Source organism: Salvia splendens, chromosome 16 (assembly GCF_004379255.2).
Source record: "Salvia splendens isolate huo1 chromosome 16, SspV2, whole genome shotgun sequence".
In the NCBI taxonomy this organism is placed as follows: Eukaryota; Viridiplantae; Streptophyta; class Magnoliopsida; order Lamiales; family Lamiaceae; genus Salvia; species Salvia splendens.
The window spans coordinates 18,287,161-18,359,249 of NC_056047.1; the positions used below are offsets into that span (position 1 = coordinate 18,287,161).

At 37.5% G+C, this 72,089-nt stretch overlaps 1 protein-coding gene and 1 long non-coding RNA gene across 2 annotated transcripts; one reads left to right on the forward strand and one right to left on the reverse strand.

The window, feature by feature from the left end:
- Window positions 1-524: 524 nt before the first annotated feature.
- Window positions 525-3,433, reverse strand: LOC121769831. Its single transcript, XM_042166594.1, has 10 exons — window positions 3,192-3,433; window positions 3,062-3,109; window positions 2,853-2,969; window positions 2,412-2,735; window positions 2,025-2,314; window positions 1,850-1,949; window positions 1,720-1,779; window positions 1,492-1,575; window positions 1,293-1,409; window positions 525-1,038 (listed from the first exon to the last, which is right to left on the reverse strand). Exons 1-10 carry the CDS (start codon window positions 3,234-3,236, stop codon window positions 733-735), a joined length of 1,491 nt encoding a protein of 496 aa, XP_042022528.1. The 5' UTR covers window positions 3,237-3,433; the 3' UTR covers window positions 525-732.
- A 22,060-nt stretch (window positions 3,434-25,493) lies between these two features.
- Window positions 25,494-27,437, forward strand: LOC121772471. Its single transcript, XR_006044347.1, has 2 exons — window positions 25,494-25,945; window positions 26,934-27,437. It is a non-coding gene; the product is annotated as an uncharacterized LOC121772471 (long non-coding RNA).
- The last annotated feature ends 44,652 nt before the right edge of the window (window positions 27,438-72,089 follow it).

The following is a 72,089-nucleotide window of genomic DNA, read 5'->3' on the forward strand; positions in this document are numbered from 1 at the left end:
TAAAATACCGAGCACCAATAGGTGCTTGCAGCACTCCGAACACATATACGTGCTTGCCAACCTGGTCGAACAATAGCAGTGCTCGCTGAATCAAATCCCTCACCTCTCCAACAGGACGAGCACCCACTGGTGTTTGCAATTTTCTGACCACATGGAGGTGCTCGCCACTGCCACGTATGGAACGTTGACCAGATAGCCGAGCACCAACAAGCACTCGGATGAAAAATGCCGACGAATCAAATACCGACCACCTAAAGTACTCGGAAATTGGTCGGTAAAGTGCAATATTCCGAGCATTTTCCCCTTATTGCCGACCACTTTGGTGCTCGGTAAACACCTCCTTTTTTGTAGTGTTATAATCCTTATATTGTTTCCCTTGAAAATTTAATATGTGCAATAAAAATACATGCATGTTATGTTTCACAAAATTCATGTTATAATTAAATTAATAATAATGTCACAAGTTGTAGATTAGAAGTTCGATGTTTTGAAGTTAAATGTGATTTTTCAAACTCTAATAGAAATGATACAAATAAATTTGCATGACATAACGCAAGTATACAAAACAGTTTTAAACAATAAAATAGGTTCTGGTTTATTGTTGTAATGTAGAAGAATTATTCTCTTTGATCTAGTATACTGTCATGTATTCTTTTTTTTTAATTACCAAGGGTATCTACCGGCGGGCCCAGTGACTATTCCCCGTGCTGATTGTTAGGAAACTCCACAATGTCATCGATGTACAAGGTATCTGAAACTAAAATTGTATGGTTTCACCTCAACCAGCTCCGACACAGGCCCTTTATCCTTGCTCCCGAGGCATTGGACTGCTTCGTTCCTGAGCTCGTCCGGGAGCTGCAAGCAGATCCAGTCGAGCAACGCGTCCATCTCCTTTGCAAAGTCGAGAAGATACCACTCTAGTAGCTTCGGAACTACCAGCTTGTTCGATGCTGCTGATATGCCTACTGCTGCTTGTAGGTAAGCCTTCTTCGCTGCCTCCAACTCGCTCTCGATTTGAGAAGCCGTGTACACCCTCAACTGAATTTAACATAAGAATCAAGAACGATCCGATGTCGTTTATATGCATTTTTGGTAGCTAGTGCCAATGATATGAAACATGTGTGACACCATTGTTAGATTAGCATTTGGGATCAATGTTGATGTCTTGCAATAAAATGACTATGATTCGCCTAACAATTTAACGCGATGACTCTGTTTTGTCGCTTAATTATGTCAAACGAGACGTAAATTGAATTGGAGAAACAGAACGAACATGAGTAAAATGGACTTACCGCAGGGCAGGACCAACTACCGGAGGAGAGGGCAAATGTGACTAATGGTTCCGACCACTCCAAACCGAGCGTCCTGCAGATATCCTTCTCATCGTTCCTGGTCGACTTTGTGCACGTCTAGAAGCAAAATCCGGTGTTAGATTTCTCAAAGCTTAACAAACTTAGTACCATCACATAAAAGCAAGTTCTACTAACTCACATAATTTAAGTGATATGGAAGTCTCAAGATAAGGTGCTCGATTGTGAGTGCGTTTAGCACGAACCCCCCTACCCTTATCGTTGCCTGCAGAAATCATCGATGGCGTGAGCTAGTCTGATGATTTGAGCTTGATCAATAGATCAAATTAAGCAAACTCATAGTAAATATGGTTCATTACTTTAAGTGATGTTCATTTTTAGATAAGTTGGAAGGTGAATATGGTCTTGCCTTTTGCATTTGTACCACGGTCGTTTCAGGACTCTCGGGTATTCCTTCCTGCAAGAATCCCTGAAAGCCGCATATGGTTATAACGACGAGCATCCTCGGTTAAAATTCACAATAAATAAGGTGAGCTTACATTCATAACACAAGAATTATAGATGTTAATCCAGAATGCTAGTTTTTGATGATGGCTTAAGCCATCCAACTTCAGAGATGCTAGCTTGTCTAATAGAATCCTGTATCCAATCACAATCACAATCATAAAGAGGAAATGGCAAAGGAGATTTCTAACATAGTGTTGAGGGAATCACCTAAGCCTGCGGATCAGAAACGCAGCGTTCGCTCTGTATTTCTGATCCACTTGGCGGGCTTCTATCTCATAAAGATGTTTGTAGGCGCCAACGTCCCGCTTCTTCAACTCGTTAGAGTTGAAGTAAGGATCCCGGAAGGTGGATTCCTTGCTGCAGGCCAACGAGGAGAGATCCATCGTCTTCCTTCTCGAGGAACTCATTCTCACAAAGATGCTGATCAGGCAGTTCAACACATCCTGCGACGTCCTATTCGCCTCGCTCTCCACGTCCCCGCCTCCCTCAGTACTACACTGCACAAAATCATCACCACAGTTAGCCTAACTAACTAACTAACTAACTAACTAATTGTGCATTTCCATCACCAAAAAAGGGAATGTATGTATATACATGCTTCTTCACCGGAAGTGATTTGCTAGTACTATTCCTTTCAGTGTCGAATGCTAGAGCTCGATCATTTTGAGGCGGTTTCGATGAACTCTCCAAAGACATGAACTTTCTAGACGAAGCGATCCTAGAAAGGGATGATCCCGAGTCGAATTCACTCTGGGAGGAAGCCCTTGAATGCTTGTGTTTAGAGGCTGAATCATGTTCATGACAAGGTGTTGTTGAGGAGGATATGTGAGCAGCTTCTTGTCTGAAGTTGACAACCTTCTCTTCAAGCCTAACAACCTCCTCTTCCAACACTGCAACTTCTGCTACAAGCTCCAGAGTCTGCAATAAAGATTGGATTTTTATCTAAAAAAATGAAATAAAGATTGTATTTTTCTCTCAAAAAAACAAATGAAATCCATTTTTATCAAAACACAAGACAAGAATGGTAGTAGTTACATATTGAGGGAGATAAGGAGGAAGACGAGGGAGAGCACCCAAAGGCCTATGAAATGCTCTCTGCAAAGCTCTGTGCACATTCTCTTCATGCCTCAGCTTCTTCTTCAGATTCTCAACCTGCCAAGGATGGAAGGAAGATATCACCAACCATAAAATCAGACAATTCACCTCCACAAAATCAGACAATTCACCTCCACAAAATCACTTACATCTTGTAATAAGGCCAGCTTTCTGCCTAATTTGTCTGGCTTGGTCCCCTGCAAAATTGACAACATTGGATTCAGATTTCAGAGAGATTTAATTGACTCACAGCAAATGAAGATGGGAGGAATTGCTCACATTGTGAGGTGGTTTCTTGGAATTACTACTAATTCTTGTATTCATCTATGCTTTAATTTGATAAATTTCATCAGGATCTGTGAAAGAGTGTATTTACATGAGGAATAAAGAAAATAGGAGAGAAAAACAAAACTATTCTTTTTTAGTGCTGGAAAGGGCAAAGTGTGATGTATGTCAAAAATGGATAAATATGCTTAGTAGGTGTGTGGTGCTGAAGAATGTAAGGCTTTAAGAAAGAGAGAGCGCGGGAAAGGTGAGAGGACAAAAAAAAACACTAAAATGAGAGCAAAGAATCGACTTTTATCTTTAATCGATAGAGAGATGTGAATAAAGACTAAGGGCTCATTTTGGTCCTTAACATATTATGATTTTTTTATTTTGGTTTAAAACATTACCTTTTGAAATATTCGGTCCCTCACAAATAAAAACGGGTCACATTTGGTCTATGTTGGACAGTTCCATCAAAAATTTGACGGTCAACGCCAATTAACTTAATTTTGACGGTATTAACAATTTTAACACAATAATGTATTCTACATATTTGGTCCTAAACATATTGTCTTCGTTCATCCATCATCTCATCCCCTCCACCCCCCCAAAAAAGCCCCAATCCACAGTGACGTCCGGCAGCAAGACTGGGGAGGTGGGTGGAGGAGATCCGTGAGCCACAAAAGCAAACGCGGCGCTGGCTCGACACTTTTTCCACTGCCGAGTATGCAGCCCGCCCCTACAACCTCGTCGCCTACATTCTCATCGTCGCGGAGCAGACGAATCTGACGTGGTGGCGGCATTTGTGGAACGAATTGATGGAATTCGGCGACGGCTTGGGTTTGTTGGAGACTAGGGAAGAAGTCGGCGCCAGAGGTGGCGGCTGTGAGGGTGAGGTCAGCGGCGGCAGGTATGGCGGAGGGGGTAAAGGGGAAAGATGATGTTGGCCTCTAGGGCTCGCTGCCTCCCTCCCTCGGAAAGCTCACATCTCTCCAAACTTTGGAGGTCCAAAACAACCAGCTCTCAGGTGCCCTCCCGAGTCTCGCCGGGTTGAACTCGCTGAAAACGCTCTCCGTCAATAACAACAAGTTCACCGACGGTATGACCTCTCTGCAAGAGGTCTCCATGGATTACAATCACTTAGCTTTGGGTTAATTAGATATTAGACATGAATAAAATATATTTATTAACTTAATCCAGTCAAAATGTAATTAAAATTCGTTGACCGTCAACTTTTTGACGGAGCCGTCTAATATGGACCAAATGTGACCCGTTTTTATTTGTAAGAGATCGAATAATTCAAAAGATAATGTTTTGACTAAAATAAAAAAATTACAATATATTAAGGACCAAAATGTACCTTTAGTCGTGAATAAATGATAAGAGAGCACAGAGGAAGGTATCTTTTGTAGTTTGTGGGTCGCTGACTAAACTGCAAATTCAATGTCTCAAATAATAATAAAAAATCGCTAGTCTAATTATGCAATGAATATATTAAGCTTGGAGCGTGTGAAGAGTGGCGTAAGCGTAACTGATTTCATTTAAATATTAATAGAATCAATTACTCCAAATTATTTTGTCATTTTCGTACCTTCTATTATTCTATAATAGTGAATCAAATTCTTTTTTAATAAAACTATGCACATTTCTTCGTACTTATTTTACTCTCTTTTACTTTATTATTTCTTCATTTTTCTACCTTTTTCATTTCCTGTTTTTTTCTTACTTTACTCAACTCATTTAACACAATTTTTCTTAATCTTCACGTCGAAAAGAAATGACCCCACTACTATGAAACGGGGGGAGTACTTCATCTGTCTCCATTAACTGATATCATTTAACTTAGCACGGAACTTTAAAAATATAGTGGAAAGTGAGTGAATAAAGTCAGTAAAATGTGGGTCTTAATTATAGTATACGAGTATTAGTTTATAATAAAAGTGAATGGAAAAAGGCATTAAAATGTCAATTAATTGGAGATGAATGAAAAAAGAAATTAATGACAATTAATAGAGAAAGACGCAACTATCATAAGATGTCTATAAATTGTAATTCAAACTATTGAATGAACAACACCTGTGGTTTTTGCAATAGTTTTAAAATTGAATTGGAAGAATTAATGAATAAAAAGGTAAGATGGTTCACGTGCATATGAATGAAGGAGGTGGAATGTCTGAAATGGGAGTGATATGATTGATGGGAGTGCAGTGGTGGGTGTACCACCTTTCATCATGCTATAACGTGCACCCCTTTTTTCATTCTACTTATAAACATACCTCCAAATTTTATACCAATTCATCATACACTATTAAAAACACATTTACATTTTGTGTCTCAATTTGTTTTTAGTCAAAATACACGTTTATATTTATTGATACAATACCATTTACATACGTATTTTTCAGTATATAGGAGTACCATTATTTACTATGACTATTATTTCTTAGTTTATCTTAGGTTATTCTTATGGAGTATTTAGTATTAAATGAATACATTATTATATATTAGTGATCTCTGCTTAAATGCATAACTAGAGAACATGAATTTAGTTCATTATAAGAGTGATTTAGTTCACTACATGAAGGAGTAACCCAAAATGTCATTACAATGAACTAAGTCCTTCACGGAGTAAATACTTCACTATAATGGTCTTTTGGTTCACTCATTGTTTTTAAATTCACATTGTGAACTAAAACGCCCATATGGTGAACCAGATCATTTTGATCCAATGACTGAGATTTATTCTCTAGTTATACTTTGATCATCTCCCTCGTTATAATATAAATACTCTTTGCATTTTAACATAGTCAAAGTAAGTCATAATACAGTGCTGTCTGAGACACTTATTATGTTATTATAGAATAATTGAAAATTTTGAATCAAACTCTTTATTTAATACTTCATGTACAAGTTGATCATATTGGATGAATTTAATTTCTATTTCTAATCAAACTCTTTATGTACAAAGTTGATCATATTAACCATATTCGTAATTATGGACTTATTAACAAATTCTTGAAAATGCTTTTAATTTGACACAATTTCCCCTTTTTAATATACTCCACATCGCACATCACACGAATTTCCTATCTCCACTTTTACAAATATAACATGTAACATAGTCGAGTGGTCGGTGTACAAAAAGCAAAACAAACTACAATAAAAAAATAGGAGTAATATTCGCGATGAGATGTAAAATTTATAAACAATAATAAAAGTGAATATACTTAATTTCAGTTTTCAAAAAATAATTATTTAACTGGAAAAGGGGGTTGCTTAAAGTAGACTCCGAAACGTCGACACTGCCGATGCACTAAAGAAAATATTAGTAGTAACAATGTAGAACTATTTTATTAGCAACCACGTGAATATAAATGCCTCCCAATTAATAATACACCTTTGTAATGTGAATTTAAAGTTAATGATATTCCAATGCAGCACGCTTGGACTATTTACATATTATGAAATTCAAATGAAAATAAAATCATAACTGCCAATATGGTATCGTTACTTAGTTTTTTTTTAATATAGAAACAAAACATTCAAACTATCAAGAATAGTGAGCAAAAGTTCAATAAAACAACTTACAAATCTATGCTACAAAACACCAAAAATACTTAAGAGACAAAACAACACCCCACAAGCTATTAAGATCTACCTAGACTGGGGATACCCCGAGAAATCAAAACACAGGAAAAAACAGCAAAACATACCCGTGAGGACATGCTTGCCATACTCGATCCCATCTGAAAGTGTGCTGCAGCAGATTTCGACAAAGACTGAGGATATAAATCCAGACTCCGCTTCTTCCCCTTATGATTTCTGGGTCTAGCTGTTCTCTTATGTCTTTCAAATTTTCAACTGGAAAAAGGAAAGTTTGGGCTCCTCCCATGTATCCAAGTGCCCAGACACCACAACAACCTTTTTTCCTCGATCTCCCAGTTTGGTCTGAAGGCTGAAGCCTTGGAATGTGATCTTATTCCTTATATTCAAAATAGACCAAGATATCACATAAAATATGGATATGTACATCTTCTCATCGAACTTCTTAGATGGTGCTCTTAACCATAAAAGAAAGCAATCCAATGGTTGGAATGATAAACGTTTCTTAGTATATTTAATTTGTTAATATGCTTCTCTTAGATTTTGCTTGTTCCAAGATTAACTAAATTCTGGTTTTGAGATCGATTCTAAAATTCTAAATACATGAAATTATCTCCCAATTAATAATGTGGATGTCAAAGAATACACTTCGATCATAACATAGATATATGTCATTGTTACATTGAATTTACTAGTACATTTTTTCATACAAATTTCTCAACATGATTAAAATATTCTTAGAGATCTCATAAAATTACTTTTAGTTTTGATATGTGATGGTTGGGCGAATTTTTGATAGTAGTAAATGCAGGTAATGAATATAGATCACGACACAAGGAATTACGTGGTTCGATTTACTGAGGTAAATCCACGGGAAGAAAGGAGGGCAAGATTGTATTGCTTGATCTGGTTTTCCAGCTTACAAATACAGACTTGCTATATGATATTTGATGTCTAGAGACCCTCTTCTATCTGATCTAAGTTCTATTTATACATTGAACTAAGATCGTGGCTTGCATCACCACTAACTAGGTCGTGGCTTGCATCACCACTAACTAGGTAGTGGATGTCGTGGAGGTCATGAGATCCTGCATGGGTCCACTATCTCTTTGTTTGGTCCGCTATCCTGCATGAGTTGACACCACTAAATAGATCGTGTAGTGGAGGTCGTGGAGGTTCTGCATGAGTCCACTATCTCCCAGTTCGGTCGAATACTGAGACCGAACTTCTGAACTATTGCCGAGCAGCTTTTGCCGATCTGAGAGTAGAGCTTGATTGGTCGGCTTTTACCGAGCTGTAGGCTGGGGCCGAACTCTTTGGTAATGCCGAACTGATTGGTTGGCTTTTACCGAGCTGTAGGCTGGGGCCGAACTCTTTGGTAATGCCGAACTGATACTCTTCCTTGGGTTTTGGGCTGATGGGCCGTCACTGCTATTGGGCTTGTTTAGTACGTACCCCATCACTACCCCCCCCCGAAAAGCGAAGTGAATCACTTCGGCGAAGCGAGTCACTTCGGCATTCTGGATAAAGGTACGGGGGAGGCTGACGTCAGGGGACGTGCCTTGCGCGTGACTGCATTAAATGCGACAGTAAAATCCGGCCGTTGAATCCTGAAAAGGTGGGATTCGAAACGGTGCGATGATTTTGAAATCTTCTCCGAATCTGATAAATACGTCCTTTCTTCATCATTTGAACACTTTTGCTATTGCTTCTTCTGCCTTCTCTCTCTTTTGCGCAAAAATTTCCTTCCACTTTCAAGAATTTCTTCAGAATTTCTTCAGACTTTCAAAGAGTAAGAACCATGTCTTCTTCTTCTTCTTCTGAGTCAGGTAGCGGTAGGAAAGGGGGTAAGGGGTCTTCTAGCCGGAAAGAATCCGGGGAGAAGACCGTAGAGTATTTTCACAGCATCTTGAGTAAGGATACTGTGATATCCTTACACGAAAAATATTTTTTTCCTGGGGGGAAGGTTGCGATTCCCGACGACCTTCATAGGGCTGACTCGCCGCCGGAGGGTTACGCCACCGTTTATGAAGCCGGCTTGGAATGCGGGCTTCGTTTCCCTCTTCCCCCTGCCTTTGTAGAGCTGCTAGATTTTTTTCAACTCCCTTTAGGTCAGGTGACTCCGAACTCTTGGAGGCACTTATCGGCCTTTGCTGCCGAACTGCGTAGGCTAGATAAGGATCTGTCTCTGAGGGCAATCCTTAATTTCTTCCAGTTTAAGAGGAAAGGATCTTGGTTTTACTTGATCCCTTTACAGCCTTTTAGGGCCTTCTGCAAAACCAAGTGGCCAAAGTGGCAACATCGCTTCTTTTTTTATAATAGGACAGCGGCTCCGGGCTTTCCCTGGAGAGGGCCGAAGTCCGTGATTCCTCATCCTCGGTTAGAACCGTTGGACGAGCTCGAGGGCGAGCTCAATAAGATTCCTATGATTAGGAAGCAGTACCTGGAGTCTGAGCTCGTCAAGGGCGACTTCGTGTTCGACTCCTCGTCTTCGGACGAAGAGACTGAGGGTGAGGAATTCTTTTTTATGCATTACTGCCTTGACGACGAAAACTAACCTTGTTTTCTTGCTTTTTGGCAGTGAACTTGCTGAACAAGATCAGTCGCAAATCCTCCGAATCTAAGGAACCGGAGAGGCCGAAGACCACCAGCTCGGCGTCTGATGCCGAGAAGAATCCGAAGAGGCAAAAGACCTCTTCGGATCCAAAGAAGCCGGAGTCGACTTCGGCAAGTAGGAAGGGGAAGACCCAGAAGCCCCCAAGAGCGCCGGAGAAAGACGTGGTCTTGGCGCCTCCTTCGGAACATATCTGTGAGCCCTTTTTATGGCCCACGGACTTCGCCGAGGTGAATTCTCTTCTTGATTTTCTGGCCTTGCTTTTTTTCCTGTATTTTTTGTGGCCCCTCGGTTGACTTTTTCCTTTTTCCATTTTCAGAGGAACGATATGCTCTCCAAGCTCGTCGCCGTTGAACTCTCCAAAGCGTCCAACGATTATGCTGAGATGCAGAGGAAGTTGGCGGCTGCTCGTCACCAGGCCGAACAGGCTAAGGCAGACTTTGAGAAGGCCAGAGCTGCTAGGATCTCGGCCCAGGATGAAGCCCAGTTTGCCAAAAACCAGCTCGTCATCCAGCGAGAGCAGACGAAACGGAGGGATGCTGCCGCCGTGGTTGCCCAAGGGGAGGTTCTCCGTGCTTTCGCGGAGAAACTCTTTCTGAGCAATCAATTTTCGGCCTTCGTTGGTGATCTGCTGAAACTGATGACCGATAATGCCGAGCAGGGGCCCGAAGTCGTCCTGCCGCTGTACGGCCGAGAGATAGCAGCTCGTCTCCAGAGTCTGCCGCTCCTTGAGGAGCTTGCTTCGTCCTCGGTCCTGCTTTCTGCTGACCGAGTTCGTAGTTGCCGAGCTGATCGGGACGAGAATATGGAGGCTATCTTTGCCTCCTTAGGGCCAGTTTCACCCGCTCCAATTTTCCACGGAGAGGGTGAGAGCGAGCAGCTTGATCTGCAGACCGGAGACAGGCAGGCCGAGCAAGAGGTGCTGCTGATCGGTGATGGGGGCACCGAGCAGGCTGGGGGGAGCAAGGAGGCCGAGGCTGAAGCTGAGGCAGACAAGGAGAAGGAAGCTGAACTTCACCGAGGAGCCGGAGACGAAGCTGGCGGAGTATGATTTCGTCTCCCTTCTCTTAGTTTAGTTTCTTCCTTCTTGTAAGATGGCCTTGAAGCCCTCGTGTAAAAAAATTTTTCTTATGAATGAAAAAATTCTTCTTTCTGCACTTGTGTCTTCGTATAACTTTTCGTACTCTCTTTTACTCCTGTTGTGGTTTACTACCTGCTCAGCAAACTGAAATGCCGAACTGACATAGGCTGCTTTGTATTCTTAACTCTTAAGGAGCTGGAGGTACTTCACTGGAAGCAGCTGTACTCTTCCGCTTTAGACGAAGCTGAGAAAAAAGCCATAGCTGACCAGATGAAGAATGACGAACTCTTGGCTTGTTTAGTGAAGCTGGAGGCCGACAATAAGGACTTAGAGTCCGAAAAGAAAGATCTGGAGGCCGAGCTGAACACTGCCGTCGCTGAGAGGACTGCGTATGAGGATTTCATCTGCAGGCGCGGGGGAATGACCATCTCTGAAGTTCAGGAACGAGTTGACGAACTGTGGGAGGAATATCACGTACTCCGGAGGAACAATGCGCTGGAGAGCTCGGCTTGCCAACAAGTCGTGACATCATTGCGGCGCTGGGCTTCTCGGTACGACATCATTCTTTCCCGGCGTCCCTCAATCGAGAGATTCCTTAGGCATTTCCCGCCAACAGATGGTCGCACTCCAGCTCAAACCCCTGATTCACTTGCTCAAAACCCTACTCCAAGTCAGCAACGAACTCAGGAACAGCCGGAAACGTCAAGACGAGAACGGACTCAGGAGCAACCGGAAACGTCAAGACAAGGACGGACTGAAGTTCGTAGAGGAGCTGTGATTATGAGTGAGCAAGATCAACAAATGCTTCGTGAAGAGACTCTTCGCCGCCGAGGTGCTAGAGCTTCCCGGGCTCAGGGAAGAGGCGGTAGGTCGATTAGAGCACCTCGTCGACCTGCTTATTCTTCAGCTGCCCGGAACGCCCGAACTCGGCTTCACGAGGATTTTGTGAATAGATGGCTCAACTTTAGCAACCAGGGACAGTAGAATAGTCCTTTGTAATAGCGTAACGCCTTCTCGTAGGGCAGCGGAGTTGTATGCCGAACAAGTTTTAATAAATGAAATCTTCATTTCGCTTCTATCACTGCGTATTTACAGCTCAGCGAAAAAAATTCATCTTGCTCGTCCTCGGTCTTATGAAGTAAAGTTCTTTGACCGGACTCGTCCTCGGTCTTATGAAGTAAGCTTCTTTGACCGGACTCGTCTTTGGTCTTATGAAGTAAACTTCTTTGACCGGACTTGGTCCTCGGTCTTATGAAATAAACTTCTTTGACCGGACTCGTCTTTGGTCTTATGAAGTAAACTTCTTTGACCGGACTCGTCTTTGGTCTTATGAAGTAAATTTCTTTGACCGGACTTGGTCCTCGGTCTTATGAAATAAACTTCTTTGACCGGACTCGTCTTTGGTCTTATGAAGTAAACTTCTTTGACCGGACTCGTCTTTGGTCTTATGAAGTAAATTTCTTTGACCGGACTAAGCTTGTGTCCTAATTTGGCGAGTTTTATCGCGTGGATCGGACTTTCCCTTGTCCTAATTCGGCGAGTTTTATCACGTGGATCGGACTTTCCCTTGTCCTAATTCGGCGAGTTTTATCGCGTGGATCGGACTTTCCCTTTGTTGCAGTTCGTTTCAGACGGACTGCTTGTTTTTTAAGCTGAATTGTGGTCTTGTATCCTCCTTAGAAGCTTGGACTCACAATCGTTGGCTTATATATGTTCTAAAAAGGGGATCAGCCTTCGAAGAACAAGATACCTCAGTAACATTTGTAAGAGACGACACGCACATAGACAGACAAAACGCACATAGACAAACATGAAAAACAAGTAAAAAACAAAGAAAGCACATACCCCTAGGACCGAACTAGACACAAGACTGACTGACCGGACTGTCTCTTACAAATGGAACTTCTTGAGGTTGGAAATGTACCATGTTCGGGGTGCTTGTTCTCCTGACATGTGAGTCAATTTATAAGACCCTTTGCCGAGGACTTCTGACACCCGATATGGACCTTCCCATGTGGGTTCGAGTTTGCCCAGCTTTTCTGCTCGGCTTACTTCGTTGTTTCTCAAGACGAGATCTCCCACTTGAAATTGCAGCTTTTTCACCCTTTTGTTATAATACCGGGCTACTTGCTCCTTGTACTTGGCTGCTTTTATGCAGGTCAATTCTCTTCTTTCTTCGGCCAGATCTAGTTCGGCTCTCAGTCCGTCATCATTCATTTCTGAAGAGAAATTTAGAGTTCGGGGACTGGGTACGCCGATCTCAACCGGAATCACGGCTTCAGTGCCGTACACCATCGAGTTCGGCTCCGGTGTGACTTCGGTCATTTCGCCTGCCTCTGACTCCGGCTGCTGTGATTGCTATGCTTGATGGTGCCGATCTGATTGCTCGGCACTTTTAAGCGCAATCTGCAAACACTCGCTCTTTTTTGATCACCTCGGATGACCGCTATCCCTCCTTTAGTGGGGAAGGAGTTCGGCGAGGAAGCCTCTGATCGCTATGATCGGGCTTCTTTTTGTCTTCTCTAGATGAGCTGTCTAAAGACCGTTTTCGACGGTCTGCCTCATCGGCACGAGAAAACTGGTCCGCAATGTCCCACATCTCTTGAGCTGTTTGCGGACTGCATTCCACGAGCTTTCTGTAGAGAGCTCCGGGCAGGATTCCATTTTGGAATGCCGAAATGACAAGTAGATCATTGAGATCATCTACTTGTAGGCATTCCTTGTGGAACCTCGTCATAAAGTCGCTGATCTTTTCGTCGCGACCTTGACGCGTAGAAAGCAGCTGAGCCGAAGTGATTCGGGCTTCCGCTTTCTGAAAGAACCTCCTGTGGAAAGCATCCATTAGATCTCGGTAAGATCCAATGCTGCCTTGGGGGAGGCTATCGAACCACCTTCTTGCGTTCCCGATAAGCAGCTCGGGAAACAGCTTGCACATATGGACCTCATTGAGACCCTGGTTCACCATGTTATACTGATAGCGTCCCAGGAAGTCATGAGGATTCACTAACCCATCATAAATCATTGACGGAGTTCGGTAGTTCTGTGGTAAGGGAGTTCGGGTGATATCGTCCGAGAACGGAGTCTTCAATGCTCCGTACATGGCGAACCCGACATCTCTTCGGTATGGAGGAGATGGAGTTTTCCTGTGATTCCGGTACCGAGGAGGAACAGGAACATGTCGAGGTTGAGGATTCTTCTTCCTGGAAGACACGGCACTACTGCGGTAGTGACTTTCATGTCTGGATGAGGAGGGAGAATCCACCGTTTTCGTCTCCGGCTTTTGGCCCTTTTGCAGGAAAATTAAGAACTCTTCCTGCTTCTCGGCCAAAAACAACTTGACAGCCTCGTTCAAATCGGGCTGCTGGGAAGACTCGGTGCGATGAGTCTTTGAGCGGCTTGTTCCTTCTCCGTGAGAACTGGAAGTAGATTTCTCCCGAGGCTGTTTTCTAGACCTGCGGGCTGGACTAGCTTCCTCATGGTTATCACGAACGGAAGCACGGGTATTATGTGATCTGGTATGCATTTTTTTGGTGGAAGAGGATCAAAAACTCGCTTTTATCACAGATTTGGTTCTCTGTTTCCCACAGACGGCGCCAGTGATGGTTGGGCGAATTTTTGATAGTAGTAAATGCAGGTAATGAATATAGATCACGACACAAGGAATTACGTGGTTCGATTTACTGAGGTAAATCTACGTCCACGGGAAGAAAGGAGGGCAAGATTGTATTGCTTGATCTGGTTTTCCAGCTTACAAATACAGACTTGCTATATGATATTTGATGTCTAGAGACCCTCTTCTATCTGATCTAAGTTCTATTTATACATTGAACTAAGATCGTGGCTTGCATCACCACTAACTAGGTCGTGGCTTGCATCACCACTAACTAGGTAGTGGATGTCGTGGAGGTCATGAGATCCTGCATGGGTCCACTATCTCTTTGTTTGGTCCGCTATCCTGCATGAGTTGACACCACTAAATAGATCGTGTAGTGGAGGTCGTGGAGGTTCTGCATGAGTCCACTATCTCCCAGTTCGGTCGAATACTGAGACCGAACTTCTGAACTATTGCCGAGCAGCTTTTGCCGATCTGAGAGTAGAGCTTGATTGGTCGGCTTTTACCGAGCTGTAGGCTGGGGCCGAACTCTTTGGTAATGCCGAACTGATTGGTTGGCTTTTACCGAGCTGTAGGCTGGGGCCGAACTCTTTGGTAATGCCGAACTGATACTCTTCCTTGGGTTTTGGGCTGATGGGCCGTCACTGCTATTGGGCTTGTTTAGTACGTACCCCATCAATATGCTACTACATGTGATCGAAAGTTTTTGAAGTATTTTAAGTTAGAAAATTATGATTTGAAATGCATCATAGAGACTTTTCATTTTCAAGTTTATGAAACGAATCCGATCTGAACCCCAAGTATAGTTCAATTTGGGAGGTGGCAAAATTTGCTGTCTCTTGTCTATTGTCTATTTCCATTGTCTACTGTCATTTACTATTTGGACCACTTCAACGACAACACATGACAACTTTAAAAGTTCAAGTTTTAGTCAATTGGGCAATTTGGCCAAGTCCATTTCTTACCTATCTACACTAGTTTTTGTTTTTTTTTAATTCTTTCTTTTAGTAATTCTGTCTCTTCACAGAAGAGCTATCTACATTCTACATACATTATGATGTTGATGCGTATGATACACACACAAAAAAAAAATTATGAATTTAGCTAATACTATCATACATAGTTAATACTTTATCATAATTTCGAAGAAGTCAAGTAAAGAAAAATATTAATTTTGATTATGTTAAAACGAATAAAATGTATCCATCCATATAAATAATTAATAAATTATGTTTATAAATTTCAGTAATGATGTTATAGATTAGATCAGCTTATGGTACTACCATATCCGTACTACTAGTATTAATTATTTGGATCATTTATCGTGTTTACGTGGACACTTCAAATGGGCGACACATGTAGCGCAACTGTTTTTTAAAATCGTCCAAGAGTATAATCAATAAGATTAGATAGTAGTACTATATATATCCTATGTCATTATTAACTAATCAAAGGTATGAATATGAGATTTGAGGTCAATTTTAATGTATAATTGGTAAATAAGACGGAGATTGATAAAATGTAGTATAAGTAATATTAGGGGTATGTACATGTTAGATTGGTGGGGCATTTATCCCTTCTCAAAAGTTTATACCAATGGTTATTTTTCTACATATTAAAAAATTTATTTTAGTTTCTCCTTTAAATGCCCCTTCTCATTACCACAAAATATAATTATAGATATATTTTTGTCCCTTCTTACGTCAAATCCTGGCTCCGCCCCTGAGTGGATAGCGAATTTAACAACATTAGTAGCGTAGTGTATTTATATAAGTTATAAATAAAATAAAGTGTAAGAATAATGTGTTATTTAACTTCCAAAATTATACTTTTCATGATGGAGTAATTTTTTATTGTTCTAACTTGTAACAAATTTTTTGCAGAGCACATGATGATGATATTAGAGCAATACCAAAAGCATAATGTAATGTAATAAATAGGACAGCCAAGCAAGGGAAAAAAGCCATTATACATGTAAAGTCACTATCGAAAATATGGTTGGGCTGGGCCAATGGTCCCAAAGGATTACACTTGAGAGAATGAAGCCTTGATTGACGGCCCGCTTTTTGCCCCTCTTATCTTCACTAAATGCAAGGCCGTATCACACTACCACATTGTGGGCCCACTCAATTTCTTATCGCACTACCAAATTACCCGCTAAACCCTAATAATCAGCTTGTAACCATATTTATCGACGAAGATTAAGTGCGTCTCGATAAATTAACTGCACGTTGTTATAAAATTTTCTTACGGGAAATCGCTATTGAGTTTTTTTACCGACGAAGTACGGGAAATTGAAATATTTTACTCCCTCCGCTGCATTCTTTGTTATCGAGTTTTTTTCTTTATTTCAACATATTCTGAGATAATTGAGTCATCTCTATTTTATGCAAAATATAATTTTATTACCTACTTTTTTTTAATCTTTTCGTGTGTCAAAAAGAAATAATTGTATTCTCAATGAAAGGGAGAGAGTGCTATTATTGCAATTACTCAAACTGCGTGCAATATTCTCTCGGCCCAAAGCCCAAATTCCTTCCTTTTTGAGCTTTTGGGATCGTTTTAATACTATTATAATTATTTTCGCAATTTCATTAGTATATTACATCAAGAGAAAAAGACCTATCGATGAATGTGGAGCCTCCCAACGTGGGAAATTTTGTTGTAAATTTGATTCATAAAAATACAATGTAACAATATTGGTAATGAGCTAATATTTTATTGTAGAATCCAATAAAATATTTTTTAAACAATAAAAATTTAATATAACTAATAATTAACTATCCATATCTCAATTTGCTTGCTTATATGCTTAATATTCATTTCTCAAAGAATAAATAACATTAGTACAGTTACATTAATTTAATCAAAAGGAAAATCAATTTAACTAAACAGCAAATAGTACTTTAATGCTATATGTTATCGATTAATATAAGACTAAAGTTTTGGCCCCTTACATTTATCCTAAAAATTTTTTTGGTCTCATACATTAAATTTGTGACATTTTGGTCCATAACATATTGTTTTTGTACATTTTGGTCTCAAACAAGGTCACAAACTTAATGTATGGGACCCGAAAAGAATTTTATGGAAAATGTACGGGACCAAAATTAAACTTTAGTCTTAGATTATAATTAAGTTATTAAATTGATCAAACATTTTGACTGTTCATTTTAACAGAAAATGGTTATTTTGGACCAAAACAATATGTTTAGGACCAAAAGGTACTAAAACAATATGTTAGGGACCAAAATGTCACAAACTTAATGTATGAGACCAAAAAAAAATTTAGGACAAATGTAAGGGAGCAAAATTAGACTTTAGTCTATGATGGCATAGTTTGTTAAATCAAATTATACACACTAATCATGAACTTATAGGATTAATTAATTTTTGAAATATCTGCAAAATCATGATAGCACCTCTAAGAGCATCTCCAATGGTAATAGGTCAGCCATAGGCTAGCCACAAACTCCTCCTGCCACATCATCAGCACTAAAAACTCCTCATATCACATCATCAGGACAAGCAACTGGACAAGCAATAGGCTAGCCACAATAAACAAAATTATAAAAAACAAATAATTAACAATCTATCCAAGCCCCTTGGCCTAGCGGTAAAGGGTGCTGGATACCGCGTCCATCCTGGAGGTCTCGAGTTCGAACCCTGGGTGGCGTAATTTGTCTTTCCTCCTTGTTATAGGAGTTGATTTGTAATTTCCTCCTTCATATATATGATATAAATATATGAAGTTAATTTAAAAAAAAAAAAAAAAAAAAAAAACAATCACACAAAATACAGAATTAAATTTACGACACACATACGGGAAAATTCAATAATAATATTTAAATTAAAAAAAGTACATTAATTAAAAAAATTACATTAATTAAAAAAAATCTAACTACGTGCAGTAATAAATTCATATAGCCGATGATGTGCAGCTACGTGATCCCGATCAATCACTGCTCGTCGGTGGACAACGGGTGGAGGTCGAGGTACCGCCGGCTGCAAGGCCCTTTGTATCAACCGGTTTATCTCGCGGGACGTATAGGCCTCCAACTCTTCGTTCATTTGTCGTTCGTACTCCTCAACATCACCACCACTACCACCACTATTACCACCCACGTTACTCATTTCACGTTGTTGCTCTTGTACAGAAATTAAGATGGAGAGAAAACTCGTTAAAACAAGTGGTGTGAAATGAAAATGACGTGCAAATCGCGTATATATAGTGTTTCGAAAAAAAAATTGAGCTGGCCGGTCGCTCGCCGATCGGGAGCCTGCAATGGCGGCCAGCCGACCGGCGAGCGGATCGGCCAGCGCCCGAAAATCGGTGTCGGGTCACCGATTTTTTCGCCGAAATGGCGCTCGCCGGTTCCAATGGTTCGGCGAGCGGACCGGCCAGCGCCGGGAATCGGCTAGCCTGTCCGCTCGCCGCCATTGGAGATGCTCTAATTATTTCCAAAATCGCAGTTGGTCCCACTGTCCTCATCTCACATAGTCCCTGCTTGCAATCAAACAAAATTCCCCAAAATTTCCCATTGTCAGTGGTCACGAAAGTGATGGAAATATACACATTTAATTATGTTACACGAACACTGGCCCATGCCTATTGAATCCTCCTCAATAGTCAATACTCCATGTATCCCCCCAAAAAAGTCCCTTTTTGAAACTAGTCTGTCCACCCATATTAGTTCATTAATATTTTGGAAACTTTTCCACCTATGTAAATTCTATTATCTACTATTACTATTTTAATTTTTTTTTATATTTTACTAATTTCATATTAAATCGAATAATATTATTATTCAACGCGGAGAGAGAGAGATGAAAAGGATTGGGTCAATCTAACATTGAATTTAATTGGAGAAATGGGCTGAAATATTTAATATTTAATTACTCTAATTAGTTGGGTCTTCATATTTATACAGTTGAGCTTTGATTTGATTACTATAAGAATATGGGTTTGTGTTGGGCCGTAGATTATAATAAAAGGAGAGAGGGGGGGATAATAAGGAGTTGGGCCAAATTTGAATATTAGTAATTTCTTTTTAAGAATATAAAACAATAATAAATTGATACTTAAGTAAATATACATTCCGATAAATAATTGTTAGTACAAATTAATACTTCTTCCCGTCCCATGAAATTACTCTTTTATTGTTTTAAAAATGTTCCAAATAATTTCGAGTTTTCATTCTAAATTTCGTCTTAAAAGTTTCATCTACTAAAATAACATTATTTAGTGTATTCCGAAATATGGCTAACTCAAACAATTACAAATCAATTACATTTTCCACAAAACATTAAATGTTTGTTTCGAACACGGAGATTAAGAAATTGTGTTATATAAATTATATAATAAAATATAAGAGAAAATAATGTAAAAGAGATAATTAAGAAATAGTAAAGTGAGAGTTTAAATTAAATAAAAGAAAATAAAATAGTAATGGCAATTAAATGTAATGTTTTACTATATCATAAAAGAAAATGACTTAAGGAATAAAAAATAGTCTAAAATTGAATACCACTCAAATAAAATAATATGGGAAGTAAGGAATAGGTGTAGCTAGTTAGTAACTTAAGCCCTTTGATTATATGCAAAGAGACAGAAACCTAAAACTGCCTTGGGAGGCATGAAGGGCTGCCTAAATTGTTAATACAGTACTAATTTTTATAGTTACATGTGCTAACATGTTGCACTTTTCCCAACTGCCAAACATTATTTAAAGCTATATATAAACAACATTAAGTGTATTTTATACTATCGTTAATATAATACAAAATGATAATACTGTATTATACCTTTTTATTTGTACAGCCTTTGTTTTTCCAAGTTAAAGCCAGCGCTAGACTGTCCTTAATTCTCAAGAAAAGATTATTCCTTCATTTAATTTAATCTAGCACTTTTCTTCAACCATACAATGCTAATTTTTAGGTACAATTTGCTGTTATACAGGGTAATAAATTACGAAAATGTTTCATTGTACAAATATTAGGACGCTTTTGTCTGTGCGTGTCTCTTAATTTTAGTTGTAACACCAATAATAAGGACATTTTATATAGTGTCGGTGGTATAATAAACACACAAATTAACAACCTTAGTAGCATTAAAATTCTTAGTCATTATTTTTATTTTTGTTGTAGTGCCTTTAACCTTAACAAGCAAGCACATACAATTAATTTGTTGTGACAGAATAGAGCAATTGTGTAATTGAGACAAACAGAAACGTAAAGAGGGCACAAAATTTACGTGGTTCATCAACGTTGTGTTGGCCACGTTCACGTGCAGAAAACAGAGAATAGATTGTTTTTCGGATTACAGAGTTATGCGCACTACTTCAATATAAATAGGCACACAGACGATGAGCTGGGCCCAATATAACAATTAGGGCCTAAAATAGAAACATATCATAGCGAATGGGCCGGAGGCACTCCATTCGGCTAACGGCAAACTATAAAGATTCAATGCATACTAACATAATTGTCCAGAGCCTTTGTCCTAGTGGCAAGGAGCTTAGACATTATTGTATAAGGTGCCGAGTTCAAGCCCTTTTGACATCAGATGTAAAAGCTAATCAAATTCATAAAATTTCATCATCTTCATCATGATGTGACGACACTGTAACACGTGAAAAATAAAACTTTTACGTACCAATTAAATATAAAACTATAATTGGACTGATGGCTGAACGAATTATTCGAATAACAACAAATAATATACCTTATTAGTACTAATTAATTATGGTGTTAAGCAGGAGAATTGGAGAATAAAAAGTGGATCTCCGTAGCTTATGGAGGCGGCTCACATGCGAAGTATTTTTAAATTAGTATTAATATGTTTTTAATAATAATTGATGGACCCCAAATGAGTTAGCTTTTGTACGGCAATAATGCTAATGTTTTATGTTAAAGATTTTATCAGATCTCCAACTTTTCTTCCGACCAATTATGCTCAGTCAATTCTTATAAGCTTTAGCCTTTAGGCTTTTCATTATAATTAATTTATTTCAACCGATGAAAAAGGTTTCTTGATTAAGACCAAAGTAATACTCCATACTAGCATTAATCCCGTGTAATTTATTAAGTGTAATCAATATTGAAGGAGTGATTGTTATAGTTGATACATACAAAAAGCATATTTTGAGGTGTATATGTATTCTTATTTTTTAGTTTTATGAGAATAACCGATTTTTTGTTATATTATTTTATTTTTTTAATTAAATTGAACAAAAGAGTACAAATATTTTGTATTGTAGGAGATGGTCACGATCATTTTATTCAGACTCCTTATAGGAAATAAATATGTACCTCCTTCGTCCGTCATTAGGAGTCTCATCTGAGTTTGACGATTTTAAGAAATATATAAAGGAAAGTGAATGAAAAAATATTGTGGAATGTGTGATCTATTTTTATATATTACTGCTAATACAATGTGAGAGATTGAGTTCAGTGTAAAGTGAGGTGTACCTACCATTTATAGCAAAAGTGAACTGATACTCCTAATAATATAGGACAAAAATGGTAAATCGGGACTGCTAATGGCGGACGGAGAGTACCATTTAAATACCTAAGGAAGTAGATATCGTGAACGGTTACATATTGAGTAAATTTTCATATTTTCAACCATAGTGGCACCAAGTTCAAGCAACTTTCATATAATTGGGCAAATAAATACACAATTGTAGCAATAAAATTGTAACATGTAGGAAAAATATAAAAATGAAAATTTTCCAAAATCTCTATAGCAAATCCTAAATGTTTGCTTTGATACAACTAAAGGGAATAGATCAATGAAGTATAAATTCCAACACCCAAAGAATATATCGAGATGTTGTAGACCATTTTACATGCATCCAATTTAATATTTGTACGGTCAAATTGCAAGCTGACTAACAAAGGATAAATCCCAAATCATGTTAAGTTACTAATGATAGCGGAAAATAGCTTTGATATTAGCAATTCAAAGGTATTTTGTACTCTTATTGCAGTAGCCGCCCGCTATTGTTGTTGTAATCGTTTGACGCTACTATTATTTATTACTTCATCCGTTCCAATAAAGATGGCCCGATATAAAATTTAATATAATTTTATTTTATATATTAAATGGAGAAAGTAAAGTAAAGTAAGAGAACATGAATAATGTAAAAGTAAATATAATTTTATTTCTAATAATGGCCATCTTGGTGGAACAAACCCAAAAGAAAATTATTACTCTTATAAAAAACTAATTCTACTTTTTTCGGTCCCAAAAAGGCAAATTTCTATTTCTGATAACTCATTTCTTTCTAGTAAGGTGGACCTCATTTTTCATTAATAATATTTTAATTATTTTATCTTTCTATTTCTATTTTACTTTATCAATTTTATATTAAAACCTATATAATTATAAAAAATTTATTTTTACAAGACAGGAGTATATATTCCTAAAGCATAGCTAAAAATAAGTACATGTATCGAATCACAAAGTAATGATTACAACTCTCTCCGTTTCCTAAAAATAGGAACTTTCGAAACAACACGAGTTTTAATGTAAAAATTGGTAAAGTAAGAGAGATAGAAAGAAAGTGTACTGTTAGTGAAAAATATGTCTCATTTCATTAAAGAAAAAAAATCTTTAAATAGAAAATTTTTATGTTTAGAGGACGGACCAAAAATGAAAGAGTTTTTTTTTTTTTTTTTTTGACGTAGGAAGTAGAGTATTTATTTTTGACGTAGGAAGTAGAGTATTAAGTATTGCAACTTGCACGTCTAACACTATTTGCAAAATTGGGTTTTTGAAAAAGATTTATAAATTAATACAATTAAAAAATAGTTAATAAAAAATCAAATTAAATATATTCTCCGTCCCATTCAAGATATCTATATTTCAATTTAAGTCTGTCTCATTAAAGATAACCACTTTTCATATCTGAAAATAAATTCCTCTCTCATTTTTTTTTACTAAAGTATTTAATAACATTTTTCATTCTACTATATCATACTCAATTACTCCACCTAAAATCTCGTACCATTTAAGAATGTGAACATCTTTTCTCTACATTATTCTCTCTTACTTTACCATTTCTCCCATTTAACTACCACTTCATTTATTATCATTTTTATAAAACGAGTGCATAAAAGTCAAAGTGACTCCTAATGTGGGACGGAGAGAGTATATTGTAACATTGGTAAAGTATGGTAGAAATACAAAGAATAATTAGTTACGGTATTGTTAATGGAGAATGATAGCAAAAAATTATTCATTTAATATTACTCTTTTAACATTGATAAGTTAATGGCCAGCGGTAGATTCTATCCATAAAAAAAGAATTGAAATCTCAACTCTAAGGGGCCTCTCATCTTGGTCCGATAATATTATGAAAGGTGTTAAATTAGAGTATACGATGAAATTAAGAGGGAGGGCTACCAGCGGTAGATTCTATGCAACATAATGAAGGGGTCATATATAGTTTCATTTATAAAATTACTTTTGTGCATTTATTTTGTTGTTTATATTGCATTTAAAACTCCTAATTCAACTAATGTTGTTTATATTGCATTTAAAACTCCTAATTCAACTAATATTCTCTCTTGTAAAATAATTGTTTATTGTTTGTTTTTCAATTTTTTTTTCTTTTCTCTGTTCTTTTGCAAAACATTTTAATTTTCTTTTATATAGTACATTTTTTCTTTTTCTTTTTCCTTTTTGTTTCGAATGGATTCATAACTTCTAATGAACTTTTCTTTTAGTTTTTCTAATTCTCTTATAATATAAGTACTACTTTGCTATTTGAATATTTTTGGTACTCCTTATAAATATGTGAAATTTAATATTGTTATAAATACTTTTATACTATTTCAAAACTTTTATTTTTATATTTTTCTTATCTTGAATGTTATTTTAGTCAATTTAGTATTTAATGAGACATCATCTAAATTTATTTTGCATTACACTTTTTCTTGGTTTGACTACATGTGTACCGAACCCACCTTTAGGTGAATCCGACTAATCCTGCTCTCTTACGTCTCTCCGTAATGTTGTCTTTCTCTTTTCTTTCTATCTCTCTTACACACAATATATATTTTGTTCCATTAGTCTTGACTTGTATATTTCTTTTTAAACTGTCCAATTACAATTGAATTATTTCCTTTTTTATTTTTAAATTCTTTGTAAAATATTTAATTTTCTTTCCTATGCATTCAAATTTTTCCAAATTTTTAATTTTTATATCTTCTCTATTTTTTTCAAAACAATTGAAACTTTATTAAATAAAACAAATTATGATTTCTCATGAAAAATAACACATCGTGTAAAAGTAATAACACTAAAAAGTAGTAATACTATGTTTTTTTAAACAACAAAAATTCTAACGATAAAATAAAGACATAAATGTGATTGTGAAAACATACTAAAGAGAAGATAAAAGGCCAGTCGGATTTTAAAACATGAATACACTATTAGTATAGCACACTCGAAATGAAAATCATGGATACGCCACTGCATGGACCGAGAGGGTTTTGAATTCATATCATTCATATATGACACTCCTTGTGGTCAAAGTGAGCACAAGAAGTATTAATATCGTTATTACACAGATCGAAAACATAAAGACAATTGAAATGTAATAAAGATAACAATAACAACATGACTAGTCATGCTTCGAGTGGCCTATTCCCGGGCTACGCCCAGGAGTGGTTGGTCGAAAGGTATCAGCGTAACCTTCATCGTCAACGGTAACTCTACTATCTCTCTGAGATGGGCTTTGCACACTCTCATTGCTCTTCCCTTCAGGAGCCAAAACTCGTGCTTGGCTACCAAGAACTTGGTTCGATAGGAGAACAATGAGGAACATGGCCACCACAAAATTACAAGAAGGGTTAGTTTTGGTTGCCATTGCTAGAAGAGAATTAGAGAAAGGATGAGGAATATTCAAGGTAGCTAGTTCAAGAAGCTAGCTAACGTTTGAATTTGTGTGTGGAGATGACTTCATGAAGATGGGGTATTTATAGTGAAAAAAGTTGAAGAGTGCATGTGATGGAGATTCCTTTGTGTAAATGCAATTTGCAGAAAAATTATTTAAGAATTTAACTTACATGCCTAGCATGCTTTTGGCCCAAAATAGTATATTTTTAATTAATCTTTTTTCTATTAGAACTCACGAGTTTGGAATCTTAAATCACTTCCTATTTTCCTAATTTGTTATCGTTCTAGTATTTTGTAATACCCGCTCCTTCATTATCCTTTTCCATTAATCCTTCAATATCCTTTTCCATTAATATTAATGCCAAACTAGTGTCTTGAATGGAATTCTTTCCCTTTCGTTAATGCTTGATGTCGTTGTTAGCAAGACAAAAATGAAGGAAATAATCGAACGAACTAAACAATCTAATATACGTTAGGAAGAAAAAGGGGCGTTGTACAAGAATATGAAATTGTTTCCCATTAAAAGTGTTCAATATCCTTTAAATACATATCAAGCTACTATCTAGATACTTATTACACACAAATTGATGAAATGGAGTTAAGAATACAAAATAAGCATTTTTGGGCCTCTCTCCCCAAGCCCATGTCTCTTCCTTCGCGGGCCGTGTCCGAGGCAGCCGTTGGGCACGGGGCAGCGAGACCATATCGCGAACGGCAGCTGGCAGCCCAAGTCTTGCTCCACCTGCAAGATGAAAACAAATATGATCAATAAAGAACAAGAGGAAATTAAAGAAAGACATACTAAAGGGTGGGGGGACAACCTCCACACCACCACCAAAACTCCCCTCACTCACACTTCGTTTCCCCAGCCACAATAGCAAATTGAAAGTGAGGGAGAGCTTGGAGTAGAGTGCTGCAGATTTCTCGCAGGCAGCCCTGCTTTCCATAGGTAATTTCTCATCTTCCCCTCCCTTTCCCACAAGTTTTCACACTCAACACAACCTCACCCTCTCCCTTTCACTGCAACTAGGAACTCTAAAGTAGGTGGGTGAACTTTGAGTTCTAAGAGCATCTATCAAGTCGTGGTATTCTACCTCCACCTTCCTCCCAACCAAATTTTCATGTCATCATGTTGTAATCAACTCTAAAGTAAACACCTTGAGACAAGAAATGATTTTTTGGGAGAAAGATTCAACAATACACTCACTTAGTTACTGCCTAAGTCTCTCTCTTTAAATAACATGCTAAAAGATGAAAGAATCTAGGACAAGAACATGCTTTTATCGAATTCAAATACCCCCAGCAACGAACACAAATAAGATTCTCATTTCCAGCCACCAAATGAGCACGGAATCGAACGAGTAAATGAGAAGAAATATATCGGAGTGAAAGAACTTAGCTTGTAGGCCGGAGAGCTGCCTCGGAGACCACCGGCAAGGCCAAGGGCAGCCGCGGGGGCTCCCTGGTGCAGCTGCGACATCGAAGGGGCGGGCGGCGAAGGCAGCTCTACAGTTACACGACGAGACGACGTCGCTGACCGCCGGAAAACACAAGCTGTGCTGTCGCGGGCTAGAGCTGACAAACGGTGACAGCCCCGCGATGGTATCAGTGCTGAGCTAAGGAGAAATCGCAGAAGGGAAAAAAATGCTCCGGCAACCCGTCGAGAGCAGCAATTACGCCGAGAGGAGAAGGAAGAGGGAGCCGCTGCTTCTCCTCCGATCTAGGGATTTCATGTCAATTGGGGATTTCCTTGAGTGATTTTGAGAGAGTAGATTTTTTTTTTCCGAAAGAGACTTAAGCTATCAAGGTAGGCATCCTTTTCAAAACGTGATTTTAGCATGAATATGTGAAGCTTTCTAATACGTTTGTCATGTCATGTTTTACTTTTATGATTACCTATCTGCTTGACTATGCCAATTATGTTTAATCGAATTCAGGTCCCAGTATGGCCGCAAACCCTACTCGGACTAATGTAAACATATGGGGATCGTGAGCTAACTTTCGAGTTGGTCAGTCCAGTGACCGTCGTGGAATGTGGCCACATTCCCGGTTCGCATACGTTTCAGATATGGTATCCACGATAAACTTAGATTGCAATCGCCTTTATGAACGAAAATAATTTTAGTGACTCAGGCCTTTTAAGTTAAAACCCCGTGTTCACTCAACGGTGGCAGACAAAACTTTTACGAAAATTATATTTTGGCACTATGTCCACTGAGTATATTAAGTTCTCAGTCCTGCATGTTTCTTTTCTAACGTGCTGGTTGAGCGTGAACGAGGAGGCAAAGGTGTTGGGTGATGATTATTAATAAGTAGCAATAGGTAGCGCAAAGTAGTGTGTCCTCACACATACTACTTTGTCTTGGACTCTTCCGCTGCAATAGGACTATGTTCTAGGAGTTTATGAATTCGGTTATTATACTTTGATTTTATTTGGACCATTTACATTTTCGCCTTCGGAATTTATGTTTTGAGTTTTACTTATTCCCTTATGTTTATCCCTTTGTTTTTGAGACAATTTAGTCACGATATAGCTGCACTAATTAGTACTAGGGAGATGTGGTCGTGACATATTTAACTAGACAAAAGAAAAGGTTACAAAATTTAACTAAAATTTGAAAGGGTTATTTTAGGCTCAAAATGATCTACAATTATCTCAATATTTGAAAATGTATTTCTTTGTCAATGTTTTCCACACGAGATAGGAAGAAAAAGAAAAAGAAAACACAAAAAAGAAAAAGTGGTGAACAACAATAAATTGTCATGCCAAAAAAAAATGTAGATAGTAGGCTTGCCTCCACATTTATTGTCAAACAATAGAAAAACATGACACAATCAATTAGACTTCTCTTTGTGCATGCAACAAAAATAACCCACTCATCTCTGTCTTCTAAATGTTGGCTACCAAAACTAATTATCATCCTTAAAAGAAAAAAAAAAAAAAAAACTAATTATCATCCTATTGATATTTGAGACAGTGATGTCCAATCTTAGTTTTGTACAAATTCTTAGAAGACACGCACCTAGGCAAGTTCAAATACATTCATTGGAAAAAATTATTCCTATGTTTTTAGAGCATCTCCAATGGGGGCGAGCGGGCTGGCTAGCCGATTTTCGGCGCTCGCCGGTCCGCTCGCCGAACCATTGGAACCGGCGAGCGCCATTTCGGCGAAAAAATCGGCTAGCGCTGACCGATTCGCGAGCGCTCGCCGCCATTGCAGGCTCAGGACCGACGAGCGTTCGGTGAGCGAATTAAATTTTTTGTTTTTAATTTTTGAAACACTATATATACGCGGCGGTGACGGTGGCGAGGGGGGCGACAGAGACGAGGAGTGAGGCGGAGGTCGTGTTTTTTTTTTAAATAATGTAATTTTTTTAAAATTAATGTATTTTTTTAATGTAAATTTTTTTTAAATTAATGTATTTTTTTATTATACTTTTTTTTAATTTAAATAATATTATTGAATTTTCCCGTATCTGTGTCGTACATTTAATTCCGTATTTTGTGTGATTGACAATTATTAGTTTTATATACTTAGGGGTGATGTGGCTAGGCTATTGCTGGACTATTTGTTTGTTCTGATGATGTGGCAGGAGGATTTTTTGTGCTGATGATGTGATAGGAAGAGTTTGTGGCTGGACTATTGCTGTGTGAAAGCCACTGGAGATGCCCTTAGTGAGAGGATCACGTGTACGTCAATAAGTTTTATATTGATTTGATGATACATTATTATTAAATTCAATCTCTTTATTCTGGTCTTTTAATTCCATACGTCTTACCCTTTTGTTGAAGTGCGAATCAACCGTCAATATTGCTAAAATTGTCAAAAAGTAATTTCAAAAATCTCAAAATTATCATATACTAATATTATTATCAACCTACGTACTCAAAATAAACGTCCACTTAAAATACTTCACTTTTTAAAATAATTAATTAGTTAAAATAATTATTTTAGAATGATTGTTAACTTATTAGTACAGTATAATCAAAATGAAATGCAATTAACTGTTAAATTTTGACGGAACTACTAATTGTGAATCAAAATATACTGTTCGGAAATAAAAGCTAACACTCTTAAATGTATATAATCGAAAACTTTTTTGGAAAATATAGATCAATTATAGACTCTAGTCTTAAATTTATAACAATCAACTTAGCTTAATTTATTAGGGTATATCTCCACATCAAGGACGCAGCAGTCCACATCCAAATTTTAAAGATTACGTTTAGATAAGATTTACCTTTCTCTTAAGTATATCTCCTTTGCCTTTCGTAATGTTTTTACTTTCTAATTAGGTTTTCTTTCAACAAATAATTTCTTTTATAAGTAGATTTATATTCCAAAAGTTAGGCCCTATAAAAATCTAGCCTCACCATATGAAATCAAAAAAACAAGCAATAAGAGTCTTCTTTGAAACTCCAAATCAATCTTCTTACATTTCTCTTTTCATATCATTTTGCCCGCATGGTCTAGCGTCCTTATATTGATTGATCTGCTGGGAGAACATTTTTTTACAAAACATGGCAGAAAAGCATTTACATTATAAACACAGATTATTAATATACTAAGTCAATAAATAATAATTAAGGATGTTTGAGATTAAGTGTCAGGACATGAGGAATCTTATGAGCTTATAGGAGTTCTAATTTTCATGACTAATATAGGCTCAATGTTTATAATCAACAATCTTAACGGAAGTTTAATGAAGCCAATACTTTGTAAATTACATTTTAACTTGAAAACTATATCCATTTACTTTATGCTCTTTTAATTAATTGTTTTGGTTATAGAAATCAAGTGGTCAGCATAGTGATCTATACAGTGTTAGAAGTCTTATTACATACTCCCCCATCCCTGAAATTTTGTCACATTTTTCCATTTCCGTCTGTCCCACAAAATTTGTCACATTTCACTTTTAACAATTTTTAGTAGTGGACCCCACATTCCACTTTAAAAGTATGATCCACATCCTACCAACCTTTTCAACTCACTTTTCATTGCATTTGTTAAAACCTGTGTCCGGTCAAAATGTGACAAAATTTAGGGGACGAAGGGAGTACTATATATGTATTGACAGTGGCGGACACAGAAATATTTATCGGTAGGGGCTGAAATTTCTAAATTTTGTTTTAAAGTATATATTTGAGTAATATAGATCATTTGTAGGGGCTTTTACACTAAATTTGAATAAATTTTAAAAACAATTAATAAAAAAAGTAAAAAAAAATATTCATTGGCGGCTTAAAGCTCCTCCCCCACTATACTTGGGTCTGCCCATGTGTATTGATCTTTTGGTTATACTATAGCACTAGCAGTTTCCACTGCAACCAACTATTTAGTGCTAATAGAAAGTGCATTAAGTTTTTGGTGTCGTTACCAGGGACTCTGTAGTCTACTCTGATATTGCAAGACTATCAAAGATACTAAGTTGGATATTTTTATTTTTATAAAACTTTATTCTTTTAGTGGTTAGATTTGATATGTTTTGATCAATTATTTGTTGAATTCTTTTAGGGGTTAGATTTGATATGTTTTGACCATTCCATTGAGATTGTGTTGAAAAGAGACTTGAGAAAGATCTGAATTACATAGTGCTAATGTGGGAGTCGAAATGGATGAAAAAAAAGGCTTAGCGATCCACTGAGTTGGCAACTATCGAATACATCGACCCGTTGGGGTTACTCTAAAAGAACCGACACAATAACCCCAACACTAGCATGCATATTTAGTTTCTTGAGGTGCTTGGTTTTTTCTTGAGTTTTGAGGGTAGATTTTGCTCGATTTTTCTAATATTTAACCAAGAATTGGTATGATTATATCTTGTTCTCTACCATATGATATTTTGACAGTTTTGTGTGAGATATGTAAGAAAAGAACTTAAATAGATGAAAAAAGTATGAAAAAGTAGTCCACGAAACATTTCTGCCCAACTGGAGGTCCCAGTGACTCACTGGGTGTACACCCAGCGACTCATTGGAATTTATAACGGCCCTATTTCAGCCCTAGGCATATGGCACATTTTTCAAGACATTCTCCAGCCTCCATATTGTCAGAATTTGGTCCAAGAACCAGAAAAAGGCTATTGTGAAGACTTTGATCATCAAGACGAATGATTCTCATCATTCATTTCATCTATTGGATATTATTATCATCTTTGTTTATGTTTCTCATGTTTTCCATTGATTATATATTTTTCCAAACATCAGTAGCTAAACACTTTTGTAGAGTTTGGGCGAAGACTACATCAAGCACATGTTGTATTAATTCATTTGAAATTTTTACCTAGCTCTTGTGGTTATTTTGATTATCCTTGTGCTTTTGTTCATTTTTTGATTAGCTACCATTTGGATTGTGATAGTTAAGCTTTAATAATCGAATGATAGATAATTTTCCATGATTAAGGGGATAGTCAACACTTGATAATTTGCATTCGAAAGAATGGATATCTTAGTGAGGGGCTTGGGTTATAGGAGCTAAAGGAGTTAGATTTGAGGTATTGGAGTTAGACATCGACATTATTTTTAACGACAACCACCATACATATAATTAGTTTCTATTACTTATTCTTGAATTATTTTCTCTTGTTAGTCATCTCTTTTGCACACCTTCTACGGTCAATGTCACATCTGCTTTCAGTGACGTTGGTATCAAACTACTCCATTACTGGCATTGATTTTTGAGCCTTACATCATAAAAATCCTGGCTCCGTCACTGAACCAATACCATCTCAACTTTAGAATTTATTAAAACTAAAATGGCCAAGAAACTCTCTAAAGTCTGAGCCTTATATCTTAATTTCTATAAATATCACATTTTTCAAAGGGTTTGTTTGTTATCTATTTTCTCCGTCCCACTCCAAGTGAATTGTTTTTCCTTTTGGAATGTCTCATTCTAAATTAGGGATGCCAGTGTAGCCCGAACCCGATGGGCTGGCCCGAAAAACTCGCTAAAATTACAAGGTTAGGGCCGAAAAATCTCAACCCGATAATGAATCGGGCTTAACGGGCTAGCCCTATAGGGCTATCGGGTCAGCCCATCGGGTTATATAAAAACCTAATTACTAATATATATATATATATATATATATATATATATAGGGTTTTGATCTATGCAAAACTGGATTTAAATACAGAAACGCAGAACAATATCATAATTAGGGCACTTTTAGGTCATAATTAGGTAATTTGTAGGTCATGCTAACAAAGCATGACCTAAAACGATCTTAGTATGACATTAAATCCAAATATTATAATATGACCTAAAATTGCTTAATTATGACCTTCCGTGTTTTTGGTTAATTATTGACCATTAGATCATCTAATCCTAGGGCTGAGATTTGGTCTGCATTTCTGGATTTAAACACATACTTATTTTGATCATCTCCCTATATATATATATATATATATATATATATATATATATATATATATATATATATATTAAATATCTGGTATGAGTTGTCTGACTCTTAAAATTTTATTTCTTTTTTAAATGACTTTTCACTTCCACTTTCTGGACCACACGATATTCTCCACTGTTAGGTTCCACTGTACTCAACATCCTAATTCCTAAATTCACTTTCACCTCCACCGTCACACTTCACTTTCAAGTTTCATAAGGTGTTTTCACAGTTTCACCTCCACCGTCTCACTCCTCTTCCATGTTTCATCGGGTGCGTGCTCTCTCTCTCTCTCTTTCCCTTCTTCTTCTTTTTAATTTATTCGTGTATCAGTGCATATCAGTGTTCATATAAATATGTTTGATAATTTAATTTCTACAGTATTTTAAAAGTTCTATCCGTGTATATTAATATACTTATATATCTATATACCTGCAAAAGTGATTTTTTTTGTTAGGATTTAAAAATTGGATTTGTATTTTTTTGTTAAAACTCTAACTTGTCGTATTTGTTTAATTAGTAATTTATTGCTTTTGTTTTTTAGCTACTGTTTGATTAGTTGCTTCATTACAAGTTCACATTTTTTATTAAATATTGGTAGCATTTACTTTATATAGTATGTGTTTTAGAACTCTATACTAAACAAATAAAAGTGATAATTGATTACAGCCAATGCAAAACAGAGACATTTTAGTTAGTTTATACATTGGTTATACATGATTATTTGATTAGTGATTAATAAATGCTAATAATATTTATATTTCTAATGCAGATTTATAATTGTTAAGAATGGAAGATTCTTCTCCAACAGTTAATATTGAAAATGTGGAGATTCTAGGTGACTCCAAGTCTAAGAAGAGACAAAAGACTTCTGATGTTTGGAATAACTTTACAAATGAAGAACCCGACAAAAATGGGAAGAATGTCAAGTGAAATCATTGTCTTCAAAGATGGAAATATGAAGGTACGAAAATGGTAACTTCCACTTTTAGTCACCATATGTTGGTTTGTAAGAAAAAACCAAATTTTGGAGATGTGGGTGTGATGCCCTATTTATTAGCACTAAAAATACCTGCAAGTTTACAGGGTAAATCTAGTATAGCTAAAGGTCAGCACCGGGATATCGAACACGTGGAATAAGATTGCAACTGGCTATCATATACTAAGCGCCATATACTATTCAAAGACACGGATGTTTTTTTGTTTGATTTTATTAAACTAGACTGAAAAAAAAATAAACAAATAAAAAGAAAGCGTATAAACAATGATACAAAGCAGGCATAGGAATGTAGAATATTAGGATCCAAAACACAATCGACTTTCTTGAATTACGGTCTCTAGAGTTATTAAGTCGGTCACTTAACTGGATTAAACCCTCTCCCGAGGTGAGAAATCCGTAGATTAGGTGTTGAAATCAAAGTCTCCTTTAAATCTCTAACATCTAACTCCTAAAAGATCGTTAAGACCAATGACATCACGTGAAACCTCAACTCTCCCGAGTTCTATTGAATTAAAGCGTGAATTATCCATTTTCCAAGTCAACTATTTCGTCTCCCGAGTACTCTAATCAATTCTAACATGTAGTCAAGAGGTAGCTAATCAATTGAATATAGAAAGCGCAAGGATAAATCAAATAACTACAAGAGCTAACAAGGAAAATCAATCGAATATCTTCACCTAAAATTCCACAATTGATGTTTAACTCATAGACAAGTAAAAACTACAAATAAAGTACGAGACATGAAAGAAATTGATAAAACCCAAGGTTGAATCTTCAATCTTCAGTCTTCTCTTGCCTGAATCTGCAGAACTCCGCTCCAATGGAAGATGGATGAATTTAAGGGTGGAATATGGAATGGAAGAAGTGTAGAGAGGGAGAAGGATTTGAGGCTCTGAGATGAAGATTATGAATTAGGTTCAGAGGTATTTATAGGCTGGAAAAATGTTTATTTTTGATAAATTTCGTGCCCTACAAGAAATATGAGAGATTTGGCTTCATAATAAAATAATTTATTTTCTTCCGTGAATTTCCGCATAAATTCCCGTCAACTTTGACTACACTGCGCAACGTTCGTAGAATTGTCATAACTTTCTCCACAGAACTCCGATTGAGACATGCAAGATATCCACGCGAAGCTCTTTCGAAGACGAAGAGAATGGAATGTAGTAAGCACTGACTAGACTTCAAAATCGCTGGCAGAATGGGCACGAACAGAGACTGCTGCACTTTGGCCTTTTTTCACATTTTTCTATCTTTTTTTATCATTTATCAACAAACACGTCAAAAATACCAAATTTATAACATATGCAATTTAAGAACATATTTTGCATGATTGACGTTTAAAACAAGTCAAATCTAGTCCTTAAAAACATGCAAAATCTGTGTTTGTCAGGGTGCTATGCTTCTTAATCATGATGGCAAGTTAAAGGTTAAGAATAATGTAATAGACCCAAAAACATGCCGAGAATTGATGATTAAATTATCAGTTGCACATAATCTTCCATTGAGGTGGGTTGAATATAGCGATATGCGAGTTTTTTTGAAGTATTTGAACCCGGATATAAGGTTTATCTCTAGAAATACGCATGCCTTGGATGTGATGAATTTGTATGAATCTAAAAAGAAAAGATTGAAGATAAGATTGAATAGTGTGCCTGGAATGTTGTGCTTGACTTCTGATATTTGGACTGCTTGTACTAATTCGGGATACATTTGTTTGACTGCACATTTTGTGGATGAAACATGTAAACTGAATAGCAAAATACTTGCATTTTGTTCAATGCCTCCTCCACATACTGGAGCTGAATTAGCTCAAAAGATTTCTGATATTCTGGTGGATTGGAACATAAATAGGAAAGTCTTTTCTTTGACTTTGGATAATGCTTCTGCTAATAATTCAATGGTGAAATTGTTGAAAACACGACTTCAGTTGCAAAACTCATTATTGTGCAATGGGGAATATTTTCATGTGAGATGTTGTGCACATATCCTGAATCTTATTGTACAAGAAGAGTTGAGAGTAGCTAGTGATGTTTAGATAAAATTAGAGCAAGTATCAAATATGTAAAAGCATCAGAAACGAGAATGATCAAGTTTAAGGAATGTGCACGAAAAGTTGATATTGAATTTACTACTTCATTGTGCATGGATTGCCTACACGTTGGAATTCCACGTATTTGATGCTTGTCGGTGGAATTAAATACCGCCGGGTATTTTGTATGCTTGAATGTGATGATTTAGCTTATAAGCATTGCCCAACAGAGGAAGAGTGGGAAAGAGGAAAAGTGATGAGTGAATTCTTGGAGCCATTTTATGAAATAACTAATTTATTTTTTGGTTCATCCTATCCTACTTCCAACTTGTATTTTATGGAAGTATGGAATATTGCTCAATTGTTGGAGATGAATTCTAGAAGTCATGATGAAGTGGTAAGGTCTATGTCTCTTTTGATGAAATCAAAGTTCGAGAAATATTGGGAAGATTATAGCGACATTCTCTCCATGGGAGCCGTGTTTGATCCAAGAATGAAGTTAAAACTTGTGGAGTATTGTTACTCAACACTTGATCCTCTTTCAAGTCAGGACAAAGTCAATAGGTTGAAGATGAAATTGTATACTCTGTACGATGAGTACCAGAAAAAAAGTGTTGATGCATCTTCGATTAAGATTCCTCAATCTAATGGAAGTTCTAATTCTGAAGTTGGAGAGTCTTAATTCATAGAAGGAGGAGTGAGGAAAGCATTGAGAATGAAATCAAGAGTACTTTGCTGTAAGTAATCTTATTTTGTTTAAATATTTGTTCGTATTTATATTTGTATCTAAAGTAATTTCATTTATCTTTTTTACTTACATTTTAATATCATTGCTATAGGGATATAAGAGTTACAAAGGTCTAACTTCTGATACAAAGTCAGCATTGGATGTGTATTTGAAAGACCTCCCGATGGATGAAGATGCTGAAATCGATTTGCTTAAGTATCGGAAAGAGAAGTCATCCCGTTTTGGAGTACTTGCTAGGATGGTGTGTGACATGCTTAGTATTCCTATAACAACAGTAGCATCCGAATCTTCCTTTAACATTGAAGCACATGTCTTAAATAAATACCGAAATAGACTCCTTCCTAAAAAAGTGCAAGCTTTAATTTGCACACGTAATTGGTTGCATGGATATTCTAATGGTAAGATTTTACTTTTGTTATAAAATTCTAAACTATCAAACTATATTTTATGTTAACATAGTAATTTTGTTAATAGAAGATGGAGATTCCGAAGATGACGAGGAGGAAGCTAATGCTCAAGCAGAAGTGTCAAAGCTTATAGACTTGGAAGAATGTCATTCAAATATTTAGGTTTATTTTGAAACATGGACTTTTTTTACTTGAAAGAATGTCATTAAAATATTTAGGTTTATTTTGAAACATGGACTTTTTTAGAACTTGTGGTTAAACAGTTTATCTTTTTTGTTATCTTAGATTATGTCATGAATATTTTAGATTTTATGTCATGAATATTTTAGATTTTTAATATATTACTCTACTTATATGATAGACTTGTATTTTATTTTTTATATAATAATTTGTTATGGAATATAGATATAAGATTCTTAAAAGTTAAATAAGTGTTAATTTTAATTATTTTCTTAAAAACTTGATTAGCCTGCTGAGCTAGCCCGAAACCCGGAGGTTTAGGGTTAGGGTTGAAATTTTAGAACCCGATAAAATTTCAGCCCGATAAGCCCGCAACCCGAGTAGGGCTGGCCCGAAACCCGCTGGGCTGGCCCGATTGTCATCCCTACAGTCTAAATGAATAGTTTTTAAAATAGAAATATCACTCTCTCTACTTTTTCCCTCTTTTTTACTTTATTCTCTCTACTTAACTCATAAAACAACATTGCATAAAATTATGTGTCGTAATGGAAATGCTCCACTTATAGTGGGACGACGGAATAATTCAAATTGACCTTACGAATCAATCTTAATTGCAACATGATGTAATTTCATGTTCGTATTTTATTAAAAGAAGTGATGAGTTGAACGTAAAGTGTACATGTGAATGTATTTGAATGTGACATGCGATGAACCTAACCTAGAATTATGAGTATATACATTTGTTTATGGCATTGAAATGCACAGATTACCTTAACTAGTCGAACAACTCATTGTTACAATCTTATTCATATCACATGAAAATATATGAAATGTATAGAAAGTTAAAAGAGTGAACCATAAAAAAAATTCTCTAACAGTGTACTTTGCACATTTGAGATTCTTTTGCATTATTTATAATTTTTTGGCTTTTCTTTTTCTTTTAGTTTTAAAAAATATTTTAGTATGTATATTTCATATTTCGCTATTATTTCTTATCTTTCTTCCCGAATTTCTTCTCTTTCTTATTATTCATTTAATTTCATATTCATTTCTCTCGTTCTTCATTTATTCTTATTCTTAATTTAATTTAACAATAAATATTCAATGCACATCAAATTAAATAAATTTTAGTTTTAAAATAATTGTAAAATAATAGATGATAATTTAATTTTCTAAGTTTTCTTTATAGGAATATGTTTCTGGACAAAATAAACCGATGTGCTTAAATAACTATTACTACTCCTATACAAGTAGAAAACTATCCAAGACACAGGCATCATAAGAAAGACGCATCCTAAGAATAATGTGATATTATAAACCGATGTGCTTAAATGAATCTTATCACAAAGTTCATGTACAAAATATTTATATATATTTTTATTTTAGTTCTTTTTTTTTTGTTATATATGTATAATTAAAGCTCTTGTTATTATCTTCAGTTTGATGTGTGTGTTGAATATTTATAGTTAAATTAAATTAAATCAAGAATAAATGAAGAATGAAAGTAATTAGTAACAAATTAAACGAATAATATGCAAGACAAGAAACTATGAAAAGAGAGAAATATAAGATAAAAGACGAAAATATTTCTTAAAACCAAAAAGTTAATAAAGAAAAGAATAAGTCCGAACATAGTGCTAAAGTAACTCAAAATGTAATTAAGTCTTTGTCTAGAGATTTCTTATGATATACTATATCCGTTTTCTAAAACTATAAACTTTTGAAATAGCATGAGTTTTAATGGAAAATTGGTAAAGTAAGAGAGAAATTGAAAGAAAATATGTATTAGTGGAAAATGGATCACACTTCGTTAAAGAGAAGAAGTTTCTTACACTACAAAGTTTATGTTTTTATGAAACGTGCCAAAAATAAAAGAGTTTCTATTTTTAAAAAAAATTGAAGGAAATACTTTTTTGTTAGTATCAAAAATGTGCAAATTATAAGTACTACTATTTAGAGAATTTTTTATAACTCAGTCAAAATTAATTTTTTTTTTTAAAATAAAATGAGCACAAGCCAGCTGTTAGAGCATTTCCAATGGCGGACGTTCGGTCGGACATCCGCGACGGGCGACCGGGACATCCGCCATTGTGGCGTTTCAACTCGGATACGGACGTCCCGTAAGGACGTCGGATGTACTCGGACGTTGAGGCGACGGGCGGTTTTTTTTTTTAAAAAAACTCTATATATACGGCTCGTTGAACTTCATTTCATTCGCACCACTTGTGTTAACAAGTTTCTCTCTCTACATCTCTATTTTCAAGTATATCTACAATGGCTAGTGACAGTGACAGCGAGGATGGATTGGAGGTCGCTGTGGAAGGTGCGATAGATAGGCTGCTACACTAGAGGGAGCAGCGGCGGCAGCAGGCGGCGGTACATCGGTCGATCCGTCGTCGAACTATAATACCCCGTGACCACATTGCTGCACATATTCGGTTGTATCGGGACTACTTCGCTCCGCAACCGCGTTTTGGGGATGCCTTATTCCGGCGACGTTTTAGGATGCATCGTCCGCTGTTTATGCATATCGTGGGTGCTTTAGAGAGAAGATACATGTATTTTAGGATCAGGGAGGATGCAGCTGGCAAACCCGGACTCACGCCCTTACAGAAGTGCACTGTCGTAATCAGACAACTGGCGTACGGAGGCGCGGCCGACATGTTCGACGAGTACCTCCACATTGGCGAGTCGACAGCCGTCGAGTGTCTGCAGAATTTTTGCGCGAGCGTGAGAGCGATATTCGGTGAGCGGTATCTTCGGAGTCCGAGCCCCGAAGACTGCCAGAGTCTGATAGATATGCATGGGTCGGTGCACGGGTTCCCTGGGATGTTGGGCAGCATAGATTGTATGCATTAGGAGTGGAAGAATTGCCCCGCCGCCTGGAAGGGGATGTACACTACTGGCTTCAAAGCCAAGCATCCCACGATGATCCTTGAAGCTGTAGCTGACTACCGGCTGTGGATATGGCATGCTTATTTTGGAGTCGCCGGGTCGAACAACGACATCAACGTTCTCCAGTCGTCGCCCCTGTTCAATACTCAGTGCAATGGCGTTGGTCCCGCCATCAGTTTCGTCGCCAACGGCAACCAGCACAATATGGGATACTATTTGGCGGATGGGATATACCCAAACTGGCCCATCTTTGTGAAGACAATCAAGCATCCGCTCGGACAAAAGAAGTCATACTTTGCGAGCCGTCAGGAAGCAGCGCGCAAGGATGTGGAGCGGGCATTTGGTGTGCTCCAGAGTCGATGGGCGGTAGTCAAGGGTCCTGCACGGCAGTGGTATATTCCCAACATCGGCGATGTCATGTACGCATGTATCATAATGCACAACATGATTGTCGAAAATGAAGCTGCGGAACTGACTCAGTGGACCAATGAAGATGATACGGGTGTAGGTCCAAGTCACGGCGTGGCCATCGCGAATGTGAATATGGGGGTACCTCATGGAGAGGTCGAGCGGATGCGTGCATTTGCCGACATGCGGCAAACAGATGCCCATGTTCGACTTCAGAACGATATTATCGAAGAGGTTTGGACGCGGAAGGGTTGACGTTGATGTTAGTACTTTTTTTGTTTTATTACTATGTAATTTTTTTTTCAAATCATGTATGTTTTTTTAAATGAAGTTGTTAATTTTTCCCGTTCGTATTCGTGTTGAAATTTTATTTCCGTAAACGTAAATTGCTTTATTTGTGAATTTGTGATTTTTTTAATTACGGGAAGTCCTAGTGGGAAGGGCGATGGGAAGAGCGGATTGTGAAAGGGATGTCCTAGTGACGTGGCAGTGGGATGGGAAGTCCTAGTGACGTGGCAGGAGGTGTTTTTGGGAAGTCCTAGTGGATGTCCGAGTGGGACATCCGCCCACTGGAGATGCTCTTACAGGCAAATCAGGTTCATCGGCTTGCAACTTCCCATGCAACCCCAACCATTCAATTAAAGCAAGGACGGCACCTTATTATGAATAATAATTATAATAAATAACAATTTCCGAATGTAATAGTTTATGTTATTTTACACACACAGCAATGGTGGAACTACTTTCCCTGAATCTGGTGTGACAGAGGGCAAATCAAAAATGTAAGTTGCACTCTTCGGACAAAATGAACGGCCGTCATTTGAATAAATAAAATAATAACTTATTTAATTAATTAAATACAATCGAGAAACTCTTTTAATAGTATTATGTACCCACTTCAGCACATGTATATGTCTATTGTTAAGAACTGAATTTCACAGCGCCGCCACTTCGACAGCATTGGATCTCTCTCTATCAATTTAACAGCCTAGGCTGCTTAATTATGTAATTAATTGTATAATTGATTATTATTGGGGTTAATTATGGTGATACCATAATTAAAATGACAATATAGGCAAACAATCTGCGATAAATAGGCGGCAATCAACTCGACATATGATTCCAAGCAACCTACAATACAAAATCAGCGCACTATGGTGACAACATAGTTAAAATGACAATCTAGGCAAACAATTTGTGATACATAGACAAGCAACTCGACATATGGTTCTGAGTAATTTGCGATTCGATATCAAAGACAATCAAGCAATTTGAGATACTTAGGCAAGCAAATTGTCACGTGACAAAGGTTGAATCTGCTCATAAATCTAAGGATATCCCCATTGGTGATAGGTTGTTATTTTAATTTGGATTGTCATTTTAGTATAACCCAATTATCATATTTCTCTTTATATAAATTCGTGTGCGACATTAATTTTGTTATGAAAGCGCATTTTTCCAAGGTAAATGAATAGAAATTTAAATATTGCATCACGGTGAACTTCACTTTTTTAGTTTCATATTGATTTTAACGTGACGTTTGCCGTTTCATGCTATATATGTATCAGTTTGTCATTTGTCATTTAAGTTCCATCTAATTAAGTCTTCTTTTCTTTGGGGATCTTTTTCATCTAATCTAAACTCAGGCTAAACCTCCTCCGTAGGTTCATGATAACTAAGAGTTAAGTAACTTAAGTTAACAATTAAAAATATTAATTTTTAAGTTGAAACCTCTCTCACGCATATAAATTCACATACATATATCTATGGCCAAGGATGTGCTGCCAGAGATTCTCTGCCATGTTTGTATAGAGAATAGAGAAAGGTAAAAAAATATGAAAAAAATAAAATCATATACTGAATGAATGGCCATGGTTTGAGAAAAGTGGGTAGGCTTAGGACAAACTAAACAAGTTGTATTCATGCAATAGTGAGCTCTATGTGGACTTAGTTCACATGTGTATGTCTGCTACAGATTTGCACGTGAGATGAGCGATGCCAACAGCCGCCAATCGAAAATATTGCCACCTTTTTACTTCATATTTGTTGGCATCCATACACATTTTGTACTACTTGAAGATTCTTGTTTTTTGCATTGGCATTTGATGCTCACGTGACTACTAGTACTACTTTTAATTAAAAATATACTACTACGTACTATGAAATTAGTAGGATGGTCATACTCATACTCATGCCGTCATGCGGTATAAGTTGTAGTTTGTAATGTAAAAAAGGTGAATTTTGTGATAATCCGAATGCTTTTGCATTTTTAAAGGTAGATTGAAATTTACCAAGGAAGATACAATCACCATAGATATTCACAATCCTAGGAAGATGATTTAAGGCTTTTCGTATTGAGGTAACGAAGATGCAGACCTACAGTCACTCAAGGCGCTAACTATTGAAGCAATTATTATTGGCATAAAACAAGAAAGAAAAAGTGTGATTTGAATGTTAGGAACTTATATGCAATTTCACAATTATAATATGATGTTTTTTTACATCCTATGCAAAACAACCTAGTTTAGAGAGTAAATCAAACTTTTCAAAAAAAACTAAAAAGTTTTTTTAAAAATAGAAATTTGAGAGAAAACACTGAAATTTAGGATTATAAATCATGATTATACTTGGATCTACATACAAATAATTCATACTATAATGCACATATTTTTATTTTCTTTGCTTATTAAATCTTATACAATTTTATACTCCCTCCTTGGTCCCATAAAATTAAGGAAACTTTCATTTTCCTTTTGCATTTGTCCCACAAAAATAGTCCATTTTTATTTATGGAAAGTTCTCCCCAACTCGTTACCCATGTACATCAATTTATTTACAACTTATACCACTAGAATCCACCATTAAACACTAATAAAAATGTGTATCTCACTATCCACAGTCATTAGTTTAATTATTCTTATACTCCTCTCTCTTACTTTAACTACACTATCAGATAATACTTTTGGGGGAAGCAAACCATGTCCCACGTTGAAGATGAGTAAAAATTGTAATCATATAAACAGAATATAAGGCCTTCTACGCACTGGTGGGTCTAGGGGGGGGGGGTGGCAGGAGGCCTAGCCGTTCAGAGAGCCTAAACTTTCCCCTGAATCGAGCAGAAAATAACATATCCGCCCCCTCCGTGGAGTGTAGAAATCTATTTATTTTCAATAAATGTTAAATGTAGTAGTGCAATAGTTTGGTTGTTGGGTTTTTAACTAAGAGGTCTAGGGTTTGACCCTCAACAAGAACATATTTTTTTTCCATTTTTTTACTTTTTTATTTTATCAATTTATATTTCTTTTTATTATCAAAATAAAACCTTTAAATACTTTATGAAATTTAAACTTTTACTAATTTGCATATATTAAGTTGTTATATTTATTTTTTAGTTAAAATCATTTTTAATCTTGTGTTAAAGTTTTTTTTATCCTAAAGTACTAATTACTTGTGATCCATGCATCTTAATTACTCCATTCTCTATGTAACAAAATAAATATTTTATATATTTAAAATTTAAATATTTTGTGCTCAACTTATATCACTTTTGTATATAAGATTTACAAACGTGATTTTGATATGCTAAACTCAGGAATTACATCATATGGGAAGGCTGGCTTCAACATCATCATGTGCTAACATATGGTTGAGAATTAATTAGGATATCATTAGCATCGCAAAGTGACAAAGACTGTACTAATGAACTATACTAATTAATTATATTTTACGAATTAACAATTATATAGCACAATCATAACTAAACAACTACCCAAAAGCTGCCATTAAAAACCAACTATAACAATATTGAATTGAGTGAACGTACATGGCCTTCAGTGAGAATTGTAATAAAACAAGTTTGACTTACTTAATAATTCTATAAAAGACAGCTAGAAAACAGAAATGCAAAGTACTTAATTAAATTCAATTCAATTAAATTAAGAGCATATTCTTCAAAGAATCCCACTAGCTTAGAGATTCCTCTGATTCGCCCATTTAATAAGTCATAATTCCAGTTAAACATCCTGATATATTTTTTAAAATTTTTGTGAGAATCTTATATAGTTTACTACTATGTTGTATTTTGTACTTTAGTTTTTATTAAAAGAAAGTTTGTTCATGCTTACTATTTACCAGTTGTCTTAGCGAGGAATATTGGTATATATACTTTGTTTGAATGCATGTATAATTAATGTGATAAGTTATTATAATTAATCTCTTTAACATTAATATTGTTGTGGTCCCTGTTGGCTTCTCATGAATTTCATTAATCTCGATTAGTATATTTTGGTAGGTATCAAGGAGGATGTTAAGTGACCTTTCTCAGATGATTTAGTTGGCTCTTCTGAAGCCATTAGCTCTATTAATTTATGATTTATGTTAAGTGTATACATCCGCACGGTGCGACTCTTTTTTGTGTACTTAACTTTTACAAATGTGTATATAAGTAGTGACTAATCGTGAAATGGTTAGACGGTAATTAAAAATTAATACTTCATTCGTCCTAAAAAATAGACAAGATTGTAAATGAAATAGGTTTTGATATGCAATTGGTAGAGTGACAGAGAGATGAGAAAAAGTAAGAGAGAAAGAGGAAAATGATAGTGAAAGAGTGAAAGTATGAGGTCCATATTATTAGTGATGTGTAATTGGTTAGAAATCTTATCATATTTAGACTTGGTCTAATTTTGAGGATGACTCAAAATAGTAAAACTAGTCTGTTTTTTAAGGTTGGGTGGAGTAAAAGAACAATTGATACTTCTTCTGTCTCATAAAAGTATGTACTTTTGGTTGGACACGAGTTTTAATACACAATTCGTAAGATAAGAGAGATATAAAGAAAAAGTAATTAAAGTATTGTTAGTAGAGGATATGATCGCCTTATTATAAAGAAAAGAGTTACCAAAATAGAATTGCATATTCTCGTTAAATAGAATTAAGTAGTACTCTGTATACAAGCAATACTTTCTATAGTCCACCAAAAATAATCTTTTTATTTTTAATCATCCACATTCTTTGATATTCTTTTTCTCCTTTTTATCATTCTTTCAATTTTTTTTTCTTTATTTCTTCTTGCAGACATTTTATGTAGTGTTAATACTCATTGTCCCACTTCACTACCCAAACAGTAACTCATCAAAAGCCAACCTGCCAACATATAATAAGGCCGGCCTGTTTGTATTAAATATTTAACTTCTTTAATATAATTCCATTTCTATAAAAATCAGAGCCCACAGAGTGCACAAAAGAAGATGTTTTTATTTTATTAGTTCAGTCACTAACAAGCACTTTTGTAAAGATAGTATCTAGGAGATGTGACATTAATCTCACATGAATTTATATTTATAAAAACTACTTTATTCAACTCCTAGGTGTTAATATTACATCAGGGTTGCTACTTGCAAGTATATTCAATTACAGTAGTAAAAACAAGTCATTATAGTATATATGAAGAATTAGATCAATTAGACCAATTTTCCTATTTAGAGCTGCATTCGATGCATTTGGAGTATATTCATCATAGTTACTAATTTTTTTTATTGTAATTAGTGATGTTTTAATTAAAAAATTGATCCACACAGCCTTTGGGACTCTTAAGACACAGTCCTGTATATGTCTAAATTAAATCTGAATTGTTATTAATAAATTGAATTTAGGATTTAATTCATTCTACCGAGAGATTGGTGACCACTGACCGAAGATAAATGGAGGCACCATAGATTTGTGATGCACATAATTTTTATGCCATATTTTAATAATGTGCTAAGAAATAATAAAGTCGAAATCATTCGGATATATCATATAGTCTAACAAAGGTATCTCTTTAATTTACAAAAGAATATCCTCATAAAACATTTTCTAGTTTTCTATAATTCATTGTAGATTTAAGCAAAGAACATAGATATAGTTTAACACATTTAATTAATAACACCAACATTCAACTATATGTATCATGTATGGATAAAAATTATAACCATCAAAATTATTCATGAAGTTGCATTAAACAAAAACTAACGCTCCTTTTGTAATATTGCTAGACAAATTTAAATTACATCCTAAAACAATTACATTATCTTATACTATTAATTTTTATCCAAATACAGGTAAATATATTAACCACGCAGTGGAAAGAGCCATGCATAAATCTATATTTGATACATTAATTTAAAATAGTTACATGTTGACAATATCACACATGATCATGAATGCATATGAATGCTTCCTTAAGTATAATTCTTTTTAATTAGTTTCCCATAGAATGGCCAACTCCGGGGCTGTGTCCCGGTGAGGTGGGCTGAAATCCATCTGGTTTCCCACCCTTCACTTCTTCCATGCTATGATCTTTCGTTCCAAACAAATGCCCGACCCCAGGGCTGTTTCCCGGGGTTGTTGGCTGAAAAGTCTCGGTATGAGATAGAGTTGATGCCACCGGAGGCCTCACTTCATGCTTCCCGGCACCTTTGTTTACGCCCTCATTCGCCTCTTTGAGTTGCCTTCCCTCTATAGAGTGCATACGTAAGAAACCAAAAATTGCAAGGAAGAAAATAAAAAGGTGTCTTTGCTGAATATTTGCCATTTTAGCTAGTGAAAAATAATATTAATTGTTTGATATATGTGTAGAGAAGGAGATGGTTGTTGTTTTGCTTGAGTGAGAATGTTTGTTGACAATCTTCTAGTATTTATAACCCTAGAGAATTTGTTGTTGTAATATCTAAACCATTGAATTTGGTAATCATGGAAAATTTTCAAATGTTATACTATCATGGATGGTTGATATTCCTTCACCTTTTTATTGAGGGTTTCTTCTTCAATTGAAATAAGTTGGCCATTTGTTTAATTAATTCCCTTTCATTACATCTCCATCAGTCCTTTTCAAGTCTTCCATTTAGTAGGGAAGATTTAAAATTGAGAAGCTGTACATGCAGAAAATCAATATGTGACCCCCACGTGCACTCAAATTAAAAAAAACATTAGAAAATTTAAAAGTAGTACTTATAAAAATATTTTGTTTGACTGGTAGCAAAAATAGTAGAATAAATTAAATAGAAGACGAATGTTAACCGTTGACTAAACTTGGCCCTTGGTTGTGCTCAATGTTGCTTTCAATTATACTTGAACAAATGAGATTAATTAGAAGGTTTAGGTTTTTTGCAATTATAATAAAAGAAATGCGGCTGAGAAAAGGCCCACTTAGGCATGCATATATATGTACTTGTTTATGTGAAAGCTTTCGGTGTAGACAAATTGAAGTGAAAACACATCTGTCTTGTTGTTTAAGCTTAATTAGGTTTATTTTTATGGCATGCTTAAGCTTTTTCGATAATCATGCAGATTCCAATAGATCACCAACCGTTTATCATAATTTTAAAATGTGGTTGCCGGTTGAAGATAACCATTGAAAATTTTGGTCAAGTTTATGTTGGTCTGGTCTTCAACTTTTGAGGATCCTCTTTTGGTCTTGCATTTATTTTATTTACCGGTGAAATCTTAGAGACTTTAACAAAAAATATTAGGGATCATTTTGGTTGGCTATGATGATTAAGATTTAAATGTATGTATGATATATTTAACAAAACGCATAGTCCCATATAAACCAAAGGTCAAAATTAACATATGTTCTCCGCTCTTGTTAAGTGATTCAATTCCTTTTTTAGAATCTTCCTATATGACTAAGTTTTTTTTTCTTCTTTTTTTTTGCTAAAAATCAACATTTTTTTATCTCTTATATTTTATTCTTTTTCCTACTTTTTTTTATCTCCACTTAATTAACTAAATATCATTATCTTAAATTATGTGTTTGAAAATAAATAATCTTTATTGTTTTAATGACCAGAATCCAATTTTATTCTCTACTTACTTCTCCATTTTATTCTTATGCCTATTTTATTTTATGTCCACTTAAATATCATTTATTTAAACTCCTTGCTGCAGAAAATTGATCACTTAAAATGACATGAAGGAAGTATTAAAAAGCTTCCATCAGTGGGTTTCTAACATTACATTTACATCGGAATACTAAGTTGTTGGTCTACGAAATTCACTATGCTCTTTTATTTTTTTGATCAAAATAATAAAATTTTAAAAATTAAAATAGATTATGTATTTACAAGCAACTAAACTTAATTTTATCATAGCATATGAAAATTTCCAAATTAATCAAAAATAGTTAATTCAATAATATTTTAAAAAAAACTAATACTCCTAGAAAATTAAGAAATTACCCCTAAAAATTTTCAAAGTTATTGGTACACGGTACACCACTGCGGATCTGTCAATTATCACAATAATATCATTTAATTTTAATTTTAATATTAATATATCCTGCATGCTAAACTATGGATTGGAAATATTAATTTAATATTACCAAATACTAATATAGATATGTTAGTAAAAGACATCCTGTTAAAAGTGATAAGACATATATACGACTAAACGCATACTGCGCAACAAACAAGCCACTAAGGCCCTAACTACATGGTTACGTGTGGTTTAGAGTTTAGCATCAACAAAGCTACAATACGATTGCTTCCATACCCAGTATACTCCATCTGTCCTATCGAAGATGATCTATTTCCTTTTCTATTTGTCTCAAGCAAGATGATTTATTTCTAAAAATAGAAACATCTTTATCTCTATTTTGTTTCCTTTCTCACTTTATTCTTCCCACTTAATACACAAATTATATAAAATCTCGTGTCGGACAAGGAAGGGATAATCTTCCTTGGAATAGAGGGAGTAGTAATTTTTTAAGATATATTTGTCCCATGTCTACTTTGTAAATATAAATTGTATGATTTCATTCTTCATAGCTAATTATCAAGTTTTATATGTTTCAAAGCAAGTCCAATTAAGTCGATGACACATGAAAAGGCTTGTTGATGCCCTATTTGTCTTAATGAATGGTTGTGGTAGTACTCACTCCGTCCACCATCAGAATTCATGTTGAGTTCGACACAGATTTTAAGAATTACCATAAATAAGTTGGTGGAAAAAATATATAAACATAGATCTCATTTTTATACATTGGTTAGTTAAATGTGAAAATGACTTACCATTTATAGTGAACATAAATTGGGACTCTTAATTGTAGAGTGATTGAAATGACAAACCAGACTCTAACGGAACGGACGGAACGGAGTGAGTAATATTTTTGTTCGGTGTTTTGGTCTGCTGCCGAACTTCTTGAATCTAAATGGAAATCAGGAAGTTATAATACTAAACTGATACGCAAACGCGTTGATGGAAAATGAACCCATTTTGTGAAATTGATGGCTTAGATTAGATGCAATAGTTATAGTTATAGTTATAATAATAGTATGAGACTTTTTGGTATGATAGTACTAGTTTTTTTTCTACATTTCAATTTCAATGTAGCATTTGACCCTACAAGACTTTTTCGGTGGCTCTCTTTTTGCTTATTTATTTTGATAAGCGTATATAGTTCTCACTAGTGGCGTTCTATAGCATGGACCACTATGCTCTTTCCTTTGAGTGTTTAATTTGTTAATGCAACATCTCTTTAATTATTCCATAGATCCTTAGTTTCTTTCTTGAGTCCCTTATTATTCTCCATGGATTTTAATTAATTAATACTAGCAGGTTGTGAAATGAAATGCATAATTTGCGCATCTTATCAATTTTGAGAGCTTTACTGGTTAATATAATAGCTGAAAAGGAAGAGACTTTAAATCGGTTCCATTTCCTTACAAAATGAGCACTCATGCACCCTCTGATTTTTCTACTGATAAATGAGCGCGTATTGGATTTTGATGGAGTACGTACTAAACAAGCCCAACAGCAGTAAAGCCCATCAGCCTAAAGCCCAAGAAAGAGTATCAGTTCGGCATGACTAAAGAGTATCAGCCCGGCATGACTAAAGAGTTCAGTTCGGCACAACCAAAGAGTTCGGCCCCAGCCTACAGCTCAGTAAAAGCCAACCAATCAGTTCGGCATTACCAAAGAGTTCGGCCCCAGCCTACAGCTCGGTAAAAGCCGACCAATCAAGCTCTACTCTCAGACCGGCAAAAGCTGCTCGGCAATAGTTCAGCAGTTCGGTCTCAGTATTTGACCGAACTGGGAGATAGTCAACTCATGTCAGAACCTCCACGATCTCCACTACACCCACGATCTATTTAGTGGTGTCAAGCAGTCATTAACTCATGCAGGATAGTGGGTCCATGCAGGATCGCATGACCTCCACGACATCCACAACCATCATTAATGGTGATGCAAGCCACGATCTTAGTTCAATGTATAAATAGAACTTAGATCAAATAGATTTGGGGGGACTCTCTCTCTCGCTCTCTAGAGATAAAATATCAAATAGCAAGTTTGTATTTGTAAGCTGTAGAAAACAGATCAAGCAATACAACTCTGCCCTCTTTTCTTCCCATGGACGTAGATTTACTTCAGTAAATCGAACCACGTAAATTCATTGTGTCGTGATCTTTATTCTCTACCAGCATTCATCACCATCAAAAATTCGCGGATTCATCACTGGCGCCGTCTATGGGAAACAGAGAACCAAATTTGTGATAAAGCGAATTTTTGACCCTTTTTCCACCCCAAAAAAATGCATACCAGATCACATACCACCCGTAATACCGTTCGTGATCACCGTGAGGAAGCTAGTCCAGCTCGCAGGTCTGAAAAACGGCCTCGGGAGACATCTACCTCCGGTTCTCACGAAGGAGGAACAAGCCACTCCAGGAGTCATCGCACCGAGTCTTCCCAACAGCCCGATTTAAATGAAGCTGTCAAGCTGTTCTTGGCCGAGAAGCAGGAGGAGTTCTTAACCTTCCTGCAGAAGAGCCAACAGCCGGAGAAGACAACGGCGGATTCTCCCTCCTCATCCAGACATGAAAGTCACTACCGCAGTAGTGACGTGTCTTCCAGGAGAAAGAATCCTCAACCCCGACACGTTCCTGTTCCTCCTCGGTACCGGAACCACAGGAGAACTCCATCTCCTCCGTACCGAAGAAATATCGGGTTCGCCATGTACGGAGCATTAAAGACTCCGTTCTCGGACGATATCACCCGAACTCCTTTGCCGCGGAACTACCGGACACCGTCAATGACTTATGACGGGCTAGTGGATCCTCATGACTTCTTGGGACGCTATCAATATAATATGGCGAACCAGGGTCTCAATGAGGTCCATATGTGCAAGCTGTTCCCCGAGCTGCTCATCGGGAACGCTAGAAGGTGGTTCGACAGCCTTCCTCAAGGCAGCATTAGATCCTACCGAGATCTAATGGATGCTTTCCACAGGAGGTTCTTTCAGAAAGCGGAAGCCCGAATTACTTCGGCTCAGCTGCTTTCTATACGTCAAGGTCGCGACGAAAAGATCAGCGACTTCCTGACGAGATTCCACAAGGAATGCCTACAAGTAGATGATCTCAACGATCTACTTGTCATTTCGGCATTCCAAAATGGAATCCTGCCCGGAGCTCTCTACAGAAAGCTCGTGGAATGCAGTCCGCAAACAGCTCAAGAGATGTGGGACATTGCGGACCAGTTCTCCCGTGCCGATGAGGCAGACCGTCGAAAACGGTCTTTAGACAGCTCATCTAGAGGAGACGAAAAGAAGCCCGATCATAGCGATCAGAGGCTTCCTCGCCGAACTCCTTTTGAAAGAATTCAAAGGGCACCGGTACAAGGCAGATTGGGACCACGTCTCAATCCTGAGAAGCCGCCCGCTCAGTTCGTACCATTGAACAAGTCAAGAGCGGAAATTTTCGAACTACATTCCGACATGTTCGAAAAGCCAAGGCGGATGACGAAATCGGCCGCGCGGCGACCTCAGGATCAATATTGCTCCTTCCATCAAGCCCACGGTCACGATACCGAGGAGTGCCGAAATTTGGCTGCAGGTATTGATGTTCTTGTGAAAACAGGAACGTTAAAAAAATACCAAAGCAAGCAGCCGAAAAAGAACAAAAGGCAGAGAGGTGCGAACTGCAATCCTCAGGATCCGAAAAGGCATGAGGATCCCGAAGACGACGACGAGCCGCAATATGATGGAGTAATCCAGACTATTGATGCTCTCCCTGCCGGGAAGACTAAGTCGTCTCTAAAAGCAGAACGCAGAGGTTCCAATCAAGAGGAGCCAACACATAAAAGGCTGAAGAAAGACGAAGTGATTACATTTTCAGATGCCGATCCCGTCCCAGCCATCTCTCCTCACCAAGACGCTATTGTCATTCAAGCCGGAGTGGCAAACAAACTGGTCCACAGAGTATTTGTGGATACAGGAGCGTCAGTCAGCATTCTTTTTAAAGAATGTTTCGATAAAATGGAAGTGGATCCAGCTCGGCTCAGTCCGGCTCCACTTCCTCTGAAAAGTTTCGCCCAGGAGGACACCCGCCCTGAAGGTATTATCAGCCTTCCGATCACGGTGGGAAAAGCGCCTACAAGCTCCAATACGATGATCGAGTTCTTTGTGGTGAAAGCTCGGTCCCCGTACAACATCATCCTGGGGAGAGACTGGCTCAACACAGTTCGGGCCGTTTGCTCTACTTATCACCTCACCATCAAGATCCCCACTAAAGGTGGGATAGCGGTCATCCGAGGTGATCAAAAGAGAGCAAAAGAATGTCTGCAGATTGCGCTTAAAAGTGCCGAGCAATCAGTTCGGCACCATCAAGCATAGCAATCACAGCAACCGGAGTCAGAGGCAAGCGAGATGACCGAAGTCACTTCAGAGCCGAACTCAATGACCGTTCAGTTATACGAAGATGATCCATCCAGAACGGTCAAGATCGGCTTCACAGGAACGCCTCTACTCCGGGAAAAGACCATTCAGCTCCTCAAGGAGTACAAAGATGTCTTTGCATGGTCTTCGTTGGACATGACCGGAGTGCCCCCCGAGGTAATCACTCATCGGTTAAATATTGATCCTTCAATCCGGCCAGTAAAACAGAAGCAAAGACTCTTTGCGGCAGAAAGAAGCCAAGTCATCCATGACGAAGTCCGCCAATTACTAAAAGCGGATGTACTATTCGAGGTGAAATATCCTTCTTGGGTGGCCAATCCTGTGATGATCAAGAAAAAAGGAGGAGGATGGCGGATGTGCATAGATTTTACCGATCTAAACAAGCACTGTCCTAAAGATTGCTATCCCCTTCCGAATATAGATAAAAAAGTAGAAGCTTTGATCGGCTTCGAAATTTTCTGTTTTCTTGATTTATACAAAGGTTATCACCAAGTGTTGATGGATGAGAGTGACGCTCCGAAAACAGCTTTCATTACCGATTTCGGCATTTTCGCTTATAAAAAGATGCCATTCGGTTTAAAGAATGCCGGAGCCACTTATCAAAGGATGGTAGACAAGCTTTTTCGGCACCTAATCGGAAAACAGGTTGAAGTGTATGTCGACGACATAGTCGTCAAAAGCAAAAGCACTTCGGAGTACGAAGACAACCTCAAGTCCACTCTCAACGTGCTCCGAAAAGCCAACCTCAAACTCAACCCCCAAAAATGTACCTTTTTGGTAGATTCGGGAAAATTTCTGGGTTGTTGGGTTTCAAAGGACGGACTCAAGGCAAATCCCTCAAAAGTTCAAGTTATTCAGAACATGGCGATGCCGAAGTCCATACACGATGTGCAAAGACTAACTGGATGTCTAGCCGCATTAAATAGATTCCTTTCCCAAGCAGCCGAAAAGCAACTGCCGTTCTTCAAAGTGTTAAAAAAGGCACCAAAGTTCGAGTGGGGAGCCGAGCAGAAAAAGGCCTTTGACGAGCTCAAAAGTTATCTAGCCGAGCTTCCTATTCTCTCTGCTCCAACCGAAGCCGAAGTAATTTTCTTATACTTAGCGGCATCCGATCAAACCATTAGCGCGGTGCTTGTACGAGAAGAAGGCCTAAAGCAGTTTCCCATCTACTTTACAAGCCGAGCATTAAGAGGTCCAGAAACAAGGTATCAACCTCTGGAGAAAATTGCTCTGGCGTTAGTAAATGCAGCAAGGAGACTGCGGCCATACTTCTATGCTCACAAGGTATGCGTCTTAACCGATCTGCCTCTTCGGCAAGTTTTGACCAAGCCAGAAGCATCAGGCAGAATCGCCAAATGGGCCATAGAGCTGGGAGAACACTCAATCGAGTATCTACCTCGGAAAGCCATCAAGGGACAAGCCTTGGCAGATTTTCTTACAGAAGCAAAGTTCGATCAAGCAATTCCTGTTATTGCCGAACAGAAGAATTCTGCCAATGCCGAACTAGCACAGCCCTTGGAATCCGAAGTAGAGCCGCCGGACTGCTGGAGCGGATTCGTAGATGGAGCTTCAAACAAGATGGGAAGTGGAGCTGGTATTTTACTTGTCGCTCCCGACGGACACGAGGTAACCTACTCACTTCGGTTCCTATTCCCCACTACTAATAATGAAGCCGAGTACGAAGCCCTCCTGGCCGGACTCCAGTTAGCGCAAAGTCTGCTCATCAAATCTCTCAAAGTCCATTGTGATTCACAAGTCATAGTAAATCACATGTTGGGTACAAGTGAAGCTCGTGACGAGAGAATGAAGAAGTATTTGGACAAAGCGCAAAGCATCAGCCGAAGTTTCTCCTATTTTCGGATAATCCGCATTCCCAGAGCGGAAAATAGCCGAGCAGATACCTTAAGTAAGTTGGCCTCAGATCCGAGCTCAAAGGCGGAAGAATTAATGCATCGAAGCATTGATGAAGCCGAGGTACATTCAGTATCCAGCTCGCCGAACTGGATGACGCCGATCTTGCAGTATCTGGATCAAGGACAATTGCCCGAGGATAAGAGAGAAGCTCGGAAGATCACGTGCCGAGCACTTCGGTACGAACTTCATGAAGGAGTCCTCTTTAGAAAGTCTTACCTCCAGCCGTTATTGCGGTGCGTAGGACCAGAAGAGACGGACTACATCCTCAGAGAAGTTCATGAAGGATCGTGCGGCAGCCACATCGGAGCTAGAGCTTTAGCTAAAAAAGTTCTAAGATGGGGATATTATTGGCCAACCTTGGTACAAGAAGCAGTGCTGCTCGTCAAGACCTGCCCGAAGTGCCAAATCCATGCAAATATCCCAAGGATGCCGCAGACCGATCTATCCACTATGCAGAGCCCTTGGCCTTTCATGCAATGGGGCATAGACATAGTGGGACCACTTCCTCAAGCTCCTCGGCAAATGAAATTCCTAATCGTTGCCGTGGACTACTTTACGAAGTGGGTGGAAGCTGAACCATTAGCTACGATAACGAGCTCGAAGGCATTGGATTTCGTCTGGAAGAACATAGTGTGCCGATTTGGCATACCCCACATCCTCATCTCGGATAACGGGACTCAGTTCACCGACAAGACGTTCAAGAGTTGGTGCCAAGAGCTGAATATTCAACAGCGGTTCACTTCGGTCTCTCATCCACAAGCAAACGGACAAACGGAGGTAACAAATCGTATCCTGGTGAAAGGGTTAAAAGCTCGGTTAGAACAAGCCAAAGGACAATGGGTAGAAAATCTCCCTCAAGTCCTATGGTCCTACCGAACTACACCCACAACCTCCAACGGTGAAACTCCGTACAGTCTTGTGTACGGCACTGAAGCCGTGATTCCGGTGGAGATCGGCATACCCAGTCCCCGAACTCTAAATTTCTCAGCAGAAATGAATGACGACGGACTGAGAGCCGAGCTAGATCTTGCCGAAGAAAGAAGAGAATTGGCATGCATAAAAGCAGCCAAGTACAAGGAGCAAGTAGCCCGGTATTACAATCAAAGGGTGAAGAAGCTGCAATTTCAAGTGGGAGATCTCGTCTTGAGAAACAACGAAGTAAGCCGAGCAGAAAAGCTGGGCAAGCTCGAACCCACATGGGAAGGTCCGTATCGGGTGTCAGAAGTCCTCGGCAAAGGGTCTTACAAATTGGCTCACATGTCAGGAGAACAGGTACCCCGAACATGGCACATTTCCAACCTCAAAAAGTTCCATTTGTAAGAGACAGTCCGGTCAGTCAGTCTTGAGTCCTGTTCAGTCAATGTGCTTTATTTGGTTTACTTGGTCTTTATTTGTCTATGTGCGTTTTGTCTGTGTGTTTTGTCTGTCTCTGTGCGTGTCGTCTCTTACAAATGTTACTGAGGTATCTTGTTCTTCGAAGGCTGATCCCCTTCTTAGAACATATACAAGCCAACGATTGTGAGTCAAAGCTTCTACAGAAGATACAAGACCACAATTCAGCTTAAACAAGCAGTTCGTCTGAAACGAGCTGCAATAAGCCAACGATTGTGAAGTCCAAGCTTCTAAAGAGGATACAAGACCACAATTCGGCTTAAAAATCAAGCACTTCGTCTGAAACGAACTGCAACGAAAGTCCGATTCTCGCGATAAAACTTGCCTGAATTAGGACAAGGGAAAGTCCGATCCACGCGATAAAACTCGCCGAATTAGGACAAGGGAAAGTCCGATCCCCAAATTAGGACAACGGAAAGTTCGATCCGAGCGATAAAACTCGCCAAATTAGGACGCAAACCAAGTCCGGTCAAAGAAGAGTTCACTTCATCAGACCGAGGACAAACATCAACTTACCCCGTACCTTTATCCAGAATGCCGAAGTGATTCACTTCGCTTTCCGGGGGGGGTAGTGATGGAGTACGTACTAAACAAGCCCAACAGCAGTAAAGCCCATCAGCCTAAAGCCCAAGAAAGAGTATCAGTTCGGCATGACTAAAGAGTATCAGCCCGGCATGACTAAAGAGTTCAGTTCGGCACAACCAAAGAGTTCGGCCCCAGCCTACAGCTCAGTAAAAGCCAACCAATCAGTTCGGCATTACCAAAGAGTTCGGCCCCAGCCTACAGCTCGGTAAAAGCCGACCAATCAAGCTCTACTCTCAGACCGGCAAAAGCTGCTCGGCAATAGTTCAGCAGTTCGGTCTCAGTATTTGACCGAACTGGGAGATAGTCAACTCATGTCAGAACCTCCACGATCTCCACTACACCCACGATCTATTTAGTGGTGTCAAGCAGTCATTAACTCATGCAGGATAGTGGGTCCATGCAGGATCGCATGACCTCCACGACATCCACAACCATCATTAATGGTGATGCAAGCCACGATCTTAGTTCAATGTATAAATAGAACTTAGATCAAATAGATTTGGGGGGACTCTCTCTCTCGCTCTCTAGAGATAAAATATCAAATAGCAAGTTTGTATTTGTAAGCTGTAGAAAACAGATCAAGCAATACAACTCTGCCCTCTTTTCTTCCCGTGGACGTAGATTTACTTCAGTAAATCGAACCACGTAAATTCATTGTGTCGTGATCTTTATTCTCTACCAGCATTCATCACCATCAAAAATTCGCGGATTCATCAGATTTGAACTCCAGGCCTTTGATATCGGACATTAACCATGTCTCTCTTACCATGCTCGTTTTCCTACCAATTGAGTTTTTTCAAAAAATTGTACTCCCTCCGTCCCATTGAAATAGGCCAATAGGGTTCGCACGAGTTTTATTGTATAATTGGTAAAGTAAAAGAGAAGGAGAAAAAGTAGTTGAAATTGTGTACTGGATGTTGGGCCCATAAAATCATAAAGTAAAAGAAAATGAGAAAAATGTTAACATAAATGGATATAGACTATTTTTATGGGATGAAGGGAGCCATGTTTTTAAGAACGGTCTCTATTATCTGAATATATAATGATAACTAAGAGATCATTACAAGTGTTTTTTTTCCAAAATGTATAGGGGAAAAAGATCAATGCGTTTAGACCGAAATAACTAAACACTGTAAAACTGTGCAGAGACACAAAAAAAAGTGTAGAAAGCCACCAAAGGCGCTGGAGCTGGGAAAATGAATTAGCTTTTCCTAATTTATAGTGGGATTTTTCCTATTTAGTATCCAAAAAAGTCAAGGGAAGGAAATGATAGTTATGAAGTGCAATACATGAACCCTCCATTTTCTTTGACTCTTAGATTGAAAATAGATATTGTTGAAAAAGGGAAAAAGATAGTTGGTTCCATGAGTTTGGGAAGCTGTGTGAGGCTGCCCCACTCACTTGGAATCTCAATTTAACAAGCATTATTATTTTTATAAGAATAAATTAAAGACCCTTTGATTCTATTTCTCACACACACTGTGCTAGGCTGTAGTGCGTTATCATGTTTATCATCATTATTATTATTATTATTATTATTATTATTATTATTATTATTATTATTATTATTTGTAGTGTGTGAATGTGATGGCATAAGAGAATAAGAGAAGAGGTGGAGTTGTGACTGCATGCGAAGTGAAGTTCAACTCAAAAATGTGGATAGTCAGCTCGGAAGGAGTCCGGCAGCTCGGAAGGAGTCCGGCAGCTCGGAAGGAGTCCGGCAGCTCGGAAGGAGTCCGGTTATCCACGTCAGCTCGGAAGGAGTCCGTTTGAAGTAAGGATCAGGAGTAACAGCACGAGTTTGTTACTAGAGAATCCAACCTCTCTATGATTCTGTTGTAACCATTCACATATAAAAGCAGTCGACGCACACACACATACAAGTTAGTTAGCTCAATCATTTTTCTCATTCTTGTTGTATTCATCAAGAGCTTCTTGCGGTTTTGCTCATTGAATAATCAAGAGATAGTAGATAGATTGAGAGATTGTAATCTTGAGAGTGGAGTGAATAAAGATCCATTTTGTTGTCCGTGGACGTAGATCATCTTTGATCGAACCACGTAAATCCTTGGTGTGTTTTAGTCCATCGCGTTATTGTTGTGTTTGTCGAGCTTCAAACCGTAACAACTGGCGCCGTCTGTGGGAAGCGGAGCGATGGCGACGACGAAATTGGAAACCGAGAAATTCACCGGGCGCAACGACTTCGGGTTATGGCGCATCAAGATGAAGGCCGTCCTTGTGCAGCAGGGTCTGGCGGAGGCGCTGAAGCCTATCGATAAAGATGCTGCAGTGGTGGAAGAGGATCCGAAAGCTGCGATCAAAAGGCAGGAGATGCTTGATCGCGCGCATAGCGCAATTATTCTCTGCTTGGGGGATAAGGTTTTGCGCGAGGTGGCCAAGGAGAAGACTGCCGCTGATGTGTGGTCTAAATTGGAGAACTTGTACATGACGAAATCTTTGGCAAATCGGCTGTTCATGAAGCAGAAACTATACTCCTATCGATTTCTTGAAGAAAGGGGCGTAGAGGAGCAGCTGGAGGAATTCAACAAGGCCATTGATGACCTTGAAAATATTGATGTGAGTTTAGTTGATGAAGATAAAGCTATTCTCCTTCTTAATGCTTTGCCAAAGTCTTTTGATCATTTGAAGGATGCGATGTTGTATGGCCGGGAGAAAACCATCACTCTTGATGAAGTGCAATCGGTTTTGAGAGCCAAACAATTGCAGAAATCCACCATCAAATCCACCACTGATCATTCAGCAGAAGCCTTGAATGTCAGATTCAAAGGCAAGAAGCCCATGCAGAAAACCAAGAATGCAAAGGCTAAGTATCAGGGGAGTAAAGATCCTCAGAAAAGGGAAACTAGGGAATGTTTCTACTGCAAAAAGCCGGGACACTTAAAGAAAAATTGTCATTCCTGGAAGAAGAAGGTTGCTGAGGAGCAGAATGGTGCAAACGAGGCAGATATTGCTGAAGATCTGGAAATGCCTCAGATAATGAATGTAGTTGAGCAAGACATTGGCAACTCTTGGATTATGGACTCGGGATGCAGTTTTCATATGAGTCCTCACAAGTCGTGGTTCTTGAATCTAACCAAGAGTGATGGCACCGTTCTACTAGGCAACAACCAAATCTGCCAAGTGAAGGGAATAGGAGACATCAAGATCCGAAATGAAGATGGCTCCTCTCTGATTCTTACTCAGGTAAGGTATATACCTGAGGTTAAAAGAAATCTGGTGTCCCTTGGTGTTCTTGAAGCAAAGGGGTGTGTGTTCATGTCAAAAGCTGGGGAGATGATAGTGTCCAAAGGAGGCAAGGAATTGTTGAAGGCAACAAGAATCAACACCCTCTATTATTTGCTTGGTGAGACTGAAGTCAGTTCACAGGTAAATGCTGCTACTAGCTGTGACTTGGATTTATGGCATAGGAGGCTCGGGCATGTCTCAGAGAAGGGCCTGAAAGAGCTCATCAAAAGGGGATTGATAAGATCTGGAACTCAGCAGAATCTGACAAGCTGTGAGGATTGTGCATTAGGAAAGAGCAAGAAGCTTCCATATCAGAAAGGTATTCATACTTCTTCCTCTCCACTTGATTATGCACATTCAGATTTGTGGGGGCCTTCACCTACTGTTTCTGAGGGAGGAGGGAGGTATTTTATGTCAATTATAGATGACTATTCAAGAAGAGTTTGGATATACATCTTGAAAGAAAAATCTCAAGCTTTTCTAAAATTCAAAGTTTGGTGCTCTGAAGTTGAATTGGAAAAGGGCAGATCCCTCAAGTGTTTGAGAACTGATAATGGATTAGAGTTTCTTTCGAATGAGTTTCAGAGTTATTGTGCTCAAAAGGGCATTAGAAGACACAGAACAGTGCCTAACAATCCCCAACAAAATGGCACTGCTGAGAGGATGAATAGAACATTATTGGAGAGAGTTAGGTGCATGATTCTTGGCTCGGGTGTTCCTAAGAGATTCTGGGGAGAGGCAGTGACAACAGCAGCAGTCTTGATCAACAAATGCCCCAGCTCAGCTATTGATTTTGATACCCCGGATTACAGATGGTATGGCAGGGACAGCAGCTACTGCCAGCTTAGGAGTTTTGGGTGTGCTGCATATGCACACATAAAGCAAAGCAAGCTTGAAGCTAGGGCCTTAAGGTGCATTATGTTGGGGTATCAGCCTGGTGTGAAGGGCTATAGGCTATGGTCCATTGAGCCCGGGAATCACAAATTGGTGATAAGTAGAGATGTCAAGTTTGATGAAGGCAAGATGCCATTCTCTGAGATTAAGCAACCTGCAGCAGGTATCTCTGATTATGGTGGTACTTCGACTGAGGTGGAGCTGGGCAGAATGCATGGTAATGATGATGATCAGTCACAAGAAGGAGCAGAGGAGCCAGCTCCAGTAGCTGCTGAGGGTCCTATTCCAGAAAATAATGAAGAGCCAGCTCCAGTAGCTCAAAATCTTGATAACTATTTGCTTGCAAGAGATAGGCCAAGGAGAGTACAGAAGCTACCTACAAGATACAGCCAAGCTGATATGATATACTATGCTTTGTGTGTTGCTGAAGAGATAGAGTATTCAGAGCCACTGACCTATGCAGAAGCCATCAAGAGCAAGGAGAAAGAAGCATGGAAGAAGGCCATGATTGATGAAATAAAATCCTTGTTGAAGAATGGAACATGGATCCTTGTAAAGAGATCTGATCTGCAAAAGCCCATTGGATGTAAATGGATTTTCAAAAGAAAGGTGGAGGTCACTGGAATTGAGAAGCTTAGATACAAAGCAAGGCTCGTAGCTAAAGGGTACTCACAAAAGGAAGGCATAGACTTCAATGAAGTCTTCTCTCCGGTGGTAAAGCATGCTTCTATCAGAATCTTGATGGCTCTCACAGCACAACTCGACTGGGAATTACACCAAATGGATGTAAAAACAGCTTTCTTACATGGGAGCCTTGAGGAGAAGATTTACATGCTTCAACCAGAGGGTTTCATAGCTCCGGGTGATGAGGATAAGGTGTGTCTCCTCAAAAGGAGTCTATATGGTCTGAAGCAGTCAAGTCGACAGTGGTATCTCAAATTTGATGAAGAGATGCACAAGCTGGGATTTATAAAGTCCAAGTTTGATGGATGTGTGTACATCAGATACAGGAATCAGGGAGCTGTGGCATGGTTATTGCTGTATGTAGATGACATGCTCATAGCTAGCCCTGATATCAAGGAAGTAGACTGCATAAAGAGGCAACTCAGCTCAGTGTTTGAGATGAAGGATCTTGGTTGTGCCCAAAGAATCCTTGGCATTGACATTGTCAGGGATAGGAAGTCTAAGAGGCTGTGGCTGATGCAAGGAGATTATCTTGGGAGGATGTTGAAGAAGTATCAGATGCATGAGTCGAAAGGTGTCTCAACTCCTCTGAGCCAGCAGTTCAAGCTCTCTGGAAACCAAGCACCTAAGGATGATCAAGAGAAGAAGCAAATGGACATGATCCCATACTCAAACATTGTGGGCAGCCTCATGTACACTATGGTGTGTACTAGGCCGGACATAGCTCAAGCAATGAGTGTAGTTAGCAGGTATATGAGCAATCCGGGCAGAAGCCACTGGCAGGCTGTGAAATGGCTGATGAGATATGCTAAACAATCTCAGGGCATTGGCATTGTGTATGGAGGAGTGGATGATGTGGGATCCGAGCCCTTGGTGGGATTTTGTGACTCAGATTATGCTGCTAATCTGGATAATAGAAAATCACAATCCGGTTATATCTTCACTCTATTTGGTTCAGCCATCTCTTGGAAGTCTGGATTGCAGTCAGTGGTGGCCCTCTCCACCACAGAGGCCGAGTACATTTCACTCACAGAAGCAGTTAAGGAGTGTAAATGGCTAAAGGGGATCCTTGAGGATTTCGGTGTGAAGCAGAAGGCTGTGGAGATCAACTGTGACAGCAGTGGTGCTTTGTGCCTTGCAAAGCATCAAGTATTCCATGAAAGAAGCAAGCACATTGACGTGCGTATGCATTTTGTCAGAGACGAAGTTGACAAGGGAGAAGTTAAAGTGGTGAAGATCAGCACAGACCACAACCCAGCCGACATGCTCACAAAACCATTACCAACTGCCAAGTTCAACTATTGTCAGGAGTTGGTAAATATGGTTGAGAAATGAATGCAAGGAAAGGTTGACAGCAAAGTGTTTCTATGCTTCACATTCAAGGTGGAGATTTGTAGTGTGTGAATGTGATGGCATAAGAGAATAAGAGAAGAGGTGGAGTTGTGACTGCATGCGAAGTGAAGTTCAACTCAAAAATGTGGATAGTCAGCTCGGAAGGAGTCCGGCAGCTCGGAAGGAGTCCGGCAGCTCGGAAGGAGTCCGGCAGCTCGGAAGGAGTCCGGCAGCTCGGAAGGAGTCCGGCAGCTCGGAAGGAGTCCGGTTATCCACGTCAGCTCGGAAGGAGTCCGTTTGAAGTAAGGATCAGGAGTAACAGCACGAGTTTGTTACTAGAGAATCCAACCTCTCTATGATTCTGTTGTAACCATTCACATATAAAAGCAGTCGACGCACACACACATACAAGTTAGTTAGCTCAATCATTTTTCTCATTCTTGTTGTATTCATCAAGAGCTTCTTGCGGTTTTGCTCATTGAATAATCAAGAGATAGTAGATAGATTGAGAGATTGTAATCTTGAGAGTGGAGTGAATAAAGATCCATTTTGTTGTCCGTGGACGTAGATCATCTTTGATCGAACCACGTAAATCCTTGGTGTGTTTTAGTCCATCGCGTTATTGTTGTGTTTGTCGAGCTTCAAACCGTAACATTATTATTACTGTTTTTATAGTATTATCATCTTGCAGTTGTTTGTACCTTGATAGTGACCCCGGCGGCAGAGGATCTTCCCATTCCTTTTGAATCTAATGACCTTTCGTTGTAGTTATATTGTGCTCATTTTATCCCTTTTTATTATACTTGCAATTGGGTTATTTTATATGAAATCATATAACAATTAAGGTATATATTAATGAATATAGATCCAAAATCAATTAGTATGATTCTATCACAACTTTTTTTTATAACAATGTTTGTTTGTTTGATGTAAATATCTTGGACTCACTACAACAACAACAAAAAACGTTCGGGAACTTTTTTAATACAATCAAGGATGCTAATTTGTATTTTTAAATATACCATCAACGTTTCAAAAATGTCCTTAATGTTGGTGTCCCAACTAAAATTAGAGGACACAACTGGAAGCGTCCTAAAAAAACAAAGACTAAGTTAATTTGTCTTTAATTTAGGGACGCTTTCTTTTGCGTCTTAAAATGTTGTTATTTTTCAAATTTTCCAAGTAAGTGGTGATTGAGACTCAATTTTTGTGTCCCTAAAAGATAAGTTTTTTGTAGTGACTTGTTCTGTCTTGACCCCTAGCCTTTTTATTTATAAAAAACTACTCCATCAAATAGTGCATAGTTGTACATATATCAATCTTGCAATGATACATTTTCTCCATGTTAATTAGCTTGCAAAATGAAAATGTAGGACTTTTGATATTTTGCTGTGAAAATGATTAGAGTATCATTCATCCATAAAATAAATAAATAAGAATTATTAATGTAATTTGAGAAAGTTAAAGTTCTTATATATTTATAAATACATTAGAAAATTGCGTGATGGGGGACTTTTACATGAGACCAAAACCCTAAACCCTAAAATTTTGCAATATGTTTGGAATCACAATGAGGAAATGTTAGTATAAGATCCTACTTACGAGGGAGATGTATACATCATAATTTACATATTTCATATTTGCATCAAATTTAGCAATATCTTTATATAGTTCATGTGAGGTGTAAAATTTACAACTTTGAATCCTTTATTGTGTTTCATATGCGCCGAAATTATCTTATTGGAATGCAAATTAGGTTGTGAGTAAAATTGGCTTTAGAAAAAAGACGAAGCAATAGTATAATTAAAAATATACTAACAAGAAAAAGTAGAGAAACAAACCTTAAAAATAATATGCTTACAATTACATGAAAATGATGAACAAAGTATGTAAAGAGATAATACATATTACATATCACATGCATGAGATAATTAAGAAAACACAATTTGATCAGAGAGAATGCCCGATTCCGGGGCTGTGGCCAGGTGTTGTTGGTCGGAAGTCTTCGGCATGGCCAGGAGTTGGTGGCGGTGCTAAAGTAGTTGGTGGCGGTGGCGGAGAAAATGCAGCCTTATTACTACCACACGCCATTGCACTCAAACACTTCATGTTATGACCATTTTTGGTCTTATTCTTCAATTTTCTGCAATGAGTAGATTGGATTTCGTGGGATAGAATAATGGCGAGGAGAAATAATGCAAGAATTAGTTTGTTTTGGGCCATATTGCTCAGAATTAGGGCTGTAGAAAGGTGCAGGGGTGCTTGAAACCCCTATCTCTTGGGGGTATTTATAGACTCATGCTGGCTCACTTAGTACAATATTTTTTTTCTAATTTCATATGCTTTAATTATTATTTAGTCATTAGCTAGGGTTTATTCCCGGGTGTATGTTTATTTTTATTTAATTATTTCACTATCAGTGTTAGAGGTTTATACATCCAAAGTTGGTTGGGTGTATAATTTTCTTTGCTTCAATTTTTTGAAATTAAGGTTGAATATGATGTAATATTACAATATGCCTCAAATTATAGGTTTTGTTTCGACGTGTGCCGTAAATGCACCGGAATGATTAAACCCCAGGCGAGAGGTGAGCAAAGAGTTACTATAAAACAAACAAAAAAAGAAAACAAAACAACAGACCAAAGTAAATTGGAGCACCACGCGGCTCAAGTTAAAACAACGAAAAAAATAAAAATAAAAAAACTCGTAGTCTAACCTTACACTAGTACAAACACCACAACACAACCACAAGAAGCTTAGAAAGCCTACATACCCACATCAGCAGCGCAACTCCTACAAACATGGAAAAGGGTGAAAGCTAACCCCATGTGGACATGTAGTCTAGCTCTATGTGTGCGTTCCACTCTATGACACTTTCTTTGAGAAAATGAGATTTCTGTAAACTCATTGGTTCCGATCCGCCTCAAACTGTAGATACATATGTTAAAAAAAATGAGTAGTTTATAATAAAATAGGAGAACATACAATGGTATAGTTATCACCAACTAAGAGAAGAAATTGATAAAGTAGGATGATATACAATGTAAATAGTAGTAGTAGTAGTAAATGATATTGTGATTTGTTATATATTGAGTTCAATTTAGTGCGGAAGGCGGTAAACTTAGAGATTTATATACGCAAATAAAATCCGCGACTAATCATCTTATAATTTTTTACTCTTTAATTGACAAATAAACAGACATTTAAAGCAGCATCACGATAAATTTGAACCTGACACCTTTGGCATCGGACATTAACCAAACTTAACACCAAACCAATGCACGCATACCCTTATATTTCTTTAATTAATTCTGTAGCATGCATGTGTGAGGTAGCCTGTCCAGATTCACATTTGCATGCCTTCTCCAACTTGCAATTGTGTTGTGCTTCCATTTGTTGGCATTTGTACTCTACTTTTTAGGTCTGCTTTAACTTAATTTTGCCAAACACTTAGGCATACCTTTCCTCAACCATGTTCTAAAGCTATGGATTCATAAATTGGAATCTTTCTATATTTGTTTCATATTCTTCACATAAATGCACCATCAAAATACCTACACCTCATATATATATCGCCATTATTCAATTCATCATTTTCCCACAATTTAAAAAGTATTCTTCCAATATATGCTCGAGAATCTTCCAAATTAGACTACAATTAATGTTTCTTTGCTGTATAATACTATCAGAGAATTAAAGAATAAACCTAATTTTCAATTTATACCAAAATAAGCACTAAGTGTGTGTAGTCAAACTTAGAATGCGAATCAATAGAAATAAAATTAGGAATGCAGCTTCACGCTAACTCCAAAGGTTCAAGTTAATGGTGCGGTGGTTGTGCAATTATATTAGTTTTTCTAATTTTATTGTTTGTAAACAATACTTATATTAATATTTCTGACAGGCTGCGATGTTGTTACACATATAAAATATAGGCAGATTAAGGGACAATATGCAATTTGATCCCACCATTTCATGTTTTTGAGCCCACTTACTCTAAATATGTTTGTGTTCTCTCATATTTCATATGCCTATTTGAAGACTTACTTTTTTTAGTAACTCAACAAATCTTATTTTTGGGACTGGAATTTGTTTCTTTTGCAGCTGTTTCCAGATGCTCGTCTCTCTTATATCACCAAATGCATGCGTTAGTTTAATATTTAGAAATAAATATTTAAATCGCTTGAAACAATAATTATTGGGGTTAATGATCAAATTTGTTGCGATATGAGTACTACATAAACTTATAATTATCATATACTCATATTCTCAATATCTTTGAGAATTTATTAGTTTCATCTTAATTTCTTTAAAGCTTATCAACTATATATGCAACAACATATTATCTTGTATATCAATATAATTTATTAGGATAAAACTAATAGGTTTCTGTTACGGACGTTCTCCGTAACGAGGCCGGATGGCTAACTTCTCGGAGAGATAAGGTGATCGAACCTTCGACGTGCTCGAAGGAAAGCTCACGAATTGCTGATTTTCGGACGTTTTCCGATCAACAACAAATAGGGAACAATAATCTTCTTGTTACTCAAGACAAGTTTAGGGAAAATATGTAATTCATTGATTTATTGATTAGAATGATAACAAGCTCTCCTATTTATAATACTAGAATACTACTACTCTAACTAAATGAACAAGAAACAAATATCTACACAACTATGGGAAAGATATGGTGAATAAGGGAAAACTAAATAATTAGAAGATCCTAAGAGATATGATAGATATGATCGTATCAACTCCCCCACGGTTGAAATCCACCTTGTCCTCAAGGTGGAAACCATAAAGCAACGACGAGAGTTGAAAGCAAACGCTTTGGCGAGGCGTCTCCTCCTGAATCAAACCCATATCGAACAGCTGAACGTCCCCCTTCTTCACCTTTGTCAAAAATCAACAAAGGAGACCCAATGTTGTCGGCAAAATTCCATGCCAAAACGAAAAGCTTGTCCACGCTTCCAAGAATGCCCAAACATGACGTGTCATTGCGCGGAGGGATCAACCTCGCATTGGTGTCGAGCGATGTTGATCGAGGATTCAGACGTGTAGCATCCATAACATGCAAATCCCCATAGATAAAGGCAATCTCCTTCAAATGTATTGGAAAGGACGGTGCAACTTTATTTCCAACTAATGCACATAGATAAGCACCACCATTTTCACTAAAACAATTCTCAACAACATCGGGAGATGTCATTCGAGCAGCGTCGAGAGATGAGACGACCTTCTTCACTTCCTCCATGGAATCAACCTCCTCGTCGCCATCTAACAATGTTTCTTCCTCTCCGCTGATATAGGGGCTGCACGGCGGAGAGATCATAGCTGGTGGAGGTAGTACATCTATCAATCCACTCTCCTCTCCGCTGTCGTCGTCAGGGCTGCAAGACGGGACTGTTGGGGGCAGATTCGAAGATGGGACAGCAGCTACAGCGGGCACGGGCAGTGACGCTGCTGAACGGCAGTGGCTTGTCATGCTCAAGCAAGATGACGAGCGTTGTGGTGGTGGTGGCGGGACAACACTGACAGTTAGTTGTGAGTTTCTAGATGGGTCTCGGTGGACATCAGCGTCCTCATCATATCCATCAGAGTCACAATCATAATCAGGGTAATATATGGATGCGCTCTCTTCATAATCCAGGTTACCTATCGGCACCCTAGCGCTCGGCGGGTCCCAACAGGGTGGGTGGCGAGAAGGTTGGTTCTGCAGCTGTAGAAATTGATGAAGCGGGAACCCACTGTACGTGGGTGGCGGTCCATAGTCGAAGGGTTGATAGTGTTCGGGCACTTGATAACGAGTTTGGTGGAGGTGGTACGGCCGGCGTCTAGCCTGCTGATACGGAGGCGGCGGTGGGTACCTATTCGACTGGTGGTGTTGTGGCCGCCGGTACGTAGGCTGGGTGTAACGTCGATGCTGCTTGTCCCAATCAGCGCCGCCACGATCAGGAAGACCGTAAGGTGGTTCCGGATCAGGCCGTTGTGGAGGTCGAAGCTTCCCCAGTCGTTGGTTGTTCGCGTTCATACGCGACTCCAATTTGTCCACCCGTCGATCCATACTGTCGAGGCGTGCATTTAATTTATTAAACCCTAATGTGATTGGGTCGACCGAAGCCTTCCCCGATTGGTCGGGACGACGCGGGCGCAGTGCCGGCGTCGCTTCCCTCGTCGGCCGTTCCGACGTCGATGGGCCATGGTATGTTGACGTCATGAGTACGGAATGAAAGCACCAGTTGTTACGGACGTTCTCCGTAACGAGGCCGGATGGCTAACTTCTCGAAGAGATAAGGTGATCGAACCTTCGACGTGCTCGAAGGAAAGCTCACGAATTGCTGATTTTCGGACGTTTTCCGATCAACAGCAAATAGGGAACAATAATCTTCTTGTTACTCAAGACAAGTTTAGGGAAAATATGTAATTCATTGATTTATTGATTAGAATGATAACAAGCTCTCCTATTTATAATACTAGAATACTACTACTCTAACTAAATGAACAAGAAACAAATATCTAAACAACTATGAGAAAGATATGGTGAATAAGGGAAAACTAAATAATTAGAAGATCCTAAGAGATATGATAGATATGATCGTATCAGTTTCATAAATTAAAATAAAATTTATCAAACCGTTAAAATTTATGATATTTGATAAAATTAAAAAATTAGAATAAAATTAATATTTTAGTGACACCCAACATCATCAAATAATTACTCAACCTCATCATTCCATTCGACCTATATTTTGGTAAAAAAGTACCCTATTTGCTCGCTTTTATTTGAGGATATTTCATGTATAGTAGACTTGCACAAAGACATTTTTTTGTTGATTCTAAAAAAAATTGTTTGGTTGTCCAAGGAGCTACGAAGAACATGCTGTCAAATCATGTTGAGAAGATCTACTGAAAATAGTGTGTTATCTCTTCTTCCTAGACTACCATAGCATGAACGTGTAATTTGACATTATATGTGAAGTAGGTGTTAAATTGATGGACTAGAGAATCGAATATACGTATATTCTTATGCACTACCAAACAATTTTACAATTAAACGACAATTGTCACAAGTAAAGTTCATTTATTAGTTTCATACACTAAAAAAAATTGGTCTAAATATATTTTTTTTAGTCGATTAAAAGCATTAGTATGTTTTCGAAATACACCACATTTCAAAAATTATCTTTATTTTTAGTGTTCCAACTAAAATTTAAAAAAAAAAACATTAATTGTTGGTCATTTTTGAAAAAACATTAATGCACACAATTGTGTCTCTAAGCCTGGGTTTTTATATGATAAGTGTGTTCTAGTGATACATTAGCTAGGGTTGTAAACTTGTTACATGTGTACCTACATCTTAACAATTTTCATTGATTGTATGACATGTAATAATTGGACTACGATAAAATTGAGTTAGATTATGTGCGATCAAAAAATAACTAAATTTTATGTATAATTATACACTGAATCTTAACTATTAGATCAAAAATAGAATGAAGGGATAAAAAAATACAGAGGTTATTATAAAATTGTTTTTAGTTCATACGAATGGTATGAACTAATTGTGTGATGAACTAAATCAAATCTAAAATAGCCTAATTGGTATCTAAAAATGAACTTCGTGTTTGGTTATTTAGTTATGTATCAAGATTTGATTTTTTTTTAACACTATACTGTATATAAGAATTTTCCCATTTTGATTTAGGTAGTATAGATGCATCTACTATTGTAAGGCTTACACAATAAAATCGTGGGATGTGATGTGCTCTAATTAGCTAGGTTAAGTTTTGTTTGTCAAATGGAACACTTTATTTTGGTAGTACAAACTCAATAACCACCACCCTTAGTGTAGCAGCACATGAATATAAGGTAATAACTCAAGTGCTGTTTGATTTGGTGGGCTCACACTAGGATTTAGCCTCTGGTCATAGTATCAAGAGTGAAGATTTGTGTGTGTGTGAGAGAGAGAGAGTTGGCCAAGTGGTAGAGAGGTTATTAAAGCCTGAGGTCAAAGGTTCTCGAGTTCAAGTCCTCCGTGGCGCGGCCTTTATATATATGTTCTTTTAACCATTAAAAAAACAAAAAAGAGTGAAGATTTTGTGTGTGTGTGTGTGTGAGTTGACCAAGCGGTAGAGAGGTAAATAATGTCCGAATCTAAAGGTCTTGGATTCGAGTCCTCCGTGGCATGTCATTTAAAATTTATGTTCATCTAACCATTAAAAAAAATCCCTCATTTTTTACCTTGACTAATTAAATTGAGAAATGCCCTCATTTTCAAGTATTTCTAAGAAAAGAAGGATAAGAAAATATGAGAAATTTTTATTACATTTTAGTAATTTATCTATGTATATTTTTATCACATGTTCTTTATGGAGGAAAATATGGAATAATGGAGAGAAAAATTATTCATGCTGCTCGCGAAATTTATATAATTATCACCTCACTTAGAGAAATTTTATCTATATATTCTACAGAATAAAAGAAGTGAAAATAAAAGCATTAGTTAAGAGGGGGTGCGCTAAGATAAAGAGAGGTAGGGAAATAGATAGGCAATAAATTGGGTTCAGTATTAGTTTAAATTTGGTTTTGGTTAATTTAATTCTGGGCTATATCCATTAAGTGAATTGCTATCAAGTCCAATCTATTGAGCCAGATATTATATTTATGGGCTTAGTTAGTAAATTAATTCTTCAAAGAGTTTTTCCAGTTTGAGACTTTATTTATTTTTCATGGAATAGAATTTTAACTGTGCAGATTTCTGAATAATAAATTCATTTTTCAAATACTTCTTGGGATTAAATCATACCATACTGGGCACGCGAATTCTATGAAATAATATTCTAATATTTTCAAGTTTGTCAATTACTACCACCTAAGATACCATGATTGAGTTATGAAAAACTCTCAAATATTGATTAGTCAAAGTGGCGTCTGATTAAATAAACAATATCAATATTATTTTCATAGACTAGGAAGTACTCAAATTTCTAAAATATATTCTTTCAGTAGATAGCAATAAAGAATACATTTCGTATTAGATCCTTTGAATGCTTTACCATGCTATTGTTCCTAATTTCTTCTTAGGTAAGAGAGAATTATCAAAAACACTACAACCATACCAGTAGGTAGCCAATGTCTATCTAAGTTGTGAACTCGTTTTTCTTTGTACTAGATCTGGTCAAGTCCCCTACTGGAGAACCCATGAGAAATCGTTAAATTCTCTTACTTTAACCTTCTTAGTAAGAAGCCTTGGACTTGTTTAT

Coding starts and splice junctions, on each gene's coding strand:
- LOC121769831 (XM_042166594.1), bottom strand. CDS start 3,236: ATGAATACAAGAATTAGTAGTAATTCCAAGAAACCACCTCACAAT. Junction 2,970..3,061: donor AGCTGGCCTTATTACAAGAT/GTAAGTGATTTT, acceptor CATCCTTGGCAG/GTTGAGAATCTGAAGAAGAA. Junction 1,410..1,491: donor TTCCATATCACTTAAATTAT/GTGAGTTAGTAG, acceptor TTTTGCTTCTAG/ACGTGCACAAAGTCGACCAG.